At 43.1% G+C, this 72,089-nt stretch overlaps 1 long non-coding RNA gene and 1 pseudogene across 2 annotated transcripts; one reads left to right on the forward strand and one right to left on the reverse strand.

Moving 5' to 3' along the window:
• Nucleotides 1-23,671: 23,671 nt before the first annotated feature.
• Nucleotides 23,672-36,607, forward strand: LOC118651880. Of its 2 annotated transcripts, none has more exons than XR_004966359.1 (3): nucleotides 23,672-23,885; nucleotides 27,466-27,615; nucleotides 36,439-36,607. It is a non-coding gene; the product is annotated as an uncharacterized LOC118651880 (long non-coding RNA). The 2 variants fall into 2 exon arrangements; XR_004966360.1 differs by lacking the exon at nucleotides 23,672-23,885 and adding an exon at nucleotides 26,739-27,176.
• A 7,742-nt stretch (nucleotides 36,608-44,349) lies between these two features.
• LOC118650552 lies at nucleotides 44,350-47,786 on the reverse strand (annotated as a pseudogene).
• Between the last annotated feature and the right edge of the window lie 24,303 nt (nucleotides 47,787-72,089).

A 72,089-nucleotide genomic window follows, 5' to 3' on the forward strand; every position in this document is an offset into this window, starting at 1 on the left:
GTTCGACCGCCAAAGGGGTCGCGACCCACAGGTGGAGAACCACTGTCCTAGAGTGAACCACTTTTACTTTGTTATACTGTGAATTAGTTTTCTAATACTGCTGTAACAAATTACTCACAAGCTTGGTGACTTTAAAACAACGTAAAGTTATTCTTTACACTTCTGGAGACCAGAAGTCCAATGTCAGGGTGTTGATAAGTTGGGTTCCTGCTGGAGGCTCTGAAGGAGAAACTGCTCCATCTATCTCAGCTTCTGGTGGTTTCCGGTATTCCTTTGTATTCCTTGAGTTGCAGCTGATCACTCCAGTCTCTGCCTCTCTTTTCACATGACCTTCCCCTTTGTCTATCTTAAATCTCCCTCTGCCCTTTTCTTATAAGTATACCTGTCAGAGGATTTAGGGCCCACTCTATATCCAGAATGACTTCATTCAAGAGCCTGAATTTAATTATATCTGCAAAAAAAACATGTTTCCATCCACAATTTCTAGGGTGCCTTTTGACCCCATTCAACCACTGTATACTGTGTGAGAGAGAGACCAGATCCGAGGAGAATGGGAAGGTGAACTGGTAAAGGAAAACTATATACTTCCTGAAGATTCCACCCAGTGGAACATTAGTGCTTCACTACCAGTTGTCATAGGACCACCAAAAGTTAATTTTTTAGGTACAGTTCACCTCTGCCCAGTGGGCAAGTGTCCATCTTCATCTGCGGGTGAACTGCCTAAGGGCATTGTCTAGTTTTCTTTCCTTTTTATTTTTAAATCCTCACCTGAGGATATTTTTTTCTGACAGGGAGTGGAAGTGGAAGGGAGAGAGGAAAGAGGAGAGAGAGAGCTAGAGACATCGATGTAAGAGAGACACATCTATTGGTTGCCTCCTGCATGCATCCCAACTGGGGCCTAGGATAGAACCCACAACTGAGACATGTGCCCTTGACCAGGAATTGAACCTCATACCCTTCAGTCCCCGGGTCAATGCTCTAACCACTGCATAACTATCCAGGGCTCAGTTTTATTTTTGAGCTTTGCCAATGCTCTCTAGTTTCTGGAGCCTGTTAGCTGTATTTGGATAAAGAACAAGTAAAGGAGTTAGAAGTATATATATGTAGTTAGGCTTAAGAGTCATGATGGGATATCCTAAGAAGCACCAGCTAAAAAAGGTATCAGTAGCTGTCAGAACTTGTCAGCTTCTCTACACACTTCACCACCATCATCAGTACTTGTCAGTCCCTCCCTCACTCCACCACCATCACCCATTTCATCAGGAATTTACCATGGCTTTGGTGCACCAAATGGAAATTTGGTTGCCAAGTAAATAAGCAGAAGTGGTTAGTATTGACATTTTGGATTTTGCTTTGAATGGAGCACTGGGAATTAGCTACAAGGGCTGAATAAGGAAAGATAAGGAAATGACCGAATTTTACTCACCATAGTATGACTTGTGACTAGAAAAAGGACGTTGCTATAATTAGGGCCTTTTGCCAGAGATTTAGAATTTGACCCTGGTAGCTCTCCCTAAATTGATTTGGAATGGTAGTTGAAGACAATTCAGGCTGATAGAGAGTTGTAACTCTGTATAACATTTTCTACCAATACACATAGCGAGCTGTTTATGAAAATAGTGAGCATTGCACAAGTGTTTAAAATCAAAACTCAATTGTTCATCAGATCTCTAGACTGAGATATTCTCAAAGTTAATTACTGCATTATTTTTTGCATTCGTTTTTCTTATCACAGTGCCTGTGTAGATTTTTTAGTCAGTCAATTATTTAGTATATTCCATCACCACTCAATTTTAAAATGCTGTAACTAGAAAGAAAAAAAATGCTGTAACTGATTTGCATAATGATCAACCTATTGAGAAGTAAATGACATGATCTAAATGCTAGATTAAGTAGGTATCTAGTCTTCATTTTGCAGAATAACTTCCTGTTATCTTGGTAAGGAGAATTAAATGCCTGGTTTCAAGGAGAAAATTTTATTTGTATAAATCGGATCAAGGTATTGCTATTCCAGGACAGAGGTCAGGAAATTATGGCCCTTGAGCCAAACCCAGCCTACTGCCTATTTTTGTATGGCCTGCAGTCCCAAAGTGGTTGTTACCTTTTTAAATGGATAGACAGAGTTCAAAAGAAAAAGAATAGTTTACGATACATGAAAAGCATATGAAATTCAGAAAATTCAGGGTCCACAAAGTTTGATTGGAACACAGCTCATTCACTATGTATTGTCTACTTTTGCCCCATGGTGGCAGAGCTGAGTAGTTGTGACAGAATTCATATGTGGCCCAGAAAGCCTAAAACATTTACTCGCTGGCTAATTATACAAAAAGCCTGTTGACTACTGATGCAGTGCAATCTTTATCAAAATGCTGATTTTTGAACTTCAAAATATTGAGAGCTTGAGTTTGTCCCCTGGATCTGTTGTTGAGCCCAAGAAAAATAGGGGTGCCCTATATCAAATCGCTGCCACACTTCCCTCCTGGGGACTAAGGGCAGTGTACAGGCACCTCCCTATAAGCTGAGCAGACACCACCATGTTTAGAAAATGGCCAAACAGAGTGGAACAATCTGAACAGGACACTGCCTCTGGAACAACTGACATTGAACTCCCAGTGCCACCCCTGCTGGGAACTGTTTCTAAATTGCTCTTGCATCTCTGCAATGTAGCTGTAGGGGTCATGGCCCTGGAAAGAAGTTTGATTGGCCCAACCTAGGCCACTTGCCAGGTACTCATTAGAACTCACTCTAACCAAATCAGAGGAGTGAAGAACTCATTCTAATTCCAAATGCTAATTTTCAACTCATCCCTCCCACTACTAGTATAATGCACAAAGAGGATTTCCTCTGAAAGGGCAGCTAGAGAATATGAATCAAACACCTATGGCTTTGCTGCTGGGAATGTGGTTGTAGCACCAGCAGCATTGCGTCACCTGGGAGCTTGTTAGAAATGCAGCCAGCCTCTCCAGCCCATCCCCAGACCTCCTGAAACAGGTTCCGAATTTTAACGAGATCCTCAGATGATTTATATGTACATTGAAAATTGAGACGAGATCCAAATAAAGTCCTAGTTTTGAGGACTTCAGGCAATATTATGAAGTGAAAGGACATATATTCTGGCAGTTTCGGTGCATATATTTTTCACCCTGGAAGGTTACTCATACACATGACAGCTCTGCCTAGAAACCTACTCCCCTAGGCTATGCCTGCTTTTGGTTTCTTCCTTTCTTAAACCATCAGAGTTAAAACTTCCAAAATGTTAGCATTTTAATTTTAGTGGCAGCACACTAGGAGCCCTGACAATGAGTGGATAATGGGTGGTTTGAAAATGATGACTGGCCTGTATAGGTCCCAGGGCCAAATAATTTTATTTTTTATTTTTTACAGAGAGGAAGGGAGAGAGATAGAGAGTCAGAAACATCAGTGAGAGAGAAACATTGATCAGTTGCCTCCTACACATTCCCTACTGGGGATGTGCCCGCAACCAAGGTACATGCCCCTGACCAGAATCGAACCTGGGACCTTTCAGTCCGCAGGCCGACGCTCTATCCACTGAGCCAAACCGGTTAGGGGCCCAAATAATATTTTTAAGGGCCAAAGGTGAGTTCTTGACCTAATGTAAGTTCAGAAATGGAAGCTTAATATGAATTCAGTCATACTTAGATTCAGGTCCCAGCTCTGTCACTTATTTTGTCATCTATACTAATAAAAGGGTATGCTAATTAGACTGGACATCTTCTGGACGTACTTCTGGACAAAGCCACGGTGGTGGGGGCTGAGGCAGAGGTAGTTAGGGGAGATCAGGCCAGCGGAGGTGGGGGCAGTCAGGGGGCGATCAGGCTGGCAGGCAGAGGTGTTTAGAGGCAATCATTCAGGCAAGTGGTTAGGAGCCAGTGGTCCCAGATTGTGAGAGGGATTTCCGAGGGGTCCCAGATTGGAGAGGATGCAGGCCGGACTGAGGGACTCCCCACCCCCATGCACGAATTTCGGGCACCGGGCCTCTAATTTTTACATAACATTCCTGAGCCAAAATTTTTCATCTCTGAATTGGGATTAAGAATATGAGTATAGAAGATAATCGCTATGTAAAGGAGATACCACAGTGGCCAGAAAGAACTATGTATTTCATTAATTATAGCTATCATTGTATCTTTTCATTTGTTAACTTAGGAGACCATAATCTTTTATGCTTCAGTTAAACCAAGGTGTGACAGCTTACCAACTCACTTTGCAAGAGAATTGTTATAACTATAATGTTAAAAGATCTATGCTGAGTTTTAGGATTACAGATTTTTTGGCCTCCAGTTTCTATTTATGCCTCCAGTTTCTGTCATCACAAGGTATCATAGAGTGCAGTTTATGCCATCAAGTCAATTTGATAAATTGCAATCATGAATATTAGAGGGATAAAAGTACGTATTTGAGCCCTAGCCGGTTTGGCTCAGTGGATAGAGCATCGGCCTGCAGACTAGAGAGTCCCAGGTATGATTTCAGCCCAGGGCACATGCCTGGGTTGCGAGCTCAATCCCCCAATAGGGGGTGTGCTGGAGGCAGCCAGTCAATGATTCTCTCTCATCATTGATGTTTCTAGCTATCTCTCACCCTTTCTAAAATCAATATATATTGATTTATTAAGAGCAAATATGCAAATTGTTGTCACACCATCACACCATAACGGCTCAGACCCTCAACACTGGGGAGAGAGGAATGGGGACCAGCCAGGCACAGGTGAGCTTGCAAGAGAGGAATGGGGACCAGCCAGGCACAAATGAGCTTGCGAGAGAGAAATGGGGACCAGCCAGGCTGTGGTCCGGGAGAGGGACAAGCCACCTGTCCCGTGGTTCCGGGAACCAGTGGCTGTGCCTATGCCTGCAGCCTGGGAGAGGGACAAGCCACCCTCCGCGCAGTCCTGGGTGCTTGCGGCTGTGGCCTGAGTGAAGCCACCCGCCCATGGTCCCCTGCAGCTGCAGCCGGCCCAGGCGAAGCCGGCCAGGGTCCTGGATGCCTGTGGCTGGCCAGAGCGGGGAAGCCCGGGTCCCAGGTGCCTGCAACTGGCTGGAGGAGGGAATCCTGGGTCCCGGATGTGGGGCGAGGCAGAAGCAGTTAGGGGCGATCAGGCCAGCAAGGGAGCAGCTAGGGACGATCAGGCTGGTTGGGGAACAGTTAGGGGCGATAAGGCAGGCAGGCAGAGGTGGTTAGGGGCCATCAGGCAGGCAAGCAGAGGTGGTTAGGGGCGATCAGGTAGGCAGGCAGGTGAGTGGTTAGGAGCCAGTGTCCTGGATTGTGAGAGGCAATTGGACATCCCTCAAGGTATCCCGGATTAGAGAGGGTGCAGGCCAGGCTGAGAGGGTACATGGGGTGGGGGGTCCCTCAATGCAGCCTGCGTCCTCTCCAATCCAGGACCCCTCAAGGGATGTCCAAAACCGGCAGTCAGACATCCGTCTCACAATCTGGGACCACTGGCTCCTAATCGCTTCTGCCTGCCAGCCTGATCACCCCCTAACCACTCCCCTGCCAGCCTGATTGACGCCTAACTGCTGCCCTGCCACAACCCACCTTCTCTGCTGGGACCTGCCTCCTCTGCATGAGGCGGTGGAGACGCCAGGACCCGCCTCATCTGCACCACACAGAGCCGTGGGATCCCCAGGTCTCACCACACAGAGTGGCCTCTGGGTCCCGCCTCCGCTGTACACACAGCCATCTTGTGACGGCCATCTTGTGATGATGTGAGGGTGTGACGCCACCTAGGCTATTATTAGTATAGATATTTAAAAAGTACATATTTGAAAACTGCTGGGTGTTCTAATTGTATTCTTTAAATATGACTTCTGGGTTATTGCCACTACTAACCACAATAGAAAACCTTGGCAGAACCTTTATGTAGGACAGAAATGACTGCTCTTAGTTACCATAAACCTACTAAAATTTATTTCTAGCACTCTTTAGAATGAAAGAGAAGCAGACCTCTGCAAGCACAGGTTGGTATTTTAAGCATGTGCTGTCCTTCATCATTTATGCACATTTCCTTTGAGAATCTATCACTGCAATAAATTGATCCTAAAAATATAAATTGAATTTATTTCCACAACTAAAACATTTTTAGCACAATGCCCCTGAAATTATTAAAATTAACTCTTTATTGAAAAGCAAGATAGGTTTTCCATTTACTATTTTAATTTCATTGCCTTGTAAATTTAAAAAAGAACACAGTTATAGAGTAGAAAACCAGCAAATGAAACTTAAACTTAACAAGTTGTTAATAAATGAACTGGATACATCAAATCCTTAAACCATATCTCAGTTGGCAGTGAGGTGTCTTAATCCTCAGTTGATTAATACATTTCTCCTATCTAGCACTTATGTCAAAGATACCTCTAACATGAAAGTCCTAGGTTTACTTTTGGCTAGAATTTAAATGTAGATTTTAAGAAAAAAACAACAACAAAAACCCCTAGCTTTTGAAGCACATGGCTATCATGTACCAAGTGAAACAAATAAAATGTTTTATTAATAGCCAGGTGACATTAATATTGGCCAGGCAGTGTAGGGGGACACCCTACCAGAAATTAAATTTGTGGGGATTTCCCCCTATTCTTTAAACAAGAAAACTTCTAGCTGCTTCTGTAAAATGCAGAAATTTATTCTGACCTTGAAGCAAGTCTTTCTTATTCTAGAAAATTTGCTGGAGTACTTGCTCTTAGAAGGCAGGGCTAGTGGACTTCCTGCTATTACTGCTGTGTGGACCTAAATCTCTGAGCTCTGACACCTGATTTATACTCCAAAGTGTGCAGAACATTCATTCCTGTTCCAACTGTTAGACTCCATGGTCATTAACCTATTCCCTTTCCTCTTCCAGAGCTAAGCTTTCATGGTTACTGATCTTTTGCCTTCTATAAACCATCTTAACCATACCCTTTTGGAATCCTCTAGTTTCAACATTAACATGGAAAACCAGAAACTTTCTCCCTTGTTTTGCTCCCTGTCATCAAGGCCAAACCCCTGCCATTACAATAGTAGTACCACCTTCAGCCAACCTGGAAGTAATTCTATCATCTTTAAATGAGTGGCCATAACCTGACTCATGTCTCTGAGAGAGAGGTCTATTTTCAGGATCTATGAACTTTATCCCACCAACATTTAAACATGCTTGAGTATCTCCTACCTTATATAAAAATTTCTTCTTCAGCCACATGCTCCTTTCTAGCTAATTCCCTTTCTTTCGTAACCATACTTAAATGTCTTAGAAGAGTAATATATACTCTATTTCCACTTACACACACTCATGCTCTTCTCAATCCCCAACCCAATGTCATCTGTCTGTCTTACTACTGCACTGACTTTGTTCTCAGAGGGGTCCTTAGAGATTTCTTTGTCATTATTGGTCACCCATATATGGCAGCAGTTTCACTGTTACTCATTTGTCCTTCCTTCTAGATACTTATCTCCCCATGGCTTCTCAGAGTCCACCAACCTGACAGCTGCTCAGCCTTCGCAAACCTGTCTTCTTATATTCCTACCACTACCCCATTTAATGTTTGTGCTCCTCTGGATCTTCTTCTTTTTCTCTGCTCATTTGACACACAGGCTGGGTAATCTCAGCTACCTCCATGATTGTAATACCACCAGAGAGAGTTGCCTCCTCATTCTGAGCTCTAGACAGGGACGTCATTGACCATCCCCACCTTTGTAAATACTCTCTTCTTTTGGCTTACCTGACTTCAGAAGGCCTTGGTTTTCTTCCTACTTTCTTTGACGAATATTACTGTCTTCTTAAATCTATCACTTTCCTACTTAACACATTGTATGCGGGAAACATTTATACGTTTTACATATTTATACATTCTACCAGTGTAGTAGAGCGCGGGACACGTATTAATACGTTTTTTATAGACTAGCGGTAGAATGCGGGTAACATATAAATATGTAAACTAAAGTTATCATAATTTTACTGAACATTGCCATTTGCACAAAAAAATTAGCAAAAATGGCCCGCGCCACCTGTTAGCGCGCGATAAAAACTACCCGCAAACAATGTGTTAATAAAGCACTTCTGTTATTTGAACTCAGTGTGAATTATAAGTCTGGGAATTATCTGGCTCCCCCCCTACTTTTCTAGGTGCTTCTGACCTCATCCTAGCCCTAACTACCTTCAGCTGATCTTTTATTTCTTCAAACATCTAGTTCTCTTGTCTCTTGCTCCATGTATCCTATATCATAAAACCCTAATATGCAAATCGACCAAACAGCAGAACGACCAGTCGCTATGATGCACACTGACCACCAGGGGGCAGACGCTCAATGCAGGAGCTGCTCCCTTGGTGGTTAGTGCACTCCCACAGAGGGAGCGCTGCTCAGCCAGAAGCCGGGCTCATGACTGGCGAGCGCAGTGGCAGTGGCGGAAGTCTCTCCCACCTCTGTGGCAGCACTAAGGAGCAGTGAGCTGAGTGGTAAGGAGCAGCGAGCAGGCTGGCAGTAAGGAGCGAGGGGTCCTGGACTGTGAGAGGGCGCAGGCCAGGCTGAGGGAACTCTCCCCCAGTACACAAATTTCACGCACCGGGCCTCCAGTATAACTATATGACCTGAAGCTAGTTCTGATCTATGAATTCCAACCTCTGCTGGTCTAAGTGATTTTTCCAAATTTCCAACACTCTTCAAATTCTTTAGAATTCTTACTACTAGCCTCTCTCTTGGCAGTTGCTTTGCCACCTACTTCACAAGGAAAAAACGGTGGTGATGGGCAGGGTGGTGGAATGAGGCCATCATGCCAGAATTTCCTCAGCCTCTTCCTTAATACTTAGAAATATACCTCCATGGGAACCTATTTCCTTACTTTCTGTCCCAAGAGAAGAAATGTGCTTCCATTTCTCTCAGCCAGATTCAATCCCTTCCCACTTTCCAGGACTGTGTTCTAAACTTCTCTGTTGCTGCTGACTTTTTATGCAGTGTTATACTTCTATCCTCCTTGGGAAAAAGAGTCTCTGACCTCATATTCCCTTTTAGCTACTCTCCCCGCTCTATGACCCTGAGATTCAAGTTTCTTGAAAGAGTGGCCTCATATTGGCAATCCCTACTTTCTTGTGTGTCTGATTCCTCAACCCACTGAAGTTAGCTTCTCTTCCCAAACCTCTGATGAAACTGTTCTTGCCAACTTGCTAATGAGCTTCAAGGTGCCACAACCAATGGGTGGTTTTTTGTCTTTATCTTACACTGTGCCTTTGTGAAGTTAGACACAGCTGACCCTCCCCCTTGGAACTTTTATCCTTTGATTTACATGCTCCTACTTTCCCTGGCACTTCTCCCAACTTTCTAGCTTTTTCCTCGCCTACAGCTTTGGGGTTCCTCTTGATTAATTCAACAAATACTTATTGAGCTAGACCCTGGAGCTACAGTAATGAGTACAATTCAGTCCCTGTCCTCATGGAGTTTATAGGATTCAAGGAAAGAGAGCCAATCAAATAATCACACAAATAGCCATTAACCATTACGGATTCTGCTAAGCATTGTGTGAGCATAGGTTAGGGGCCTAATCTTGGTGCAGCTGAGATCTGGAACAAACATAGGAGTCATTTATTATACTACTAGAGGCCCGGTGCACAAAAATTTGTGCACTCGGGAGGAAGGAGGGGTCCCTCAGCCTGGCCTGTGCCTTCTCGCAGTCTGGGACCCCTCGGGAGATAACGCCCTGCTGGCTTAGGCCTGCTCCCGGGTGGCAGAGGGCAGGCCCAATCCCTAGGTGCAGCCCCTGGTCGGCTTCAGAGCAGGGCTGATTGGGGAGTTGGGGCACCGCCCCCTGTCATGCACAGAGCAGGGTGGATTGGGAGGTTGCGATGCCACCCTCAGTCACGCTCAGGTTAGGGCCGATTGGGGGGTTAGGGCACCGCCCCCTGTCACACTCAAGGCAGGGCCGATGGGGAGGTTATGGCTCTACCCCAGGGGTGGGCAAACTTTTTGACTCGAGGGCCACAATGGGTTCTTAAACTGGACCGGAGGGCCGGAACAAAAGCATGGATGGAGTGTTTGTGTGAACTAATATAAATTCAAAGTAAACATCATTACATAAAAGGGTACGGTCTTTTTTTTTTTTTTTTTTTAGTTTTATTCATTTCAAACTGGCCGGATCCGGCCCGCGGGCCGTAGTTTGCCCACGGCTGCTCTACCCTGTCAAAGAGCAGGGCCCATGGGGGGGGGGGGGGGGGGTTGGGGCGCCGCACCCTGTCACACACAGAGCCGCAGGGCGATCAGGGGGTTGGGGAGCTCCCCCGTATCAGGCACAGAGCAGGGCTGATCAGGAGGTTGGGGCGCCTTCCCCTGTCACGAACAGAGCAGGGCCGATAGGGAGGTTGTGACCCCACCCCCTGTCACACACAGAGCCGCAGGGCGATCAGGGCATTTGGGCGCTGCCCCCTGTCATGCTGATCCCGGTGCTGGGAGGCCTCGCGGCTCCACTGATCCTGGTGCTGGGAGGCATATTACCCTTTTACTATATAGGAGAGAGGTCTGGTGCATGGGTGAGGCTGGCTGGTTTGCCCTGAAGGGTGTCCTGGATCAGGGTGGGGGTCCCCACTAGGGTGCCTGGCCAGCCTGGGTGAGGGGATGATGGCTGTTTGCAGCTGGTCACACACCCTTCAGGGTGGGGGTCCCCACTGGGGTGCCTGGCCAGCCTGAGTGAGGGGCTGAGGGCTGAAGCTCCCAACTGCTCCTTTTTTTCTTTTTTCTTTTTTTTGTTCTGGGCCAGCTTTAGCTCTGGCTCCAGCTCTGAGGCCTCTGCTGCTGAAAGCAGGTATCTGGTTTGTTTGGGTTCTATAATCAAAACAATGTATAACTCCAGCTCTGAGATCCCGGCTTGCTGAAAGCTGGTTTCTGGGGTTTTGTTTAGCTTCTATATTTGTTACAATGTTTCAAACTGCAGGCTCAGGCCGGCAAGGCAGGCGGGGGACGTTGGAGTCCTCCGTCACTGAAGCAAGCAAGCCTCATGTTAGTTTCAAGCTGCCTGGCTGCCGGCCGCCATCTTGGCTGGCAGTTAATTTGCATATCGCCCTGATTAGCCAATGGGAAGGGTAGCGGTCATACGCTAATTACCATGTTTTTCTTTTATTAGATAGGATACTACTTCTTATTTTTTCAATGTGGGATTTTGGTGAGTAAATGCATATTCATCTTAGTGATACCCTTAATTATTTAATAATTGTCAGTTACATATCCTTTCACAATTTGCTGTCTTCAAATAGAGATATTTTTAGCCTTTATACTTTTTCTATATTTTTAGCTTTTTCTTCCCAGCCTTTTATTAGCAGTTATGTAGAGACTTGGGCTTAAACACATTTTTGTACATTTTCTTCAGTTCAGTATGCCTTACTTGAGCAGCAACAGAACTCACAGCATTCTAGGTGTCCATCTATCTGAAACTGAATTCTGTCCACTTACTCAAAAATTGCATTTTCTACATGTAGCTCTCTAAATGCAGGTCTCATGTGTTAGAGTAAACAGCCTACTACAAGCACACTTATGAACACTTCCTTTTGACACCCCATGTTTTAAGGAAGTGTGGACAGAGTACATGGTTTGAATCTGACCTCCACCATTTCATAATTTTGACAAATTATTTGAATTTGCTTCTCAAGGAAGCATTGAAAATCAGTATTGAAATTCTGGCAATCTGACTGGGATTAGGGATTTAACCTATAAAAATGTCCATTGTTTTCTGAGTGGCCATTGTCATGACGAGAAAGCAGTTCTGCCGTTATGTCCTTCTCTGACCATTCTAAAAGCACAGCAAGCGCCTAATCTATGTCAGTAAGGGGAATGAACTGAGGTAGTGGTTCTCCACAGGGATGATTTTGCCCCCGTCCTCATACATCTGGCAATGTGTGGAGACCTTTGTGAGAAATCCTAATCTAAGAGATAATGGATATGTAATAATTGTGTGTCTTTGTGCCTAAAGATAGATGCAAGAAACTGATTTACCTATTTCTAGTGAAGTACTCAAAAGGTACTTTTCATTTAAAAAATAATGATAGATTCAGAGTTTTCTGGGAAAATGTGTAGGCTTGTCACTCATTCAACACACTTTATTATGAGCCGTGAGCCAGGGTTTCAACTTTCAGCAACCCTTGGTCCCTGCCCTCAAGGTCATAACCCATGGGTGTCTGTAAACTTTAATATGCATCGATGACACCCCCCCCCCCCCAGTTTCCTATTCAGTAAGTAGATCTGGGGTAGGGTTTAATAATTTGCATTTCTAACAAGTTCTCAGGTAGTGCCCATGAAGCTGGCCCAGGATAACACTTTGAAAATCATTGTTAGGGGAAACAGAAAAGGAAACCCCTGTGGTTTTGTTATGGACTGAGTGTTTGTGTCTCACCACCACCACCTAAAATCCACATGTTGGAATCTTAACCCCTAGTGTGATAGTATTTGGAGGAGGTGGGCCTTTGGGAGGTAGGCCCTTAGGGTGGAGCCCTTGGTAATGGGATTAGTGTCCTTATAAGAAGAGATGAGAGAGTTTGCTTCCTCTCTGCTCTACCTTGTGAGGACACAGGAGATGGGGGAAGGTCAATGGGGAAAAAAAGGAGACATATGTACTACTATTTGTAATACTTTAAACAAGAAAATAAAATTTAAAAAAATATTAAAAAAAAAAAAAAAAGAAGATGGACATCGCCCTAGCTGGTTTGGCTCAGTGGATAGAGTGTTGGCCTGCAGACTCAAGGGTCCCGGGTTTGGTTCTAGTCAAAGGCACATGCCTAGGTTGCAGGCCCGATCCCCAGTGGGGGGCATGCAGGAGGCAGCCAATCAATGATTCTCTCTCATCATTGATATTTCTCTCTCCCTCTCCCTTCCTCTCTGAAATCAATAAAGATATATTAAAAAAATAAAAAAGATGGGCATCTGTAAACCAGGAAGAGGACCCTCACCAGAAACATACCATGCTGCCTGGCATTGTGATCTTGGATTTTCATCATCCAGAACTGTGAGAAATGAATATTTGTTGTGTAAGCTCCCTCCCCCACTCGCCATCTCCAGTTGGTGGTAATTTGTTATAGTAGCCAAGCTAAAACAGATTTTGAGGATTAACATTTGTAGTACTTACTGGACACTTGAAGAGTTGACTATCAATCAGAATGTCTTTTGAAAATCTCAGAGTCCATGGCTGCTAGAGATAGACTCAGTGTTTCACTGAGAACTGGTATTATTGCTGAAAGCCCAACTGTTTTAACTTATATTCCCCTAAAGTCAGCAAGGTTGAACTTTTTAAATTTTTTTTGTAATCCTCACCCGAGGATTTTAGAAGGGGGAAAGAGAGAGAAAGAAAAAGAGAGAAAACATTGATTGGTTGCCTCCCATATGCTCCCTTACTGGAGCCAAACCCACAACCTTTTTGGTGCAGAGGACAATACTCCAACCAGCTGAGCCACCTGGCCGGATCAGGTTGATCTTTTTTTAAATTAAAAAATGTCCATCTCTTTTTTATGTGAATTATGTGTTCATGCCAGTGATCTTTTTATATTTTCCTCCTGGGGTCTTGGTGAGCAAATGGTTTTACATTTACACTCCACAATTTTGGCTAACAGTGATATGCAAAATATAGACACTAGTTCTTTAAATTCAGCACTGTTCACTTTTGCCAAATGAGCATAAACTGAATTGCATCAAATTACAGAGTATCTAGCCCTAACTGATTTGGCTCAGTGGATAGAGCGTCAGCCTTCAGACTGAAAGGTCCCAGGTTCAGTTCGGGTCAAGGGCATGTATCTTGGAGGCAGCTGATCGATGTTTCTCTCTCATCGATGTTTCTAACTCTCTAGCCCTCTCCCTTCCTCTCTGTAAAAAATTAATAAAATATATTTTTTAAAAATTACAGAGTTTCTAGAATATTTTATTTTTTCATTTTTTCCCCTTTCTATTGAAAAATGTAGTCAGGCAATTAAAGTAGCAAGGGTTAAGTTTCCAGATTGCCACAAGTCCAAAGAGACAAAAAGAGCTTTCTGTTCAGCATTTGCCTGGGAAAGCTCCAAGGGAAAGGCAAGAAGGAAGAACTCAGCAGCAACTTAAATCCTTCTTCCTCCATTATCCTTTTTTTAAATAGCTTTTGCATAGGCTCGACTTTTGTAAGTTGTGTGATCCTAATTTAGGAACATATGTCATTACCCTTAGCATGGCTCCTTCTCAAGCATACCCAAGATATGCCAGACATATGAAAAGAGGAGGGAGCCAGGTACAGGAACCTCTGGGACACGTGTAACAAGACACCAGACTCAAAACCCACTTCAACCCAGACCAACTGGTAGACCTGAGTTTCAAGTCCATCTCTGTGTATGGAGGGATAACTCTTTTTTCTGTCTCTTTCTCTCCCCAGCGACCCCTGTTCTTTCCATAAACGTATTCTATATAATTTCCTAGGACCAATGGGTGAAAGACTAAAAAGAGACAGTTTGACTCAATTTAAGAATAATTATGCAGCAGCATTGTCATGGTAAATGAAATTTACTTGGCCTCGGGCAGTGGTTCCCAACCTTTTTTTGTGACATATAATTCTTATTATTCAAAAAGTGAACTCCTATTCACATGGAAGAAAAGGCCATTAACTTGGTCTAAACAAGCTTCCAAAGAGCATGGCATCCATGAAAGAGAAAAATAAAAGAATGAAAGGACAGTTGAAGTAATGAGGAAGAAATCACTAAGAAACTGTTAAAAATAATATGAAGTGATAAGAACAAATTGCAAATAAAGTTTCAAAACATATAATAGAAAACTGAAATGCATAAATGTCACAATATATGTTTATATACTGTGTATGAGGCCCCTAGAACCATAAGAAATGCAAAAGAACCACTGTTAATAACTCATTCTCCAATTGCTCCCCTTAAAAATCAAATTGGCCCCCTGTGGGGCGTGTGCCCCACATTGGGAACCACTGGCCTAGAGGCGTTCTTTTCCCTGGAAGGGTTTTTGCAAAGGCTGGGTATTTGCAAAGTAGGATGGTAGAGAATTGTGTTAGGTGAGCCCTTTTAACTATAAAGTGACTTTATAGTCCAGGATTCCATCATCAATATTTAATGGAGCCTAGCTTTGCACCAGTGTGGTCCTGTGGCCAGAATCAGGAGTTCATGGCACAGGCAAGGTACTGTCCAGAGGCACCTTCACGAGGCCAGTAGAAGTCTTTGCAGGACTGGCACCAGTGGCAGCTTTTGAAATCAGGTGAAATCAAGAAGACCTGAGTGGTACCCAGACACAGTTATAATGAGAGAGTAGAATAAGGATCTCAAATGGCACCCTTCATTCACTCATTTATCCATTCAGTCAACAACAAATACCAGGTAAAGTATGAAGTGCAAGAGGAGTTGAAGTGAGTCTAGTTAAATTCAGATACTACAAAAAAAGAAATAAACAATATGACAAAATGTGGCTCGTGCTTTAATAGAACGATACAAAAGGCAGTAGAAATGCAGGGTGGGCAAAAACAGGTTTACAGTTCTTCATATGGAATACAATATAATAATTAATAAATAATAATAATACAAGAATAAACTTTCACCTACTCACAACTATAAACCTACTTTTGCCCCACCTTGCATAGAAAAGAGACACCTAGTGCATATTGTGTGTGTGTGTGTGTGTGTGTGTGTGTGTGTGTGTGTGTGTTAGATGGTTATGTCATTTTATCAGAGCTTAGTCTTGAAAGATAAATAATAGCCAGTTGGGGAAATCTTTGAATATTAACTGTATATTCCAATTAAATTTCAATATTAAATGTCCTGAGTGTGATAGTTGTATTGTGGTGATGGTAAGAGGAAGTTCTGTGGTTAGATACATGCTGCAGAATTTGAGAGTAAAGTATCATAAAGTCTGCAAGTTTCTCTCAAATATTTCAGCAAAAGTAAATATGTGTAGGGAGAGAGTAAATGAACACAGTATGGCAAAATGTTAGCAATTGATGATTATAGGTGAAGGGTATATGGGTGTTTCTTTTTGTTGTTGTCTATCCTCACCTGAGGATATATTTTCCATTGATTTTCAGAAACTGGAAGGGAGGGAGGAGAGATGGGAGGGAGAGGGAGCGAGGGGAGGCAGAGGGAGCGGGGAGAGGGAGAGAGAGAAACATCTGTGTGAGAGAGACACATCCTGCAAGCATGCCCTGACCAAGGCTGGGGATTGAACCTGCAACCCAAGTACATGCCCTTGACTGGGAATCAAACTGGTGACCCTTTGGGCTACTCTGGTGTTGGCCCTCAGGGAGAAAACATTCACAAAATATAGAGCACTTCCCCCTGAGTATCAGCAACTGAAGAAAACATTTTATTATCCACTATTGTGATTTCTATAAATAATTTTATAAAACTTACTGAATAACTGCTTTATGCCAAGCAGTATTAGATATGGTGACAAAAGAGAAATAAAACACTGGTTTATCAGTGATAACTAAAGAAGTTCTATATTTTATTCTTCCACAAGTCTTCCCTTTGGGCTTAAAAGACTCACCAAACTGAACTGAGCTAAGTTGGCCTTCTTACGAATTCACTGAGTGAAATTGGTTGCCAAGACCAACCAATTTGGTGGCCAACACTCTAACCACTGAGCAAAACCAGCTAGGACTATGGATTTTTCTTGTATTAATCTTAAACTTTTGAAATTTTCCAAAATTAAAAAAAAATGTAGAGAAAGGTTAGTGAATTGGGGCCATGGGCCAGGGACTGGGAAAAGGTGTGGAGGAGTGATCTCAGATGAGATTGTGACAGACACACCAAGGCACGAGGAAGCTTGAGGCTTTTCAGAAATTTCAAGTGGTTAGGTGTGACTGAAACATTAAATGCTTATGGTAGGACAGTGACAAAAGTGGGGCAAGAGAAGGCAGTGGGCTGTGTTAGAATGGCTGGGCTGTGTCCTGGAGGCATTTGGGTGACATTGAAGGGTTCCCCACATCTTTTGTGTTTTAGGTGATTGCATTAGTAGCAGTTTAACAAGCGTATAGAAAGGGGCAACACTATGACAGAAAAAATAGTTCACATGATATTACGGCAGTTTAGATGTAGACCTAAAGGAAAAAGGTGCCACAGAGAAAATGGAGCAAACAGCTTAAGAACTATATAGGGCAGAAGTGTCAATAGGTCTTGGCAACCAATTTCACTCAGTGAATTCGTAAGAAGGCCAACTTAGCTCAGTTCAGTTTGGTGAGTCTTTTAAGCCCAAAGGGAAGACTTGTGGAAGAATAAAATATAGAACTTCTTTAGTTATCACTGATAAACCAGTGTTTTATTTCTCTTTTGTCACCATATCTAATACTGCTTGGCATAAAGCAGTTATTCAGTAAGTTTTATAAAATTATTTATAGAAATCACAATAGTGGATAATAAAATGTTTTCTTCAGTTGCTGATACTCAGGGGGAAGTGCTCTATATTTTGTGAATGTTTTCTCCCTGAGGGCTAAGCATTTGCTGAACAGCTGTCTTCTGACACCTGTTGGACTGATTTACATGCAGTCTAAAGTGAACACATGCCATGTTAGTGCCACTCAAAGTACCTGCAATTTTAAAAATCTATCAGATGTGTCCAGAATTTGTTTCTCCTTCCACCAGCTAGTTTATTGTTTCAGTTAAGAAAATACAAATATTTCTTCTTCTTAGTAAACTTAACACATGAAATGTGCATTCACAGAACTTGCAAAGTAGGAAATACATTTTGTGCAACATGAATTTATTTTTGTTAATTTTTTTATTTGTTGATTTGAGAGAGCAAGAGGAAGGGAGAGAGAGAAAAAAATCAATAAAAACAATAAAATAAGTGATTAGTTCCACTTATTTATACATTCATTGGTTGATGTGCTCTGACCAGGGATTGAACCTGAAGCCTTGGCAAATTGGGATGATGCTCTAACCAGCTGATCTACCTGGCCAGGGAGCCACATTAGTTTTCAGATGTAGAAATTTCCTCTTGGGAGTGATGCCTGTGCTTGAGTAGCAGTGATAGAACAAATAAGGTGCTGAAGCTAACCTCACCTAGACATTACAAATGCTCTGGGAAAAGAAAAGTTGGCTGAGCCCTATTTGGCTCAGTGGATAGAGCATTGGCCTGCAGACTGAAGGGTCCTGGGTTCGATTCCAGTCAAGGTCACATACCTCAGTTGCAGGCTCCATTCTGCCCATCTATCTGGTTGGATGTTTCTCTCTCTATGTCTCTCCTCCTCCCTTCCACTCTCTCTATAAATCAGTGGGAAAAATATCCTCAGGTGAGGATTGACCAAAAAATAAAAGAAAGAAAGAAAAGGTGGCTGATGTATAAGAGGATTCCTTTGGTGGGTGGTGAGATGAACAAGGAAGGCAAGTAAATGATAGTACAAAGAGAAACTTCCATAAGTCAAGGAGACACGACTGACCTCAGGACGCAAGTTAGATTTTCTGTCCTTGACATCCCTCCCCTACAATGTTAGGAAGGCCACATGCTTTCATCCTACTCACACTCAGCACTCACCATACTTATAATAGCTTATAAGTAACTGTCTGCTTTCCTCTCTTGACTTACATAGGTCTTAGGAAAGCCAACCACCATGGCATCCCTAGTGTTCAGCATGGTGCCTAGCACAAGGTCAGCGGTCCATAGTCCTTACATACGTGAATAAACATATGAAAAGTAACCACACGTGACTTCCTAAAAGGATCACAGCTCCCAATAGTCATAACAGGACTACTATCAACCTTTTACTTGATAATGAGTTTAAATTTAGTGTTTTAAAGAAAGCATGAAATTGTCTTAATATCACACACACACACATTTCATTTATAGTCTTTATAGTAAATATGAATATTAACTTACAAAATTTAAGCTCGTGTGCTTTAAAAATTAGCATTCATTACTAAAGTGTTATTTTAGAATGCTGCCCCAATCTGGCCCAACTTTTCTTTAATTCTTTTGATCCCAATAAAACTAAATTTCAGGACACCAAGAGAGAAAGCAGCCAAAAGGAGCTCATACTGTTTATTGACTGTCAGGGACACTGTTAACAGTGACTGCGTCCAGCTCTTTGCACTGCAGTGACCGCCTTTGCCGTCCAAGGCCAGCAGTTCCAAATGGTGTGGTTCATTCGGTCTCAGGGACAAGCCCTGAGGAGTTGGTCCACAGTTCACGGAAGAGCTCTAGCATGAGAGAGATGGTCTGACTCTTTTTTTTTTTTAAATATATTTTATTGATTTTTTACAGAGGAAAGGAGAGAGATAGTTAGAGACATCGATGAGAGGGAAATATCAACCAGCTGCCTCCTGCACACCCCCTACTGGGGATGTGCCCGCAACCAAGGTACATGCCCTTGACCGGGATTGAACCTGTGACCCTTCAGTCCGCAGGCCGACGCTCTATCCACTGAACCAAACCGGCCAGGGTTGGTCTAACTCTTTATAGGTCCCCTGGAGCAATGACTATAGGACCTGAGTGACATCTTATCATGACTGAGGGGAAACACTGAGAAACAAGCATAATTCTGGGCAAAGAGGGACTTCTCTCCTAAGAATTCTGCAAACAATCATTGTTTTTTTTGTTACAATTCATGTAATTTATCTTTTGGGAAAGAGGCAAACAGATCTTAATGTAATTTGTGTGCTAGCCATTGCTTATTACTGAACTATCCTTCTTAATGAAAGTGAAAAACTATTTGTTATATCAGGGTTTGCCACAATGGGTGCTTACATCACCATTTAAAATTCTGAAACAGTCCTGGCTGGTATTTCTCAATGGTTATAGTATTGGCCCATGCACCAAAGGGTCACAGATCCGATTCCCGGTCAAGAGCACATACCTGGGTTGCAGGTTCAATCCCCGGCCCTGGTCAGGTGGGTGCAGGAGGCAACCACTCGATGTGTCCCTCTAACATTGGTATTTCTCTTTTGTCTCTCTCTCTGTCTCCCTCTCTCTCTCTCACTCTTTTTCTCTCTCTCTCTTCTCACCCGTCCCCTCCTCCTCTCCCTTCCACTCTCTATAAAAATGAATGGAAAAAAATATCCTCAGGTGAGGATTAACAACAACAACAAAATCTGAAATATAATAGTGTTGCTATTGCTAGCTCTCTTAGGAAAAAAACATCCTACCAGTAGGTCCTCGGGTTACGTCAGAGATCCATTCCTACGGTGCAACGTAATGCGATTTTCACCATAAGTCAGAACCCACCTACATGAGCACCTACATCACTCACATGGAGCATATACACAGCTGTAATGAAGTGAAATAGTAAAAAAAAATTAAAAGAAAGATAAAAATTCCTGACCTTTACGTGTGGTAAGTAAATAATAATAATAAAAAACATAAAGTACATATGTACATACGTTGAAATGATGGAACTTTTTTAATATAAATATAAATAAATGGAAGAATGCGACATAACCACGAAACGATGTACGTCGAGTCCAACATAACCTGACGACTGTCTGTATACAATATAAGCCTAATATGCTAAGTGTCTGGTCATCTAGTTGTCAATTCAACCAATCAAAGCAGAATCTGCTAATGATATGCTAAGGCCACTCAACTGCTTGCTATGATGCACTGACCGCCAGGGGGCAGTTGACCAGTCGCTATGATGTGCACTGACCACCAGGGGGCAGACGCTCTGACTTGTAGGTTAGCTTGCTGCTGGGGTCTGGCCAGTAGGGACTGAGCAAGATGGGCCAGACATGCCCTGGAGCCCTCCCGTGGTCCCTCCCTGTCTGGCCAACCTCCTGTGTCCCTCTTTGGCCCAGATTGTGCACCAGTGGGATCCCTTGGCCTGGCCTGTGCCCTCCCTCAATCCGGGACCTACTTGCACTAAGTAAGCAAGAGATTTACTTGCACTAAGTTCTCAAATAATATTTGGAAAAAGAACAAAGCAATGGAATATGAAAAAAAATCAGAGGTGATAAAATTTTCTGAAAACTGTAACATTTAGTAGGAGCAGACCTTGGGGAGATTCTGCTTGACAGAGTTAAACTTCAGACTGTTTTTAACCTGTTCACTTTGTCATCAGCTTTGTTAACAACATTCTCAAATGGACATCAAACTTAACATGACAGATTGAACACTTGTTTGTCTCTGCTCCTTGCCTAAAACCCATTAAAATGACAGGGAAGGAGTAGGATAGATAGAAATACGTTTTAGAAGATGGAAGATAGATGGATAGTGGTTACTAACAGCATAAAGCAACCTACTGCCTCAAGTGTGTTTGGTGGAGTGGGGAGTGGTTAAGAGTCAAATTTCAAGAAACGGGCCTTTGAGTACCTCTGAAGTTGGGTTTGGAGCCCAATTGAAAATTAAAGTATTAATTAAAGGTTGCATAAAAATTAATCAAACTTTCAAATCGCCCTATCCACAGTATAGTTAGGAAACTGCGCTCCCCAAGCATAAATCAAGAGGTTTATTCTCCAACACTGTCTGATAGAACTTTCTGTGGTTAAAATGTTTTATACCAGCATTGTCTACTGTCAAGCATCTCGGTGGTTAGAGTGACCAGTGTGGCCGAGGAGCTACATTTTGTATTTAATTGAAATGAATTTAAATTCAGGTAGCCACATGTGGCTATGGGTACCATATTGGACAGTACAACTCTAGGCATGGGAACAGCAAAGCAGGCACTGCTGGGAATAGGGATGGGTTGATTATCTTACTGAAAAGCAAGAAAAGTAAATAAGTTTCTTCACGCTAAATGGTGAGATCTTGCAACCCTTTCTGCTGCTTGGGACCCAGTTTAGAGGATTACTTGCTAAGAAAAACTGACCTGCCAAAGAGGAAAGAGCTACAAATTCAGACATTTATTTCTGCCCTGTAGTGTATCTGGATGCCGCCTCAGAGCTGTATAGCAAGCACACCCTCATGGAGCGCTCCTCTCAGGCAGGTTTTAATGCCTCACTCTTAAACATGACTAGGCAAGCCAGGGCCACCATACATTTCAGGGAAGCTACCCAGCCAAAAAGGAGAGAAATACAAACAGGAAAAACAAAAGAACTGAAACCAAGATATTACAGAGAACATAAGAAAAAATATTTTTAAAGAGAAGATATTGCAGCAATAAGACAAGATCAGAATACTATTTTAAAAACAAGGTGAAAATGTTTTAACCTCAGAGATTAAAAATAATACAAAGTTTTTTAAAAGCAATAGAAGTATTAGAAGACAAAGTTGAAATGTTCTTCTGGATAACAAACGAAAAAAATATATGAGAGAAAAGTTTAGAGGATTAGAGGATCAATACTGGAGAATAGTAGAGTTCCAGAAAGAAAGAATCAATGAAAATGAGGGGAAAAAAAGAAAAGAAATTACCAAAGAATTTCTCTAAACTGAAAAAAGTAAATATTCAGATCGAAAGGCTCATTGAGTCCTAAGCCAGCAGAAGTGATACATCTGCTCAGCAAAGGCCTTGTGCAAAAATGTTGGTGACAACAATATCTGTAATAGCCCCAAAATGCAAACAATCAAAAGTCTGCCGGCACTAGAGCTGGGTAAAGTAATTGTGATGTGTTAATATAGTGGAAGAAAAATTAATGAATTACCCGTATATGCACTGGCACAGATGAATCTCACAAACTTAATAGTGAGCAAAAGAGACCAGTAGCAAAAAAGCACATAGTATATGATGTCATTTCTATAAAAATTAAAAAACAGGCAAACTGATCTATGGTGTTGGCAGTTAGGATAGCGGTTACCATAGAGGCAGGTAGAGGCTGGAAGCAGCTTTATTCTGTTTCTTAATCTAGGAATGACCCAGTATGTTCATGTTGTAAAGTTCAGCAAATGATATTTATGATTTACACTCCCTTCTATGAAAATACTATATAGTATAGATTCTATACTAATAAAAGCCTAGGTGGCCCTCACACCCTCACGAGATGCCCTCACATCATCACAAGATGGCTTCCCCCCACGTCGTCACAAGATGGCCGCCCCACATGTCATCACAAGATGCCCACCCCAACAGGGGAGGGCAGTTGTGGGCGATCAGGCCAGCAGGGGAGGGCAGTTGGGAGCAACCAGGTCTGCAAGGGAGGGCAGTTGAGGGCCATCGGGCCAGCAGGGGAGGGCAGTTGGGGGCCATCGGGCTGGCAAGGGAGGGCAGTTGGGGGTGATTAGGCCCACAGGGATCGGGTCTAAACTGGCAGTTGGACATCACCCGAGGGGCCCCAGATTGGAGAGGGTGCAGGCTGGGCTGAGGGAACACTCCCAGCCCCCATGCACAAATTTTGTGCACCGGGCCTCTATTCTTCTATAAAAAGCTTACATTTCGCCCTAGCTGGTTTGGCTCGGTGGATAGAGCATCAACCTTCAGACTGAAAGGTATCAGGTTTGATTCCAGTCAGGGGCATCTATCTGGGTTGCAGGCTCGATCCCCAGCCCTGATTGGGTTGGGAGGAACTGATCAATGTGTCTCTCTCACATTGATGTTTCTCTCTGTCCCTGTCTCTCCCCCTTCCTTCCACTCTCTCTAAAAGTCAATGGAAAAATATCCTCAAGTGAGGATTAACAACAACAAAAAAGCTTACATTTCTAAAACTTACCCAAATATTTTACAGTGAAATTTAGAACCAGAGATCAAGAGGAGATCCTAAAAGCTTTGAGTGTGGCTGATGGGGGTGGAGGGGTGGGAGGGTGAGGAGATAAAATGATCTAGCTAGAAAATAACAAGACTTCTTAAAAGTACTGTTGGAACCTGCAACACAATGGAGAAATGCCCATAACATTCTGAGGAAAAATTATTTCCAACCTCCAGTGAGGAGGTAAAATAATGACATTTCATAAAACAGTCTGCAAAGAAATATACCGCCCATGCACCCTTTCACAGGAGGTTTCTAAAAGATGAACTTCTCAAACAGAAGAATAGAAAAGACAGAGGAACCGACCCAAGACAACACCCTCTAGGTCCATTCATGTTGTCCCAACTGGTAAGCTTTCATCCTATTTATAGCTGAGTAATACTCCATTGTATATACAGGGTGTCCCAAAAATATATACACACTTTGAATAATTATAAAGGCAGTGCTTATTAAAATACATTTAGAAAAAGGAAAAGAAAAGACCAGAGGACCCAGGAAGCAGAAAAGAAGGAAGACAATCTCTAAAATGATAGTAAAAAGAAAACCATGGCTGTGCAGCAGGCCAGGGATGAACCTGTGCAGCCTGGACAGAGATCCAAAAGGAATACCGCTGAGAAGTAGCCTGAGGGGTGAGAGGAGGTTTAAGGTGCTCTTGGAGAGTAGGGTGATAAATGGTGATGGGTGCATAGAAATCTAAGCCAATGAAAAGAAAAAAGGTAGCTACTAACTGCAGCAACACAAAGATGTACAGGAAAGGAAAGGTCATGTGAACAGAATGTACATAGTCATTCGATAATATAAGTACTGACCCAATTCTTTTAAATCTTCATGTTAGGAAGTTAGGGAAATAAAAGTGTATTGTATTGTAAGGAAAAAGTTGGGGGCTGGGGAGGGGGGAGTTGGATCCTAGAATCTTGATAGGAAGGCAATACTACAACAGTGACTCCTGCCAAACAAATGTTGCGCTCTGTTTTCAATTTTCACCTTTTGTCATAAAAGCAAAAATCCTCTTTGGATTTCTTTCAGTTAATGAAAACAGGTACTAAGGTTGGTCTTTCATAAAAGTGAAGTGATGTAAAACTTTCAAAAAGCAAGTTGGGGGGTGGGGTGGGTAAGAGATCAACCGAAGGACTTGTATGCATGCATATAAGCATAACCAATGGACACAAGACACTGGCGGGTAGGGGAGGCGGGGGGAAGGTCAAGGGGGAAAAAACATATATAATACTCTTTGTAATACTTTAAGCAATAAAACAAAATAAAAATTTAAAAAAGCGAGTTAACCTGTGTAAGTCCCCTTTAATCAAGTTATCTTCCACTTCTAGGAATATATCTCTGTAAGTACTCATATGCAAAGATTCATATGCAGGGACAGTTGATTGAAGTCTTAGTTATAGTTATTGATTTTAAAAAATTATATATCAATAGTATGGAATACAATGCAGCTGTTAAAAAGAATGAGCCAGGCCTGTGTGGCTCAGTGATTGAGTGTCCACCTACCAACCAGGAGGTCATGGTTCAATTTCCGGTCAGGGCACATGCCTGGGTTGCAGGCTCGATCCCCAGTGGAGGGTATGCAGGAGGCAGCCAATCAATGATCTTCTCACATCATTGATGTTTCTATCTCTTTCTGCCTCTCCGTCTCTCTTCCTCTCTGAAATCAATAAAAAAAAATTTTTTTAAAAAATGAGATAGACCTAGATCTACTAATATAGAAAGGTATTTGAATACTATTATTGGGGTTGGAGGGGGGCAGTGGAACAAGTTGTAAAGCCATAATTCCATATTTTAAAATATATTGTATTTTGGATATGAACAAAGAAATGCTATAATAGCATAAATATGGCTCTAGTAAGTGGGCTTTAAATTTCTGTTTGTAAATTTTTCTATTTTTGCAATGGGCATGTGTGAATTTTATATTCAGAAAAAATGTAGCTATACACACACACACACACATACACACATGCATGTGTGTGTATCACCCAGCATAGTAATTGTGGACACATAAGTAGACCCTCTTGGTAGTTAGTGGTTGTTATGAGAATCACTTTCTGTGTAAGTTTTCTGCTTCAAATCGAATATTCCTTTAGCAGTAGAACAACCTTTGTGCTTAGGGTTTCTGTGTGAAAATACAGCTTTTTCTTTCCTGGTAGACTCTTTATAGTTGAAACCTGCTCTCCTTTTCCCTTTTCATCAGCTTTAATAAATGGGCTCAGGGAACCCCTCACAGGATATGCCATCATTCATTTTAATTTTTAAAATTATAATAGCAATTTAAGCTTATCTTAAATATTCAAGCAATACTGAAGTTTGTAAGGTAAAAACTTAAAAGTCATCATTCTAACCCTTTCCCTCAAGTCCTACTCCCCAAAGTTGGAAATGGTTCAGTGTATGGTCTTCAAAACTTCTGTACATATGCAAATGTGCATGTGTATTTTTGCTAGAAAATAAGATCATATCATACATACCAATCAATATCTTTTCATGCCATAAGTTTAGATATACTACACCTTTTTAAAGAAAGGCATGATAGTTCTGGCGAGTGTGGCTCAGTTGGTTGAGTGTCATCCAATGCACCAAAAGGTCACCGGTTCCAGTCCCCGTCAGAGCACATGCCCAGGTTGTGGGCTCAATCCCCAGTAGGGGGTGTGCAGGAGGAGCTGAGCCATGTTTCACTCTTACATTGTTGTTTACTCTCCCTCCCCCTTTCTCTCTCTCTAAATAAATAAAAACATTAAAAGAAACGCATAATATTCCCCTATCAACATAATTTTTGGTATTGCTATCAGTGCCGCAAAAATATTTTTACATATATTTTGTCCCCTTTCAGTAAGGAGAGCTGTAGGATAAATTCCTACAAGTAGAATTAGAGTTGGTCAAAAATATCTACATGGATAATAATTATCCTGCTGGACTACTTTACTTTCCTACCAGCAGTATTTGTATGAACTTCTTTCCCACATACACCTTCACCTATATTGTAATTACTAGTATCTTAAAATGTTTGTCAATCTGATGTGTAAAAAGTGGATCTCATTGTTTTATCTGAATTTCTTTTGTTGACTAGTGATGAGCACTTCTTTGTTGCCACAACCTATTTGGAAATGTAATGTAGATCCAACAGGAAGGCTGGCCTAGAATTTTAATCTTGGTTATGTGGTGGGAGAGATGTATGAATGTGCTTGGAAATGGGATCCAGGAGAGAGCATGGAAGAAGAGGAGACAGAAAAGATGGTGTGATGTAGTACATTTATGGTTTCATTTTTGGCCATCATGGCAGGGGTGGAGGACAGGTCGGATGGTGGCACATTACCATGCATAGAAACCAGTCCACATCTGGCTGCTGATGCAGCATCCTTGAATTCCTCACCTCGCTGAAAATGAGCCATCTCTTCCAGTTCAGCTTGTTTTGAAACCATGGAAATCTTGTCCATTATTCTCTGTGTACTTCTTCCCACAGAGATCTGGCATGATATTGATTCAGCATCTGGAGGAGCTAATACCAGTTTATCAAGTCTGTATCCATCACCTAACGGTGCCTCCTCTACCTAAAGGATTTCATGAAACCCCATTTCAAAATCACTGCTTGAAATGGTCATGTTTCAAACCTCTGTAAAGAAACTGTAACTGTGGAAAAATGTAGGTAGGGCCTTCGGTGCAGAAAGAGTATTCAGATATCTTTGCAACCATTAATAGCTCAGTCACATTTTACCTCCTTAATTGTCAAGGATGCATAGGGCATCTATCTCCCAACATATGTGAACTATTGTCCCAATACACATTACTTCCTTCTTTTAGACCCAGCAAGCCTCCCTGAGCAGGGACTGTCACCTGGGGGAGAGGGGACAGGTAGACTGGCCTCCAGGGCACCTTGTAACAGGGACCATATGAGGAACTTACAGACACCACCGGCTTGTTCTCCATTTAGGATGTCTTCACTGTCGTTTCCATCTCATGACCCAGAGACACCTGCTTATGAAAGAATAGGAGTCCTGATCATTCAGGGCCTCTCAAAACAAGTCAATCTCACCAAATGTCCATGGAGGATGTTTACCCTGATTCTGTTGCAGTTTCTCAGGTAGGTCCAGTGCTTCTCTCTTTTTTAAATTCCTATCAGCTTTTTCCCTATGGAGTTCATGTCTTGAGAGTTTGTCTTCCAAACACACTGCATTCACAACTAGTTCATTGTTTCTCTCCTTTTATACTCAAGCACAGTGGTTCTCAACCTTCCTACTGCCGCGACCCTTTAATACAGTTCCTCATGTTGTGGTGACCCCCAACCATAAAATTATTTTCGTTGCTACTTCATAACTGTAATTTTGCTACTGTTATGAATCATAATGTAAATATCTGATATGCAGGATGTATTTTCATCGTTATAAATTGAACATAATTAAAGCATAGTGATTAATCACAAAAACAATATGTAATTATATATGTGTTTTCCGGTGGTCTTAGGCGACCTCTGTGAAAGGGTTGTTCGACCCCCAAAGGGGTCGCGACCCACAGGTTGAGAACCACTGCTCAAGCAGATATGTACATGCAGGCTTTCTGGTCAACCTGTGGCATGAGTGTTACTTCAGGATGTAATAAGTTAATACTTTGTGAGTAAATGTAACCTTACCCTCCCCCCACCACAGTGTTTATCTTTATATTCCTAAAAAGGGAAGGACTCTTAGCTGAAAACCCCTTATTTCCTTTATCCCACCCCTCTGACTTTCCAAATTAGTTTATAGTTGGCCATGTAAAAGGTAAGTGGTTCAAGATCATCCACTTCACCCTTTCTCCACACCTGAAAAAGGACAATTTACATTCACATTTTGCTGGTGACAGGAGCCCTGAGTCAAAAGTTTTATGCAGAAAACAGCCTTGGAAACAAGATGCTGGTCACTGGAGCTACAGCACATAGAGTTCCCTGTAGGGATCAGGTTGTTAAGACCAGATGAGGACAAGATGCTGTAAAAGTGTCTGCCTTTTCCAGTTTAATTTTACCAGAGCACATAAATTCAATGACAGGTTTCTTTAAACAGTTGTTCTTAACTTTAAATAATTTTTTTAAATAATTAGCACCTGGTTTGCTTTTTTAAATTTTTGATGTATGAAGTAGAGTGGAAAGATTGGGGGCTATGGATAGTATTCTAAAAAAGAGGAAAGGATACAGTTTTTCATAATTAGACATATTTGACTTTGAACCAAATATTTAGCTATGTGGCCTTGGGAAAGTTGTTTTTAAGTCTTGATTGGCTTTAGGGTGAGTGGGAATATGGCCTTACAGTCTTTTTGTTAACATAAAATAATGAATATGGGCCAGGCTGGGTGATTAGTTGGTTGGAGCATCATCCCATACACCAAAAAGGTTGTAGGGTTTGATTCCCAGTCAGGTCACATACCTAGGTTGTGGGTTCCATTCCCCAGGTTGGGGCACATAAGGGGAGGCAACCAATCAATGTTTCTCACATTGATGTTTCTCTCTCTCTCTCTCTCTCTCTCTCTCTCAAATCAATAAACCTGTTATCACATGAGGATTAAAAAAATCTATTTTAAAAAAAGAAATAATATGAAAAAGGTAGCATACTACCTCCTTTCCTATCTCTTTATATCACAACTAGTGGCCTGGTGCACAAATTTGTGCACATTGAAAGGAAATTAATTAGAAGAAATATTTTAATATCGCTATTCACCCTTTCTCTATAATAGAATTGTCAACAAAATTCATGATCAACAATGAGAGATGGAGCCGAAACCGGTTTGGCTCAGTGGATGGAGCGTCAGCCTGCGGACTGAAGGGTCCCGGGTTCGATTCCGGTCAAGGGCATGTACCTGGGTTGTGGGCACATCCCCAGTAGGAGATGTGCAGGAGGCAGCTGATCGATGTTTCTCTCTCATCGATGTTTCTGACTCTCTATCTCTCTCCCTTCCTCTCTGTAAAAAATCAATAAAATATATTTTAAAAAACAAAAAAAACAATGAGAGATGGAAACACACGCATGTGATTGGCGCCAGCGAAAGCTTTATATGTATCGCGCGTGTGCGAGTCAACTTAGCCTTTTATAGATATAGAATAAACTTGCTTAATTAGACCTGCTTTCTGATGTAGCTAAACTTTTTCCAGCCCAGTGAAGCACCCCAACTTCTCTTTCAGGTAATTGTCAACAACACAGCAATAAATATCAACACGAAGCAGATTGTTACTGTAAATCATGCAGGGAGAACAAAGGGTAAAATATTTAACTGCAGCAGTGTTTGACTATATTCTGCGTAATGAGAAAACCTGAAGTCATTTTCAAGGTCCACCATTTCTTCTTTTCAGTCGGGTCAAGTTTCTAAGCTTTCTACATCTCTGTTTTCTGGTTAATGAAAAGAAAATAGGATTCCACTGAGTCTCCTATCTACCTACTCCAGGATTTCTGTGAGGATCAAGTGAGATAAGGCATGGGAAACCACTTCACCGACATTTGGTTACAGCGTAAAATGTTTCTACCTGGCAATAAAGCAAAATAAAGTGTTCCTGGGCTGAAGAAACTCCAAGGAGGCTAGTTGTTAGGGAGAGAAGCCAGGCATTGCTACATGACGTCATTACCCAGACAGACACTTAGCATATTAGCTTTTTATATATATACTAGAGGCCTGGTGCACAAAATTCGTGCACTCCGGGGGGGGGGGGGCGTCGCTCAGCCCAGATTGCGAGAGGGTGCAGGCCAGGCCGAGGGACCCCACCAGTGCACGATCGGGGCCGGGGAGGGACGCAGGAGGTTAGCCAGCTGGGGAGGGACCACAGAAGGGCTCCAGGGCATGTCCGGCCCTCTTGCCCAGTCCTGATTGGCTGGACCCCAGCAGCAAGCTAACCTACCGGTGGGAGTATCTGCCCCCTGGTGGTCAGTGCATGTCATAGCGAGCAGTTGAGTGGCCTTAGCATATCATTAGCATATTATGATTTGTTTTTTTTGTTTTTTAATATATTTTATTGATTTTTTACAGAGAGGAAGAGAGAGGGTTAGAGAGTTAGAAACATCCATGAGAGAGAAATATCCATCAGCTGCCTCCTGCACACCCCCTACTGGGGGTGTGCCCGCAACCAAGGTACATGTCCTTGACTGGAATCTAACCTGGGACCCTTCAGTCCACAGGCCGATGCTGTAGCCACTGAGCCAAATTGGTCAGGGCAGCATATTATGCTTTGATTGGTTGAATGGCTAACTGGATGACCGGACACTTAGCATATTAGGCTTTTATTATATAGGATAGATGAATCAGGGCCTCTATTCCATCTGTCTTTAAGAGAGTCCTGGATGCTATGAGGAGATGCTGATCCTGAGGAAGTGACAGTCCATGGGGGAGGAGGAAGCACATCCCCTGTCATTGCAGACCAGCAAACTTCTGAGAAAGGTGAGAGGAGGCATTGTGAGAGCTCACACCCAGTTCTCAGGCTTTACTCGCCCAGTTACACTGCCTCTGGGGCCCTTGTCATACCCTAGGGACGGGGAAGCAATTCCTTTCTGAATTAGTTGAAGGCCTTGTTCATCCTCCTGCCTCAGGCCAGTGCCTTTTCTCCCTGAAGTGTCTCTCAGAGCTGAAGCTTCACTCCTGGCCAATAGGAGCCAACAAACCTAATCCTGGGTCCCAGGAACTGCCTCCCTGTTAGGTCCGATCAAATAATTGAATCAACATCTCCTCCCCTGGGAGCTGACCTTTAGGCCACTTCACAGCCCACATTCCCTTTCTCTTAGACCACATTCCACTTGTTAAGACCACATTCCATTTCCAAGACCATTATCCACCCACCCCCATCCCCACCTTCCAGGATCCTGACCTGCCCACAGAATTCTCTGCCCACAGAAAGCCTGCCTAGAGGCTTTCAAATTTCTGACTCCCTGTCTCTGGGTCCTGGCACCATTTAGGGGCTCAGCCCATCTGGTTTTCCAGATGACCTAATAAATGAATAATTCTTTACTACTTTTGGCCTCTTGAGTTCCTCCTTTGGCGATCCTAACACTCCCCAGTCAGGGTCCTGTTCCCAGTGTTCTCCCCTGCCTCCCTGGAGAGAGAGAAGGCTCATCATCTGATCCACAGCCTCTGGGAACCCTGCTCTGATGGGGCTCCTTGAGTCATCAACATCTAACTACCTAGGCTACTTGTGAAGAATACAAGCTATTGGCTCCTTTTATCACCGACCTGGCCAAGAAGCCTGCCAGGCTGTGGGATACAAAGAAAAAGCGTCCCAGGGTTCAATTCTGGTCAAGCGCACCTGCCCAGGTTGTGGGCTCAATCCCCAGTAGGGGGCGTGCAGGAAGCAGCTAATCAGTGATTCTCATCATTGATGTTTTTCTCTCTCTCCCTTCCTCTCTGAAATCAATGAAAATATATTTTTTAAAAATATATTGGACTATTAAAATAAAGAAAAGAAATGAGTGGCTCATGGGGGCAAAGATTTCATGCTGATTGTGCTCTGAGCAGCTAAGACAAAACAATGCCAGGTATTGCTAAATTATTAGAAAATAATTGTGGAAAATAGCAAGAAAATAAAGATATCTTTGACTTAACCCTCCCACAGGAAGACAGTGGTGTAGTGGAGAAGGTATGAGCATTGGTGTCAGGTGAACCAGGCCCCTTTCTGGTTGTTTTTGGGGGACACGTGATTTGGCAGTGATGATGGAGGTATGACTGTGATGGTAGTTCTTGCTATTCACATGGATTGAGGTCTTACTATGTGCCAAGCACTACTAGTGCTTTATAGCTGTTATCTCCCAACAGCCCTGTGAAGTAGTTACTATTATTACCTCTATTTTATAGGTGAGGAATCTGAGACACTTAAGTTAAATGATGTAACCTCTCTCTATCTTCATTTCTTATCTGCACAATGGGAATTAAAGAAAATACTGTCTTATCCTGACTAGGGTGGCTCAATTGGCTGGGCATCCTCCCATACACAAAAAGGTGGTAGTTCAATTCCCAGTCAGGGCACATGCCCAGGTTTGGGGCTTGATCCCCAGTAGGGGTAGTACAGAAGGCAGCCAATTGATGATTGACGTTTCTCTTTCTCTCCCTTTCCCTTCCTCTTTGTCTAAAATCAATAAAAGCATATTTTTTAAAAAATACTACCTCAGAGTTGAAGAAATAATGACCAATTCACATCAAGTTTGTGGTATACAATAGGTATTCAATAATGAAATTTTCTCCTGTGAGAATGGGTCCCAATGAAATCATAAAAAGGAGCAAATGATCTTATCATGGAGATGTAACCTGGAAGCCACCTTTGTGTCCAGCAATAGGAAAAGGCTTAGCAGATTAGGACAGAATATTATACAGCCACTAAAATATCTATGAAAACCATAAAAGTAGAAAGTTTTTAGAATATTATGTTACACTAGAAGGCTGGTGCATGAAACTCATGCACTCGGGGGGTATCCCTCAGCCTGGCCTGCACCTTCTCACAGTCTGGGAGCTCCCCGTGGGAGTGGGCCTAAGCCGGCAGTCGGACATCCTTAGTGTTACCGCGGAAGCAGGAGAGGCTCCCACCACCACTGCTGCGCTCGCCAGCTGTGAACCCGGCTTCTGACTGAGCAGTGCTCCCCCTGTGGGAGTGCACTGACCACCAGGGGGCAGCTCATAGCAAACGGTCGTTCTGCCATCCGCCAAAACCAGCTCTCCAACATCCCCCAAGGGGTCCTGGATTGTGAGAGGGCACAGGCCAGGCCGAGGGACCCCACTGGTGCACAATCAGGGCCAGGGAGGGATACAGGAGGTTGGCCACCCGGTGAGGGACCATGGGAGGGCTCCAGGGCATCTAGTTCAGTCCCGATCAGCCAGACCCCAGCAGCAAGCTAACCTACCGGCCAGAGCATCTGCCCCCTGGTGGTCAGTGTACATCATAGCAAGCAGTTGAGCGGCCTTAGCATATCATTAGCATATTAGGCTTTTATTATATAGGATTAATAAAAAGAAAAAAGAGTATATGTACATTGATTACAATTATATGAATTAACTTGTACACAAGGTTTGAAAGCAAAATATAATTAAAAGTTGTTAGACATAGGTTATTTAATGTGGTTATATACTGCCTTACAGATTTTGAAAAACCAGCAAAAACAAAAGTATTGCCAGGTGCTACAAGTGGCAGCTGCTGTCAATATGGCTAAAATACCAACTAATGTCCCAGATGTGCAAAGGATACCGATCCTTTTAACCACACCAGCACATGCAGAGAGTTGCCTACCAGTAATATTTTCTTGTTCTTCTACTGAGAATGTAACACATCTTTGAGACAGATTTCTGGAAAAAAAAATTGGCTTCAATGGATATACTACATGCCAACCAACCTGTTGCACTCTGTAAGTCCAGTAAAGTTTCTTGGTCCAGTGAGTAGAAGTTGACTTGACTAGTGAAGTAGGAAAGCTTCCTTTAAAGGTCTTTTTCTTTGCTCAGCAGGGAACATGCAGATTTAGTAACATGCAGATTTACTCTGAGTAGGAAAGAGCGGTACTGAAGAACTTGACCTCTAAGGCGATTATTTCATATAATATTGAATTTTTTTGCACATAAAGGAGATAGTGTATGACTAGAAAATGTATTATGAATAGATAATGAAAAATTATTTCATTATCTCAGTTCATGGACATGAAAAGTAATGAATCCTGCTTACTGATCAAGGCTGATGTCCACTATATCTACTAGGATGTAGTCCGACCTAGAATATTCTTCTTCCTCAATGTTATGACTCCAAGAACAGATATGCCAGAAAAGAGACTAACCTGGATTATGCAGCCTTTTACTATGGGCTGTGAAGGCAAAGTTGTAAACTTTGTTGCATGTTGTGAACTTTTTTGCCTCCCTACCTCTCAAGTGACCCCTGGGCCTTTTCCTAAAATCAAATTCATTTTACTGAGCCATTGCGGGCCAGTATAGTTCACCATCTAGTGCTGCCTTGTGAAAGCTGGCCGCAGCATCACATCATCTAAAGTGCAATGCCAAGACTCTGTCCTGCACCAGCCTCCCACCCTCCCCATTTTACCTGCAATCGTCATTCTTTATTTTTAAAGTATATTTTTATGTTTTCAGAGAGGAAGGGAGAGGGACAGAGCGATAGAAACATCAATGATGAGAGGGAATCATTGATTGGCTGACTCCTGCACGCCCCCTACTGGGGATCGAGCCCGCAACCTGGGCATGTGCCCTGACAGGAAATCAAACTGTGACCTCCTGGTTCATAGGTGGACACTCAGCCACTGAGCCACACTGGCTGGGCCATAATCATTATTCTGGATCTCACTCTGTAGCCCGTAGCTATGCTGGTGCAGTGGAGGAGGAGTCCCAGAATCTAGAGGCACTTTAGTTCACATGCTGTCACTAACTGAGCTATCCTGAGCAATTTAGTCGATCTATCTGTGTTGCTTCTTGACTGTGAATAAGGAACATCGACAGATGTTGTCAGGATCAAATGAGAAAATTTAAGTGAAAGCACTTTCTTTTCTTTCTTTTTTCTTTTTGTCTCTCTTTTTTTTTTTACTTTAGAGAGAGGAAGAGAGAGAGAGAAAACCTTGTTGTGAGAGAAAAACATCGATCGGCTGCCCCCTGCATACCCCTTTACTGGGGATCAAGCCTACAACCCGGGCATCATGTGCCCTGACCAAGAATAGAACTGATGACCTTTTGGTGCATGGGACGACACACAACCAACTGAGCTACATCGGCCAGGGCATAAAAGTACTTTCAAAATAAATGTAATGGTCACAATAAGTTTTCAGTTCACACCCACTAGGATAGCCATAATAAAAAAGACATAAAAAATGTTGATAAAGGCATGGAGAAATTGGAACCCTCACATATTGCTGGTAGGATTGTAAAATGATACAGCTGTTTGGAAAACAGACTCTTAGTTCTTCAGTTAAACATAGTTGTCAAATGACCCAGCAGTTCCGCTCCTAGCTATGTGCCCAAGTGAAATGAAACATACATCTACTCAAAAACTTGGACATGAATGTTCACAGCAGCATTATTCATAATAACCAAAAAGTTGAAGCATTCCAAGTGTCCATGGAATGCTTAAGTGCTTAAATGGATAAATAAAGTGTGGTATATCCATACATTTGTTTTTTAAAAAACATGACGACGTCTTTATTTTATTTATTTTTTGTTAATCCTCACTCAAGGATATTTTTCTTACTGATTTTTAGAGAGAGTGAAAGGGAGGGGGGAGAGAGAGAGAAACATAAATGTGAGAGATATATCCATTGGTTACCTCCTGATTGGGGCCTGGAATCAAACCTGCAACCCAGGTAGTTGCCTTTGATCTGGTATCAAACCCATGACCCTTCAGTGTGCGGGCCGATACTCTAACCACTTAGAAACATTCACCAGGGCGATACAATTGATTAATTGATTATTATTATTCAACAATGAAAGTGTATGAAGAAATGTTACATACTGCAGTGTGAATAAAAACATTGTGGTAAATGAAAGGAAGCCAGTCATAAAAAGTCACATATTATGATCTCATTTATATGAAATATCCAGAATAAGCAAATCTGTAAAGATGATAAGTAGATGAATTGTTGGAAGGGCTAGAAGATGGGGGAGGAGGGGGGGAGGTGGACTAATGGATGCTAATGGATCCAGGCTTTATTTTGGGAGTTATGAAGTTCTAAAATTGATTTATTGGAATTCTCTGTGAATATACTAAAAACCATAGAATTTTATACCATAAATTGTATGGTGTGTGAATTTTATCTCAATAAAGCTGTATAGAAAGCAAATAGGTGCAATGCAAAGGCCATTGGTTTTCTGCAAATGACCAAACAGAGCTGAACTCCAGCAAGGATCCATTCAGGGCTTGGTTGACTTACTTCCAACATCTGAGATCAAGATACATCTTCTAATTGAGAACATCCCATAATCTGCCCACCAGGCCACACTTGTCATTGCCTGCATGTTCATGAACATCAAAAGCACCAGTGACTAGAACTGGAAAATGGTTGTCAATTGCTTCAATAAAGTCCCAGAAGGAAGAGTGAAGCACTCTTTTAACCCCTAGGAACCAAATGTTTATTGGAAAGGGAGTCAAGAAAATGGTAAGTCCTCACATACTGGGCAGTAGTCTCAAAGGAAAAATAAAAAATAGACTCCAAAGAGCTGAGCCCCAGGAGCCTTTGGTACTTGTGGATTCTCTTAAGAGAGGCTATATCATCAGTGCCCTTGATGGGACAAGAGATGGCACTGAGTGAATAAGTAGTGACATGGACTCTGAGTCAAACAATGGATTTAGAAGTCTAGGGCTCTGTGAGTACAACTGAGGAATATTTTAAATCAATGTATTTTGCCTATATTTCACTTTTTATGCATGCAGAAGAGTAGTAAATGTCTTTTAAAATCTAAGTGTAAAAGAGTGGCCTTTAAAAGTATAAATTAAACATTGTAAGTGATAAAACATCATCTCATAGTTTAATTGACAGCATTTTTTCTCAATGCATCTTAGAATTAGAGTCTTATATTTGACCAGAGGCCTGGTGTATGAAATTCATGCACTTGGGAGGGGGTTCCCTCAGCCCGGCCTGCGCCCTCTCATAATCCGGGAACCCCATGGGGAGCAGGCCTAAGCCATCAGACAGACATCCTTAGTGCTGCTGCAGAGGCGGGAGAGGCTCCTGCCACCACTGCTGCGCTCGCCAACCCTGAGCGTGGCTTCTGGCTGAGCAGCACTCCCCCTGTGGGAGCGCACTGACCATGAGGGGGCAGCTTCTGCATTGAGCGTCTGCCCCCTGGTGGTCAGTGCACATCAGAGCGAGTGTTTGAGCGACCTAAGCATATCATTAGCATATTATGCTTTTATTGGTTGAATGGATGACCGGACACTTAGCATATTAGTCTTTTATTATATAGAACTAGGAGCCCAGTGCACGAATTAGTGCACCTTGAAAGGAACTGTGGGCCGTGAGGCTGCGGTGGGCACAGGGGTGGGTCTCAGCCCATCCTTTGTGCCCCCGCCTGGCCCCACCAGCTGTGGCCCCTGGTCACCTCTCTGCTGGTGGCCCCGCTCCCACCACTGCCACCAATCCCACTGATGGCACCAGCCCCACTCACACCCGCTGACGGCGCAGAGCAATTGGAGCCTGCGCCAGCAGCAGGTGTGAGCGGGGCCGGCACTGTCAGTGGGTGTGAGCAGTGGCTGCTGCCCCGATTGCCCCTCAGGGGCTGGTGGAGAAGCCCTGAGGGGAGATTGGGGCCAGCAGCCACCGCTTGCACCCACTGACAGTACTGAGCAATCAGGTCCGGTGCCGGGTGCCGGCAACATGTGCGAGCAGGGCTGTCACCAGCAGTGGGTGCGAGCGGAGGCTGCCAACCCAGATTGCCCTTCAGGGGCAGGGGGAAGTGGAGAAGCCCTGAGGGGTGATTGGGGCCAGCAGCAGCCGCTCACACCCGCTGACGGCATCAAGCGATCAGGACCGGCACCGGGCACCAGCAGTGGCTGCGAGCGGTGCCTCCAGCACTGGCTGCGGGTGCGAGCGGGGCCAGCACCGGCAGCAGGTGCAAGCGCCAGGTGGGACCGTGGCACATGGGAGCAAAGAATTTTCAGTAACCACCAGAGGCTTTCCCCGATGACAGCAACCAGTGCCCCACCTTGGTCTGGTGCCCCCGCTCACCTGCTCCACCATTCTGCTGTGGCCAATGCCTGCCATGTTCCGCGCACGTCCCTTGGTGGTCAGCACACGTCATAGTGTCCGGTTGTTCAGTTGTTCGGTTGTTCCAGTTGTTCTGCCGTTTGGTCTATTTCCATATTAGCCTTTTATTATATAGGATAGTATTTGGTACTTATTAAAGGTAGTCCATGAGTGTGGCATCTAAGTTAATGTGACATCTCTAGCTGTTTCATTGACAAATACTATAGTATAATTCTTGCCTCTCAAGCATTGAAATGAATTTACATTTGTTTTAGGATTTGCATGGAATTTCTGTTAGCCATCAGAGTTGTGTGCGATTTGTTGACTTTTACTCTGTTCCTAGCACTGTGCTAAGTGCTCCTTGTGCATTTTCTCATTGGCACCTAACAATGTAGAAGTTACTATTTATTATTTTACAGAAAACGGAACTGAGTTGAGACATTAAAGAACTCTCCAGCATTCTTTTTTTAAAAAAATATATTTTATTGAGTTTTTACAGAGAAGAAGGGAGAGGGATAGAGAGCCAGAAATATCAAGGAGAGAGAAATATCGATCAGCTGCCTCCTGCACAACCCCCACTGGGGATGTGCCCACAACCAAGGTACATGCCCTTGACTGGAATTGAACCTGGGACCCTTCAGTCTGTAGGCTGATGCTTTATCCACTGAGCCAAAACTGGTCAGGGCTCTCCAGTATTCTTTAGCAACTAAAAGACAGCCAGGACTAGAACCCATCTGATTCCAGAAGTTCCTGCTCTTGACTGCTCTGCTAGAACCCCTTTATGGCCGATTGTAAATTGGGTCTTAAAATCACAGGCAATTAAACAATGCAGATGGAAATGGGAAATGGATGTAGTTATATAGTAGCTGCAGACTTCTGGGTGTTCTCTAAAGTTAACTCTGCATTTTTCCAGTTACTGGAAGGAGATTGGAGTAAAGATGATTGAGAATCTGTAGTTACATGTCCCGTTTTTCGCCTGTAAATTCTGCTGATCAGCTGTAAAACTAAGTTTCTTTCTTCCACCTTTACTCTCCAAGCATTCTTGGTTGTGCTTTTGTGTGCAGAAATGCCCATGGAGAGAACTACACAGGGTTTGAGATGCAGAGCCAGAATAAGGGTCTCCTATATAACAAAATCTCAAAACACAGAGCTGTAGAGCCAAAAAGGATCGCAGAAATTGGTGCACCTATGAAACTTTTCCAAGGACTAGATTCTCAGTGGTTCTCAAAATAGCATCACCTGGGAAGTTGTTAGAAATACAGACTGTTGGGCCCCAGCCCAGACCTCTGGGTCAGAGACTCTGGGGATGGGGTCCTGCAATTTGTGCTTTATGAGCCTGCTAACATTTGAGAACCACTGAACCAGAGCAAAAATTTCCACAGGGGCCCTGGCCGGGTACCTCAGTTGGTTAGAGTGTTGTCCCAATACGCCAAGGTTGGGGGTTCCATCCCCAGTCAGCACACATACAAGAAGTAACCAATGAAAGTACTTTGTTGTGCCAATGAGTGGAACAACAAATTGATCTCTCTCTCTCTCTCTCTCTCTCTCTCTCTCTCTCTCTCTCTCTCCCTTCCCCCGCTCCCTCTCTCTCTCCTCTTTTTCCCTCTCCCTCTTTCCCCTCCCTTTCTCCCACTCTCCCTCACTGCCTGCCTCCCTCCCTCCCTTCCTTCATCTCTGTCTCTAAAATCAATAAATAAAATTTTTTAAATTTTTTTGACAGGATCCTGAGGCTATTCTCCTTTTTGGAAGTCCATCACAGCTCTTATTTCAAATTCAATTAAAAATATTTACTTTCATATTTTATACATGAAATTACTTCTAGCATTTATAGTATTTAAAAGCACAAGAATCCTAGCCTAAAAATCTGATTCTATTCTTCTACTCTCCTCCTTAGCAGTTAACATTGGCTAAAAATATCTTTTCTTATAGAGTTTGTCAGTCCGAAGTATTCTCTGCATTAAATTGTAAGGTATTAGATGACAGAAACTAATTTGGAAACAATATTCAACAACTATATTAACAAAATACTTATTCAGCAAAATGAATAGCCAAAGGAAATTTCTAGAATAATTTTAGTGATATGACATACCTATTTGTGCATTACTGGTGTGGATATGTTTTCTAATTTATTGACAAAATATAGTGAAAAGTTGCTATAGTCAGTAGGAGAAGAGAGAGCACTTTTCTGACTCCTGAATATTTTTAATTAATTCAATTTCTGAAACATTCCTTTCCCTACTAATATTTTTATTTGATTCTTGGTCTGGGGAAGTGAGGAACTTGTTCATGTCAGCATTTGCCAAATGGCATTCCTGTAATATGTCAATCTGTTTCTCAAAGCAAAGGTTTTGGGGTAAATACATCTGGGAAATGCTGTGTTAAAAAATTAACAGATTCACTTCATGACTTCTTTGAGTTTTTAGTAGGTAATATGAACTGTGACTCCCTAGGGGGTTATGTCTTACATAGCATTTGCCTTATTTCTGTAATAAAGTATTTTGGAAAAATAATAAAGAATTGTTTATGAGGGCCTTCTGCACTGACATGGAAATATTGCTACATAGAACCCTTCTTTGTAATGGCAATTTACTAGTTTGCAAAGAAATTTTTCCTGTCAATGTGTTTGATGATTACCTTAGTTTGTAAATATGCTATGAACTGATGTTTGATGCCCTAAAACTAAAATATAGCCCCTGGATATGTGAAATGTATGTCTGTTCAGGAAGTTTTTCTGTATTTTAGTTGTAATTCAAGTTTGGTCCTGGGAGCGTGTCCATGCAGCATCCACTTACTCCACCGCCATTTTTAATCTTCCTGAAATGTGTCTAGGTGCATCTCTGCTTTAAGTAATTCTTTTCATGTTTTATAAAAACGTTGCTTCTGGCCCAGCTGGTGTGGCTCACTGGTTGATCATCAACCTATGAACCAGGAGATCACGGTTCGATTCCCGGTCAAGGCAGATGCATGGTTGTGGGCTTGATCCCCAGTGTGGGGCGTGCAGGAGAATTCTCTCGCATCATTTGATATTTTTATCTCTCTCTCCCTCTTCCTTCCTCTCTGAAATCAATAAAAACATATTTTTTAAAAAAACATACAACGTTGCTTCTAGAATGTAATGTGTTCTAAACAATTTAATAAATATGTATAATATGAACATGATAAATGGTATTCAAATTAAAATCTTTGTTAAAAATTTTGTTTTTATTTTGATAGAGAAGGCCAATTGATATTTTGACCTTATTGGTGGTAAAGTTATTTCAATTATTAATGTTTTCTCAATGAATATTTATTGAATATGATGTTAAATATTTTTGCTCAATACTTAAGGCATTAAAAAGCATTAGTTTTCTGTTGCTGCAAAATTTATCACAAACAGAGGCTTCAAACATCACCCACATATCAGCTCACAGTTCTGCAGGTTCAAAGTCCAGCTAGGCATAGCCAGATCTCTGCTCAAGGTGTCATGAAGCTGAAATCCAGGTGTTGGCCAAACTTAGCTCCTGTCTGGAGACTCTGGGGAAAATACACTTTCAAGCATTCATTTTATCGGCAGAATTCAGTTCCTTGCAACCATGTACCGGAGGTTCCCATTCCTTGCATATTGTCAGAAAGCTGTTGCTCTCTGGTCCCAAAGGTTGCTTTCAGATCTTTTCCATCTTCAAGCCAGCAAGGGCATGTCCAGTCTGTCATGTGCTTTGAATCTGACTTCCTCTTCTGCCTCTAGCCGGAGAAAACTCTACTTTTAATGATTCATTGTGATTAGGTCAGGCTCACCTAGGTAATCTCCCTTTCTTGAAGTCAGCTGTGCCACCTAACAATCACGGGAGTGATGTCACATTCACAGATTCTACCATATTCAGAGGGGGCTGAGGTGCTACAAGGATGAGTGTCATGTGGTGTTATCTTAGAATTCTGCCTACTACAAAGTATAGGATGCATCCCAGTTCTCTAAAGTTAAAAAAATTAGGAGATAGACAATATAAATGTATGTCTAGGTGCATCTGTGCTTTAAGTGATTTTAAATTTTAAAATGAATACTACAGAAAGTATTTCAGTAGTTTATAGAGTGACATCAGTGGGATCAACTGGTTAGAAAAGTTACATGGAGTATTTTTTAAATTATACTAGGCCCCTGAGGGATAATAATAGCAATGACTAACATTTATTGAGTTATAAGTCCTGGGCACAGCTGTTTACATTTATTATCTCATTTGATCTTTACACCTACTACAATTATTCCAATTTTGCAATTGAGGAAACAGAAGTTTAGAGAGGTGAAAACTGGCAAGTGGCAAAACCAGAAGCAATGCCAAGCCAATGGGTTCCTCGTTACCAATCATGTAACAAACCTTTGTAAGGCCATCGCCCTGAGCCAGGTACTTTGCTAGGTGCTGTTAATACAAAAGTAAGATCCAATTCCTGCCTCCAGGAAGTCACGATAAAAGAGAGGGTCCAGGAAACAAACCAAGGCCCTGGATTTTGTAGAGTTTAATAACAGTACAGTGGCCTCACAAAATAAAGCATGATCAATTCTGCTTCATTGGGTCACCAAGAGCTTCTCAGAGGAGGTGACACTTGTGGTAGATCTGAAGAATGAGGAATTCTCCAGGAGAATGTGAAGGGTTGGAATGGAAAAGAAGAAATTCCAGATATAGGCAAAGGCAAGGAAGAATGAAGCCATGTGACCTAGGTAGGAAAAGGCTGGTACACCCTGGGTAACAGGGAGAAATAAGAGATGAGGCTGCAAAAGAAGCCAGGGGTCCAATCGTCAGTGGATTTATACAACATAATGGCCCATTTGGATTTATCCCATAGGTAGGGAATCCACTGAGCTGTTTTAAGCAGGAGAATAACGTGGACAGAGTTGTACCCCAGACATTAGCATGAAGGATGTATTTGAGAAGAACAGGAGTAGCGAAAGGAGACCAGTTAGAAGACGACCATTACAATCTAGATGAGCAATATCGAAGGCCTGTGGTGAGAGGCAAAGCAGATGAATGTGAGGGATCAGAGAGAGAGAGTGAGCGAGATGAGATCTGATGACTGGTTAGGTGGAGGGCATGAACAAAAAAAAGGATTTAGGATCACTCCGGGTCTGTTTTGGCTTCTTTGGATGATGGAACCATTGACTGGCATAAGGAGGGAAAAGTAAATTCGGTATTGCCCAAATTAAGTTTGAGTCATCCGTATTACATCCAAACGTCGACATCTGAACCCACATGAAGATATCTGTTGTAGTGTTACAATGAGCATGTGCCCAGCATATCAGAGCATTTTGTGTGGGGTGACTTTCTAAAGCAGATGATTCCAGGGAGATAGGAGGAAAACAGAAGGGACAGTGGAAGAGATTTTCTGGAGCAAGGGAAAAATGACTAGAGAGCCCCAAAGGATGAGGTAGATAGGGAGACAATGGAATACAGATGAAATGAGTATTGCCATGTGGTTTTACAGTGGTGACCTCAGCACTAAGTGATGCAGGTACTGTGCCCAAGAGGTGAGCACACTGTCCACTGTGAGGTCACTTCTGCGTGGTCCTGAAGCTCTTCCTCTGGTTTAGGAATCTGATTCATTTTGTTTGTTAATTATTATTGTTGGAGTGGACGTGGCTTCATTTCTCAGCAGTAGCCTCTCAACCAAGCTCAGCAAGACTGAGTCACCCATGTAGACAACGCACTGACTTGCAGGGGAAACTACAATAGCAGCCGGCCTGGCTGACCAGGGAACTGAGCTGCTAGGAGGCTGCTCTGGGATCATGACCTAGTGAAGGGGTTGATGGCTGACTACAATGTTCACTGGTGTCAGAGCCGGACTATCAGTTCCCCGATCAACAGACATGGCTAGATATTCTGGTTAACCTAACAGATGGTTGTTGTCCACTGCTTTTTGTTCTTGAGGTTTCTTTGGCCAGCCCTTCTAGTCATACTTTTTCTCTAAACCAGCTTCCTTGTTTGCTTCTACTTGCTAAATTACAATCACTTTTTTTCCTTTAAATTTTTTAATGGCCCGGAAATGGCATAGAATAACTGCCAAGTCACATAAATTAACTTTTCTGTTAATGTTTGTGATCCCAGAAAGAACTCTATATCAGTCTGTACAAACCACATGTGAGTTTTCATGCATCATTGTCGGCACGTGACTGAGAGTGGGCCATGGACCCTTCTTTACGTGGTCCAGAAGAAAAGGCAGCCGCCATGTTCGGAGGCTTCAGATCTCCTTCTACCTCAGAGTTGGGCTCTGGTCTGGATCTTGAGTGATAGGGATTAACTGGTAATGGTCGATCTGTTTTCACTTTGGTGACCTTGGTCAGCTCTCCCAGGTCAGGTCACACCCAGCCCAGCTGGTTCAGCACACACACTTTTTTAATCCTCACCGGAGGATATTTTTTCCCCATTGAATTTTAGAGAGAGTGGAAGGGAGGGGGAGAGACAGAGAGAGGAGAAAACATCAACGTGATGAGAGGTACATCAATTTGTTGCCTCCCACATCCGTCCTACCAGGGCCCAGGGAACGGACCTGCAACCAAGGTATGTGCCCTTGACTGGAATTGAATGCAGGACCCTTCAGTCCACATGCCAAAGCTCTATCCACTGAGCCAAACCAGCCAGGGCTAGCACACATTCTTAAAACTGCCTGCCCTTTACAACAGCAACAAAATAGCTGTAGGACGGAATAATCCACGCAGGTCCAGTATTCTGTAAAAGACTTTCACGGTGACATTTTATCTGCCTGAAGAACCCAGAAGCACTTGTTGACAAACTTGCCTTCCTCTGAACACTACTGCAGGTCTTTCTCTTCCCAGCGGCGCAGCATGAATCCTTGTTGGGTCTGTCGCACTGAGCTCGGTAGTGATGTGTGCAGCTTTATGCATAGCAGACTGACCTTCACCTCCTGCACTTTCGGATCCTCCGGAGTCGGCAGCTCCACTGTCCCCGTTATGGTGGTGGCCCCCCCAACCGGGACGAGGTACCTACAGCCGCATCACCCTCATCTCCTACAATCACTTTTTATTTTTGTTATTATTTTTTAAAGTTACAAATATACCTTTATTCACCAATCGTTTTTGTGTTGGTTTTTTGTTGGTATTTTTTGGTTAAATATCCTCACCTGAGGATATTTTTTCATTGATTTGAGAGTGGAAGAGAGAGGGAAAGACAGAGAAACATCGATGTGAAAGAAACATGATTGGTTGCCTCCTGCATGCACCCCGACCAGGGCCCGGGCCAGGGAGGAGCCTGAATCAAGGTACTTGCCTTTGACCAGAATTGAACCTGGGACCCTTTGGTCCACAGGCAGACGCTCTATCCACTGAGCCAAACCGGCTAGGGCCTACATTCACTTTTTAAATCCTACTTCCCTGATATTACTCCCAGGTTTTGATTGGAGCTTTGGGTCACCCCCAGCTCCTTAGTCAATCATCTACGGAGCAGGCCCTTTCTTCATTTACACATGCCGGTTACATTCATCTGTATGTAGAGCTTTAACTATGTAAATTGTGGATGACAACTTTCCAGGTTTTAAGAGGTAGCCCACAGTCACTCCCTGTGAAGAACAGTTAGAGAGGTTGGACAAGAGGGTAGGCTAAATTTAAAAGTTCTTGCAAATCGGGCTGAGGATGTGAATCCTAGGGAGGCCCGGGAGGTGTGGGTTTGGGCAGCTAATCTGGAACTGAGGGTCAGCTGCATTACAGTAAGAATTGGCCAGAGGCCAAGAGTCCAGTGAAGAAGCTGAGGCAGTGGAGGTAATGGACTTTGCAAGGCCAGGACTGAAATGGTAACGAAGTGTGGAAAGGAAATGAATGCCATGTTGAACAGTCATTTCAAAAAGAGAAACAACAAGCCCAAGTGACTGATGGGCTACAGCAGATAAAGATGAGGAACACAATGATGCACTCTTTTTCTTTAGTTCTATGATCGCTATTGGCAGTACTTTAGGTATCCTATATAATAAAGAGCTAATTAGACCAGACAGCCGAACATCTTTCCTGATGACCTTCCGAACAAAGCCGAACTGTGAGGGCCGAGGCAAGAACGACCTTCCTGAATGACCAGTGGGCAGGGGGCAGGGCCAGTGAGCCTACACCACCAGGCCAGCTATGGTGGTCCCAGCGCCCCTTCTTCTGCAGAGGCAGCGGGAGAGGCAGTGGCGCACACCTTCCACAGAGGCAGCAGGAGAGGGGGCTGCGTGGTTCTGGCACCTCCACGGAGGTGGGACGGGTCACAATTGCAGCACCTCAAACTCCCACTGCCCCTCCCCTGGCCAGCTTGGTCCCCGATTGGCACCGCCCCCCCCTCCCCCCACCAGTGGGCATGGGGGCGAGGCCAGCGCTAAGGAGCAGCAAGCCAGCTTCTGGTCCAGCGGTGTTCCTCCCCTCCTCCTGCTCAGCCAGAAGCTGGGCTCACAGCTGGTGAGTGCAGGGGTGGTGGCGGGAGCCTCTCCCGCCTCAGCAACAGGCAGGCAGTAAGGAGCAAGGGGTCCTGGACTGCAAGATCCCCAGACCACAAGAGGAATGTCTGAGTGCCAGCTTAGGCCCAGGGGATCAGGCCTAAGCCAGCAGGCAGACATCCCCTGAGGGGTCCCAGATGGCGAGAGGGCGCAGGCCGGGCTGAGGGACCTCCCCCCACCCCCCCAATCCAGTGCATAAATTTCGTGCACCGGGCCTCTAGTTTTATTAATATTATGCCTTGTTTTAGGTGTATGTCTAGGAGCACTACATATTTGTAAAGCTTGACTATTTCAGTCTGGCACTCCTACCCTGGTTTACTGGATACATTTAATAGAATGAGCAACTTCTTAGAAATTCCAACCTGTAGTCTAATCCAGACTATTTTCCTTTGTCATATCTCCTAGGAAGAAATGTTTGATGTAAGCAGAATAAAGAATAGAGCTCTGAGAGGAACTCAGGCTAATGGGGAGAACTGACCTCTCGATCAGTAAGCTTTTATTAAGCACTTACTATATATCTAAGGTTGTGTGAGGTGCTATGGAGACCATGAAACCTGTATAACAGCTCCTTTTTGGAGGACTTGAATTGCCTTCTCAGGAGCTGGGTTTTCCTGTAAGAAACAACCAGCAGGAAGCATCAGGAATGGTGTATATGAGGTTCTAGGCTGGTCCATGGCAATGGGTGGTATTTGCATACAAGCTGAGCAATGGGCCTCTGGAAGCCATCCCAGAGGACAAAAATCTCTTAGCTTGAAGGCTATGATGCAGGCAAAAAGGCAAACTGGGGCCAGTATGTTTAGTCACAGAGTCCAGAGGGATTAATCTTTTCTTTTCCCCCGGGAGGTTTATTCTTTTAAAACACTTTTATGTGTATTAATCTCATTTTAGCCTTGACACAATCCAGCAAGGGAGGCAAGGTGAGAATTATAAAGAGAGAAAGGATTTGTGAGAGATTTATGATGTTGAAACAGTAGGACTTTATGACCAATTAATCTTCTGCTTGAGGTGGGGGAAGCATTGAGGATGGCTCCCACCCCACTCACTCGCTTACTAAATCACGTGTGCAGCAAATTCTTCTTGAGGGTCCAATATGTGTCTCGTCTGTGCCCTGGTGCCAGAGTTCCACATTCCTGGCTGAGGCTACCAAGTAGCTCATAGTGCCATTGCCTGTGACAAGAAACAGTGGAGGAGAACATCTGGTGCTGACTGTCCTTCAGTTCCCACCTGCTTGTGGGACACCAAGGTGAAATCGACCACTAGGTAATTATATAGAAACTAGAGGCCCGGCCTACGAAATTTGTGTGTGGGTATGGTCCTTAGGCCTGGCCTGCGATCAGGGCCATCTTCCCCAGCTGCCTGTAGCTGGCCACGCCCCCTGCCATCACCCACCCCTGGTTCCCCTTTCACCATCAGGTGATTGGTGCCTGACGGCCAGGGGAAGGGACCAAGAGGTCAGCTGTTCCTGCCCTCTCGCCGGCCCTGCCCCCGCTGCGGGTGGCCATCAGGCGATCAGAGCCTGCTGGCTGGAGAAAAGGACCAAGAGGTATTCAGTGCCCCTCATAGTGAATGGTCCAGCAGTCATTCTGGTTGTTCTGCTGTTAGGGTCAATTTGCATATTACCATTTTATTATATAAGACTAGAGGCCCGGTGCACAAAAATTTGTGCACTCGGGGGGGAGGGGGGTCCCTCAGCCTGGCCTGTGCCCTCTCGCAGTCTGGGACCCCTCGGGAGATAACGACCTGCTGGCTTAGGCCTGCTCCCGGGTGGCAGAGGGCAGACCCAATCCCTAGGTGCAGCCCCTGGTCAGGCTCAGAGCAGGGCCAATTGGGGAGTTGGGGTGCTGCCCCCTGTCATACACAGAGCAGGGTGATCGGGAGGTTGTGATTCCACCCTCAGTCACGCTCAGGTTAGGGCCGATTGGGGGGTTGGGGCACCATCCCCTGTCACACTCAAGGCAGGGTCGATCGGGAGGTTGCGGCGCCACCCCCTGTCACACACAGAGCAGGGCCAATCAGGGGGTTGGGGCATTTCCCCCTGTCACGCACAGAGCAGGGCCCATCAGGGGGTTGGGGCACCGCCCTCTATCACCCACAGAGCAGGGCCGATCGGGGGTTGGGGTGCCGCCACTCTCACACTCAGGGCAGGGCCGATGGGGAGGTTATGGCTCTACCCCGTCACACACAGAGCAGGGCCCGTGGGGGGGGGAAGCGGGGTTGGGGCGCCGCACCCTGTCACACACAGAGCAGGGCCAATCAGGGGGTTGGGGCGCCGCACCCTATCACACACTGAGCCGCAGGGCAATCAGGGGGTTTGGGTGCTGCCCCCGTCACGCTGATCCCGGTGCTGGGAGGCCTTGCGGCTCCACTGATCCCGGTGCTGGGAGGCATATTACCCTTTTACTATATAGGATAGAGGCCTGGTGCACGTGTGGGGGTCGGCTGGTTTGCCCTGAAGGGTGTCCTGGATCAGGGTGGGGGTCCCCACTGGGGTGCCTGGCCAGCCTGGGTGAGGGGATGATGGCTGTTTGCAGCTGGTCACACATCCTTCAGGGTGGGGGTCCCCACTGGGGTGCCTGGCCAGCCTGGGTGAGGGAATGATGGCTGTTTGCAGCTGGTCACACACCCTTCAGGGTGGGGGTCCCCACTGGGGTGCCTGGCCAGCCTGGGTGAGGAGCTGAGGGCTGTTTTCAGGCTGGGGGTGACTGAAGCTCCCAACCGCTCCTTTTTTTCTTTTTTCTTTTTTTATTCTGGGCCAGCTTTAGCTTTGAGGCTTGGCTCCAGCTCTTAGGCCTCCGCTGCTGAAAGTAGGTTTCTGGCCTTTGCTTACAATGTTGCGATCCTGCTGGCTGAAGCCCGGCAGGTTTCTAGGGTTTTGTTTAATTTCTATGTTTGTTACATAGTTGCTTGCAGCTCAGAGGCCTGCAGCAGCAGGCAGAGAACATTGGAGTCCTCCGTCACTGAAGCAAGCAAGCCTCATGTTAGTTTCAAGCTGCCTGGCTGCCGGCTGCCATCTTGGCTGGCAGTTAATTTGCATATTGCCCTGATTAGCCAATGGGAAGGGTAGCGGTCATACACCAATTACCATGTTTCTCTTTTATTAGATGGGATTATATAGGATAGATGCCTGGTGCATGGGTGGGGGCTGGCTGGCCTGCCCTGAAGGGGGCCCCCTGATCAGGGTGGGGTCACCGCTGGGGGTGGGGCCGGCCTAGGAAAGGGGCCATAGGTTGTTTGCAGGCTGGCCACACCCCCAGCTTTGTCAGGAAGGTGTCTGGAATGACATCTGGAAGACATCCAGTCTATCCAGTCTAATTAGCATATTGCCCTTTTATTAGTACAGTGGGGCCTTGACTTACAAGTGTCCCGACTAATGAGTTTTTCGAGATACGAGCCATCTCTTGGCCAATTTTTTGCTTTGAGTTGCGAGCTAAAATTCGGGTTATGAGCCAGCTTCAGATACCCCCACCGCTAGTTGGCGCAGCGAACATCACAGTGAACGCCACAATATCAGCCCAGCATCACGTGTCTCACTCGTTCACTTTTTGATTTGACATACGAGTAATTTGAGTTACGAGCTCCGTCACGGAACGAATTAAACTCATAAGTCAAGGCTCCACTGTATAGATGTTTGACTTTTGCAGAGCAGCGTTCTGGGATCTGAAATAGATTTGGAAATGATTAGCCTACAGGTGAGAGTTAAGATCTGGAGTGGGTTAGATGACCTGGGGAGAGCCTAGGTAAACCATTTAACAATCCCGAGCTTCAGTTTCTTTCTGTGGGAAATGACGATATCTACATCAGGGATTATCTTAGATCAAATGAATGTGAACAGACCTGAAAAACAGCAGAGCGTTATAGAAACTGAAAATACTATTACTGGTATTTCGTTGCTATAGTATCAGCATCTTCTCTAACCAAACAGCTTAGCAGGTTCCTCAAAAAGACCAAAATTTTGCATTAATATTCCTCCATTACCTCATTATAATCCCCCCTCCCCCAGGGAAAGGGCAAGAGCTAAATAGAAACAGGCTTTGAGTAGAAATTGAGAATTTTTTTTTTTAAATCCTCACTTGAGGATATTTTTTTCATTGATTTTTAGAGAGAGGAAGAGAGGGAAAGACAGAAATGTCGATGTGAGAGAAAAACATAAATTGGTTGCCTCCTGCACACGCCCCAACTGGGGACCGGGGCCAGGGAGGAGCCTGCAACCAAGGTACGTGCCCTTGACCAGAATCAAACCCGGAACCCCTCAGACTGCAGGCCGACGCTCTATCCACTGAGCCAAACTGTCTAGGGCAAAATTGAGAATATTAGACTAATTCAATGTATCTTAGGTGTGAACGTGTGTATAACAGCAACTGAGGCAGGACATTGTGCTGTTTGCAGCTTGACTTCTAAAAGCATTAATAGCCAATTTTTTTTTTTCAGATATTCTGACCATTGAAAAGTGAGGGGAGGGGAAATTTAGAAAAATTTGAGAGAAAAATTCAAGTTATGATCAGGAAACCCCCTGATTGTCAAAACGAAAGGCAGAGGGGAAAGCCAAGATACCTTTAGAAAAATATTCAAAGCAAAGTTGGAGGATGCCAAATTTAGGAGCACTGTTTTGACTGAGTAAAACTATGAAATAGGTGACAAACAGGGTTGTTGTTTTTTTAAGGTCTGTTTTTGTGTGTGTCATTTTTGGCTTCATAAGGTTATGGATTAAAAACAACTTTCTTAGATTCATCTTTCCAACTCCATAGGTTAGAACCTGGCCAGAAGGTTAAGGAACACATTTCTGCTCTCTTTTCAGTTTTTAATACAGTGTGATAGGGAAGCCATGGCTCAGTGCCCATCCAGTCAACCCATGGCATTTTCTGGCTTTTATTAATTGATGACCGGATGTGTAGGTGTGTTTAGTGTGCAGGCAGCCACCATGTCTCAGAAGTTAAACAGGGGAGGCAGACAGGACACCTATTTCTAGAAATTTGCTTACCAGGTTGCAGTAAATCAACTCAGGTTGAGGTCAGTCAAATACTATATATCCTTAGCACGATGCATGGATGATTCTGGGAATGTGTCTTCTCAGCCAGTGCCTGCTTCCTCTCCCTCCCCAGCTCTTCACGGCTGAGGAGAATGTGCCCTTCAGTCCAGGAGCCAGAGAGAAAGTTGGCAGCAGATCTTAGCTGCTCCACCCCAGAAGCTACCCTTTTTCCCTCTCTGCCCTCTTAGGCTTGGAATCCTTCACCATTCAAAGGCTCCATCCTGCCTGTCAGGTTCCCTGTGCTCCCACCTGGAAGGGGTTAGGGAAAGGCCAAAGCTCCGGGGTGCAGCTTTGCCCCCCTCCTTATCTTTCCCTGATTTCCATGGCTTTCCTCTCTCCCTTTCAGCCAGTTTGGGATGTCATTGGAGATTGTTTCTTTGTCTCCTCAGTCTGTCTCCTTCCTGTCTTCAGATTACTTCCCTGAGGGGATGGGGCTGAGTGACAAAAGAGGGGGGGTAAAAAAGGCAAGCTTGAGCCTTGTCCCTGGCTCAGTTGGTTGGGTGTCGTGTACACCAAAAGGCTGCCGGTTCAATTCCTGGTCAGGGCACACACTCGGGTTTCAGGTTTAATCCCTGGTAGAGGGTCTACAGGAGGCAGCCAAGCGATGTTTCACTCTCACATTGATGTTTCTCTCTCTCTCCTTCTTCCTTTCTCTTTCTCTAAAAATCTATTTTAAAATCTTTTTTTTTTCCCCCAAAGGCAAGCTTGACTATGAAACGGATTACGGATGCAGTGGTGGCTGCACGCTAATCCAGTGAGCAGGAGTGTAGATGAGAGTTGATAACTGTTGAAGATGGACAGTGGGCACACAGGGTTTCATTACAAGCTTTTCTCTGCTTTTGCATTTTGCCATTTTTCCTAATAAAAAGATGAAAAGATAAAATAGTTGGGATTTTAAAATACTGTGAATTTACAGTAATATTGCCCTTTTTGCCAGTTAATGTGAATAAACACATACTACTTACCAATGTAAAAAAAAAAAAATGCAGGAACTGTTCTGTGAGAACATTGCTGGTTTGGATCTCCCTTTCCTTCCCACCCCAATTCCAGTCTTGGGCAGAGTTATCTGATACTTTCCCTCCCTGGTTTTAATCAGAATTACCCTGCAGCTTCCTTGCTGCTGTCTGAGCAAGCTTGCAAGCCCAGCACCTTCCTTTCTCTGTTATAAATTTGAAAGGGTAACCCTTGTTGTAAGGCAGTTGCCATTCAGATCTAAGGAGAACCTTTCTTTGGCTTTAGCTCTGCTTCCACCCCAGCTCTGACTCTTCTGTGATAGGGAGTTGCTGGTGGTCCTTCTTGTCCTTAAATTCTACCCTTGGGCCTCTCCAAGTTAAATAATCCTTTTTTTGTCCAGCTTTTTCTCAGGTCTCTGATATTTGACAAAGAAGTGTCTTGAGCTTCTCTAGCACTGAGAGGGTGCTTAGCAATTTTAAGCATGCAAAACAAGTTTCAGATATAAAATTATTTTCAGTGGAGAGACCACTGTGATTGAGAAACTTGAAGACAAGTAACTTTCTGAGTCAAAAGATAAAGATAAGGAACCACTAGCAAGAACTGCAAATGTTTGGAACAATTCAGCTCAGCTTCCTAAATGTCCCCTCCAGGCACTCCATTCCACCTTAGTGGCCTGCATTTCCTTCAGGATAAAACACTTCTTAAAGGGCATATAAGGTCACGAGAGATTGGACTCCACCTCTCTCTCCATGGGTATCTAAAGGTTCCTTTTCTGGAAGTTGTGCATGAAGCCTCAAAATCGTACTGATTTATCCATTCATCACCTTTGCAGTACCTGGGCTCAGCACCTAGTACAGCCGTGGGCAAACTACGGCCCGCGGGCCGGATCCGGCCCGTTCGGCTGTTCTATCCGGCCCGCAGAGCCTAAAGAGCAGAGCGTTCTCTTGCTCTCCCCTCCGCTCCTTCACCAGCAGCAGTGTTAACATGGCAACGTCAGGAAACACGGCCGCAGCTCCTTCTGAGTCCAGTTTAAGAACCCATTGTGGCCCTCGAGTCAAAAAGTTTGCCCACCCCTGACCTAGTAGGTCCCCCAAAGAAAGCCTACCAGCTTCAGTTACCCTGTAGAAGGGTGGCAACCCCAGATAAAGACAGCTACTCAAACAAACCCTTAGGCTGGCAACAAAAATGTTACTTTTCTAATAGTAGAGGCATATTCTTTCTAAAAGGTATTGATTGGACAGCACATAATGATTTGATTGAGTGCTCACTAGGAGCCAGCCACTATGCTAAATCCTTCACCAACTTCACCTTCTTTACTCTTATCCTAAACCTCTCCCTGTTTTCACCTCACCACCCACAGCCCATCAAATCAGGTAAGAATATGGACTCTGAAGCCAGTCTGCCTTTTTTTAGCTTCTTAGTGAGGTAGACCTCTTGTGCCTTAGTCCCCATGCCTGTAAAATGTGTCTGATAACCATAGATTTTTTATGAAATTGTGAGGACTCAAAGAGTTACTGTATGTTAAGCTTTTAGAACAGTGCCTTGCATATAAAGGTTAAACAACTCTTAGCTATTGATGTCATTATTTCAAGAGACTCAAATATTCCAGATTTTGTGTGTTTTAAAATATTTTCTATAGTTTTTTCACAGTTCATTTTTAGACTTTTAAGACTTTTTGTAAATCAACTAACTTCTCTTTGTTTATTGAAATCACAGGGTTACCCATAATTAAGCCTATGGAATGGCTGCCTTTCAGCATTCTTTCCTAAGAAACCTGAACAGGGACAGGAGTTATGTCACATTCCTCTCTGTAGAAAGTAATCACGAATCTATGCTGACATTGAGAGAACAACATCAACATAACCAAAAATGCAAGTTTTGTGTACATACTGTATACTCCATATAGCACCATAATCCATATAAGTGAATTTTTCAATTACACATATAATACTACATATATTTATACTTTTAAAATTCTCTTACCTAGATTATGATGATGGTTGCACAAACCTGCCTTTACACAAGTTAATATTATAGTATATAGACACACACATACAGTATGTGCATTATGTCTCAATAAAGCTATTTTTAAAATACTATACTATAAAGTATTCTATGTAAGTAAACAGAAGAGTTTGGGAAGAAAATGCATTGAACTGTCAACAGCGATTATTGTACGGGAAGAACTGAGATGTATGTGGCAAGTATTCGTGAGGATCACTGAGTTTGTATTCTACATGTTTTTGTAGCTGAATGCTTTACAGTGAGCAAGATTGTTGTATTAGTATAGTTTTTGGTCTGTTTTGTTCACTACTGTAACTCTGGCACCTAGTTCAGTGCCAACATATAACACAGATTCAATAAGTATTTTTCAAATGAATGGATAAATACGTTACATTTTAAAAGTAACAAAACAAATAGTACAATAGCTTGGTAGGTTTGTGTATAGCACTCTCAAACTTGCTAATTTTTCAAATTCCATTTATTTCCAAAATAGGTTTATGGAAGAGATGCTTTTCAGCAATTAGAGAACTATTCTTGGAATCCTCTGAATGGGTCATGGCTTTAAAAATTCAGGCTCTGAAGTTGATTTTTGGCTGCAAATTTGGTTACAAAAGGAGTTTCCACAGTATTTCTTTTATTCAGTTTGTTATAAAGCATATAGAATAATTTATTTTTCTTACTAATATAAGAAAATGAGATGCTCTAACTGAGGAACTATGTTAAATGGCAATCTACTTATATTTGGTATTGCCTTAAAATTACCTGATTGAAGTCTTTTGAAAAAGTAGTGGAAGTAAGTTTATTGGTAGATTTGCAATCTAGGTTAAAGTCTGTGTTTGAACTTCCCCCTCCCTAATAAGCTTGTTTTATTTATATTAATTTATTTATTTAAATTGATTTTTAGAAAGGGAGGGAGAGAGAGAGAAACATCATGTGAGAGAAAAGCATCAATAGGTTGTCTCTGGTATGTACCCTAACTGGGGATTGAGCCCACACCCTTGCGCCCTGACCAGGAATTGAACCCAAGGCCTTCTGGTGCACAGGACAATGCTCCAAACAACTGAGCCCACTTGCCAGGGCTATATTAGTGTTTAAACATGCTTACTAATCCTGTTACAACTATTTACAATATTGGGCATTACTTATCTTGCTGTTTGCTGAAATGGAAGTTACTTGCAATTTTTATTTAATGCATTCATAAGTATATAAAGTAATAATATCTTGATTTTAATCTCATCTTTTATCTAAAATAATGGTTCTTACTAGTAACCCTTTTGGCCATAAACCCCTTAAGGATTTGATGAAAATGATGAATCTTTGCATTAGAAAAACATACACATTTGCAGATGATCCCAAACCTCGAGTAAATAACTCTTGTTCCAGATTATTAAGATGCATGAAGATGTCCATAGATATGCTCACACCCATAGTTTACTAGTACATATATATATTTAACTTAAAAAGCATATAATTTGACTAAGGCTCCTAGCTTTTGTATTGATGGCGACTTTCACATTTAACCTGTGGCCATTCAAGCGATCAAATTCCTTTAATTAGAATATCATACTCACGCTAGCAGATTTGGCTCAGTGGATAGAGCGTCAGCCTGTGGACTGAAGAGTCCCAAGTTCCATTCCAGTCAAGAGCACATGTCCGGGTTGCTGGCTCGATCCCCAATATGGGGCATGCAGGAGGCAGCTGAGTTACTACTGAGTTACGCCAGCTGGGCAAGAGTATGTTTATTAATATGGGGACAGTGAAATAAGGAAGGGCTTAGGATAGAAGAAGCAACAGGAGAGAGCCAAGGCGGGGCTACTTTGACTCACTGGAAAGTCAGAGCAGAGGGGGCCTTGGTAGATAGATTTAGGGGGTTAGCCCCGGACGAGCTGCTGCTTCCCATTGCTCCCCTGATTGTAATTCTTATGGGAATTCTTAGAGTTTAGGAGATATGTACCCTGTCAGTGTGGCTCAGTGGTTGAACATCATCCCATGAACCAGGAGTTATGGTTCAATTCCCAGTCAGGGTATATGTCCGGGTTGCAGGCTTGATCCCCAATTGGGGACAAGCAGGAGGCAGCTGATCCATGATTCTCTCTCATCATTGATGTTTCTATCTCTCTCTTCCTCTCTTTTAAATCAATAAAAAAAAAAATGTTTTAAAAAAGAAGAAGAAGAGGGGAAAGGGAAAAGCATCGGCATGCTCATGGGAGGGAGAACATACTCTCGGTCCTTGTCTTGAGGGTTTTAAAGACTGGGAGTTCAGGGGAAGTCTTAGGGGAACATCTCAATAAAGCTTTATTCTGATGCTCCAAAATGAGATTGATTCCCTTAACTTCATCTGTCCTCGGGTGTGGTTGGCGCAAAAGGCATGAATTGGATTTCTATTATCTATCACCCTAACTAGGGTGGTTTATGTTATTTACCCTCTGGTTGGGGAGGAGAAATGTAAACTCAGCCGAATCAACCCTGGCGATCAATGGGGTGACAGATGTCGCAGCCAGATCGCCCTCACATCCCCATTTACTCTTAAATTACAGAAGATAGGATTTTGTGATTTACTAGATAGCTGTAACCTGCTTGGCCTTTTTTTTTTTTTTTTTTTTTTTTTTTTAATAAATTGATCCACACAGTACATAACCTTTTTGTGATTTGGCTTCTCTTTATTTATTTATTTATTTTTTTAAATTTGGCTTATTTTAAATATATATATATATATATATATATATATATATATATATATAACCTTTTTGTGATTTGGCTTCTCTTTATTTATTTATTTATTTTTTTAAATTTGGCTTATTTTAAATATATATATATATATATATATATATATATATATATTCACTCATTTGAGAGAAGGGAGAGGGAGAGAGAGAGAGAGAGAAATATCAATGATGAGAAGAATCATTGATCAAGCCCAGCCCACAGAGTAAAGCATCTCTCTTCAGGAAAGCTTAACTACCACTGTCAAGTTTGGTCATCAATTCCTAAGTTATTGATTGAAATACATATTTCATATGGGTTAGAATTACAGTCAAGACCTATATTTATAATGCAGTGGAAAATAGGAAAACTTGGTTTAGATTTGGTCAATGGAACAAAGTATTTGGGGGACCTAATTGTTAGCAACACTAAATTTATTCATGTATTATTTCTGTGGAATAATTTACAGGATAAAGAATTGAAAATGCCTGAAAGACAGCTTAAGGATCCAAAATTTCTCTGCAAAGACAAGCAGGAATCTGGACATTGGCAAACTACCCAGCTTTTTCTTGTTCCTATTCATGTCACATAAAGTCATCTTTCAGGGCACCAGGATCACTGGCCATGCTTTCCTGGCATTGGGGTAGTTGTGTGAGCCTCTCTTTTATCTCTAGAATCCAAGAAAAGCAAATGCTTTACAGAAAATGGATTTAACCACCGTCTGAGAATAGTGCCCATCCCACTTCACAGAGGTTCAAGAAATACTTTCTGTTACCATGAAGTTTCTCTCTCTTACTTCCTGCCATTTATCTAGATATAATGACCAAAGGAAAGAAGGAAACAGGTCCAAAAGATTGTTTATTATAAACAAGAATTTTGAGAGCACTTTTGAAGACATAATAGTAGAAGAGACAAAATCTGAAAATAAATTTTAGTGGATTACAGTGGAACCTTGGTTCACAAACTTAATTCCTTCTGGAAGGCTGTTCAAGAAGCAATTTGCTGCCTTAGCCGGTTTGGCTCAGTGGATAGAGCATTGTCCTGCGGATTGAGGGTTCCCAGGTTCGATTCTAGTCAAGGGCACATGTCTGGGTTGCAGGCTCGATCCCCAACATGGGCCGTGCAGGAGGCAGCCAATCAATGATTCTCTCTCATCACTGAGGTTTCTTCCTCTCTGAAATCAATTTTTAAAAAATTTAAAAAGAAGCAATTTGCTTGAAAACCTAATCATTTTCCCCCATTAGAAATAATATAAATTGAATTAATCCATTCCAGACCCGTTTTAACCTTTTTTATGTACAGTACATGTCTAGTGCACTGTTTAATCTACAGATAAACACTTTAAAAAATAAAAAGGGGAGGCAGCTGATCGATGTTTCTCTCTCACCGATGTTTCTAACTCTATCCCTCTCCCTTCCTCTCTGTAAAAAATCAATAAAATATATTTAAAAAAATAAAAAGGAAGTAAAATGTAAATGAAAATTAAAAAAGAAATGAAATATACAGTAAAAAAGGAAAATTTACACACACACTAGAACTTACCTTTAATGTTGAGAGCTATTGATGCCTGAATACAGAGAGGAGGGATGGCAGAATGTTACTCTTTGGAAGGGGAGTCCCCTTCCATGAAAATGTCAGGAAGCTGTTCTGGGCTTCTTTCTCTCTTTTCTCCACTAGAACTTGCTTCAGGCTCACTGGGCCTCTATCTCATTCAAACCTATCCAATGATTTTTGCCTGCGTCTTAACACTTGCCTGAAGTGAAATACTGATATTTCTTTATATATATTATTGATTTCAGAGAAGGAAAGAGATAGAAACATCAATGATGAGAGAGAATCATTGATTTGGCTGCCTTCTGCACATCCCACACTGGGGATGGAGCCTGCAACCCAGGCATGTGCCTTGACTGGGATCCAACTGTGACTTCCTGGTTCATAGGTCAAGACTCAACCACTGAGCCACACTGGCCAGGGAGGGTGATATCCTATATAATAAAAGCATAGTATTCAAATTTTCCCCTCGACCGGAAGTTCAACCAGGGGGGAAGGGAGGGAGTACGCAGCTGGCAGCCACTAGGGACCCTACCAGTGTACAAATTTCTAGTTTCTTAATAAATCTTTGCATTTCTCATTTCCCAATTAGTGAAGTAGAAGTATCCTCCCTTCCCTCCTCTTCCTTTGAAGAGAGTTCCTCAGCTGCCATCTGTTGCTGCTCCCTCTGAAGGTCTTGGAGCTCCTCAGTGGTCAGCTCAGGGCTGTGGTCCTCCACCAACTCCCCCACATCATCATCGTCATCATCACCCACCTCCAAGCCCATGGACTTGCCCAGAGACACAGTATCCTCCAAACAGAACAAGCTCATCCTCAAAACCCTCAAAGTCTCTTTCAGCAACAGACTCAGACCACAATTTCTTCCAGTCTGATTGCATGGTCCTGGAATACACTTCTCCCCATGCTTTGTCTGTGAGCCTCAAGCAAGTGAGGATATTACCATGTTCCTTCCAGAACTCCTTGAGGGTTAAATTAGTTTCAGAGTCACCTCAAAACACCTTTGAAAGGGTGCCTTTGTTTCTTAAAATTAGAAATGACCTGCTGGTCCATGGGCTGGGTGAGAGGAGTTGTGTTAGGTGACAAGAACCTAACAGTGATAAAGCTGTACTCTTTTAAAAAAAATATATATATATATATATATATATATATATATATATATATATTATTGATTTCAGAGAGGAAAGGAGAGGGAGAGACAGAAACATCAATGATGAGAGAGAATCATTGTTGGGCTGCCTCCTACACACCCCCTACTGGGGATCGAGCCCTCCCCCCACTCCCCCCTCCCACCACCACCCCCGCATGTGCCCTTGATTGAAATTGAACCTGGGACCCTTCAGTCCGCAGGCCAGCACTTTATCTACTGAGCCAAACCAGCTAGGGCTAAAGCTGTACTCTTTGAGGAACTCTTGGCCTCCATGCCTGGAGGGTGGGAAGAATCATTGTCCATTACAAGAAGTGCCCTGAGTGGCAATTGTTTTTCCCAGAGCTATTTCTTCACACTTGGGGCAAGCACTTCACTAATCCACTCAATAAAAAATTGCCTGGTTACCCAAGCTTTGCTATTAGCTCTCCACATCACATTCAACTTGTTTTTCGTGACATTATTTTCTTGAAAATTCACGGGTTTTCAGACTGGTAGATGAGTAAAGGCTTCAATTTAAAGTCTCTACTCATAATCCCATACAACCATAACATCAGCCTATCGTTCATTGACTTGTGTCCTGGCAATGACTTCTGTGTAATGTAGGTTCTCATTGGCATTTTCTTCTAGAAGAGACCTGTCTCATTACAATTGAACACTTGTTGGGGAACAAATCCCTTGGCCTGTACGTATTCTTGAAATTCTCTCATGAAATTATCAACAGCTACTTAGTTAGAACTGGCAGCCTCCCCATGCACTATGAATGCCATGTCTTTTCTAAAATTTATTGAACCACCCCCTTCTAGCCTTAAGTAAATCACTTTCAGCACTAGTTCCAGGGTTGTCTTTCAGGAGATCAATATGCAGCATCTTCACTTTTTTACATATCATTGCCTCTGAAATGCTATCATTGGCTAACTGCTTTTTGTTTACCCAAATCAACAACAAATTTTTTACCTCTTCAATTGTCTGTGATTGTTGTTTTGTGAGCATTTTTACACCCTTAGCAACATCAGCACTCTTGGTGGCCTCTTTATGTATTAAATTGTACTAACTGTCAATTTTGCCATTTCATACTTGGTAGCTAAATCAGACACGCGAACACCTCTATCATACTTTGCAATTATTTTTTAAAATATATTTTTATTGATTTCAGAGAGGAAAGGAGAGGGAGATGGAAACATCAATAATAAGAGAAAATCATTGATCAGCTGCCTCCTGCACACCCCACATTGAGGATTGAGCCCAAAATCCAGGCATGTGCCCTGACCAGAAGTCAAACCATGACCTCCTGGTTCATAGGTTAACACTCAACCACTGAGCCATGCCAGTTGGGCTGCAATTATTTCTTTTTTAAGTTCTATTGTTTTTCTCACAACTTTGCTTTTCACTTTGCTGCTATCATTAACCTTCTTAAGACCCCTGGTGACTTACTGTATGCATTTAATAATAACAAGCAGCAATAAAAGCAAAAAAAACACACAAAAATATTGACAGAAAAATTTCCTGAGATGTTAGCAACACTAACATCCTCTCCTTTCAGAGAGGAAGGGAGAGGGAGAGGGAGAGGGAGAGGGAGAGAGAGAGAGAGAGAGAGAGAGAGAGAGAGAGAGAGAGAGAGAGAAACATCGATGATGAGAGAGATTCATCATTGATTGGCTGCCTCCAGCATGCCCCCTACTGGGAATTGAGCCCACAACCCGGGCATGTGCCCTGACTGGGAATCAAACCGTGACCTCCTGGTTCATAAGTCAATACTCAACCACTAAGCCATGCCAGCCAGGCTCTCATCAATGTTTCTATCTCTCTATTCCTCTCCCTTCCTCTCTCTCTAAAATCAGTAAAAACATTAAAAAGAATAATAAAGTTCACCAGTAATAGAATATACTTCTGTTTTGGACACAATTGAGTATATAAACAAAGTTTGTACAACCACCTGGTATATTCGGTCAGGTCCAAAGGTTACAAACAATTCTATAACTCCCTAAAGACTTTGGCAAAATGTTCCCCCCCCTCCCTCAGTTTTAAATCATTATTTTGTCAGGAAAACTTAATTAGAAAAAAATGTTTCTTTCTAATTGCAGGCCCATCCATTGAGCCAATAAAGAATTTGTTTGAAAACAATTCCCAGCTCCTAGAACTACTAAGAGAATACATTTTCCCCCTCTAATTAGTATCTTAGAATTTTTTTAACCAATGCCAAATGCAATGTGAGCTCAAGTTTTTTAGTTCAATTCTAAACTTAGAACTGTGATTTTCAAGTGGAGTCTAAATTTGGCAAAAATGTCTTCTCCCTGCCATAGTAGCTGGTGTTTTCCCATTCTTAACAGTTCCTACATCTTATTTTCTAAGCAAGCGGTACTATTTTTCTGCACCTTTTAATAAATTTTTCCATGTCCCCTTTATGGAATACCAAATGCAATGTTTTTTACACCATAAAATAAAATAGACATGGCAGCTCTTAGAAAGATGAAGGGGGAAAATAATAAGGGGAAAAAGCCATTTAGCTTCATTCCTACAATGAAAAGATAAATACTGTATGCCTTAGATACTGAGTGACACAAAGTTTATATATAGGTTAGTAGAAATCACCAAGTCAGAATTCAGTTCAGATGCTTATTTTTTCTGCAAATTTCTATCTAAATTCACATGAGTCCTGGTCCCTTCCTGAGGAGAACGTGTGAAAAGGTGTCTCACAGGTCACCACTGAAAGAACTGTGTCCAACAAAGCCATTTCCTGTGTTCCGATTTTATCCCCTTCCTTGAAGAAGAAAACATCAAAGCAAAGTGTTAAATGCAAAACTCGGGCCTCTGCGCAGCACAGGTGGTTAGTGTATAGAGGTTGTAGGTAGTTGGAAACAGCCACTTCCTCCTCCTGCAGGGTGTCGAAGGGAAGGACACCGGAGATCGCTCCCAGAAACAGGCGCTCGCACGCCTCCCACTCACCTGCGTTGATCTTGCCTTTCAGGTCCAAGCTCAGATTACTCAGGTTTCTCACTGCCATATTCCTTATACCCCTTTTTCTCCCATTAGAACCATCTTTTCATTAAAATGAGCCAGGGGGAAGAAGGCAAGCATGAAGAAAAGGTGATATGGGGCTTTTTTCCCGCCTGGGACCAAGCTTTGGAATCTGATCCCGTGCCGCACACCTCTGCAGCAGAATACTTGTTTGAGCAGCTTCCTTTTCTTCCCGTGATTGTGTTGTTCAGGCATTTACATACGTCACCCCAGCCCAGAAGGACAGCGCTCAAGCTTGTCCCTCACACAGCATTCCCCGGCACTTCCCTCGAGATCTTGGCAAATAGGCATCCTGTTTGCTCAGGTCTTTGGTCCTTGCCCTCCTCTGCTAGGAAGGAAGAACCATCAGGCTGCTGCTAGCAGGGGGAGGTCTCAACAACAAGAAAGCTGTCTTGATGGTCTTGTTCAACAGGTTCCCCTGCTTTATTTTCTCTTGCTTCTGCAGCGCCAAAAGGGAGGACTAGAATACTTAAGATAGTTCCCTTTCCCAGTCTCCCTAGGTACCAAGCATTTTGATTACAGGACTCCCAGCAGAAGCGGCAGTAGAGCTTTCTGGGATGGATAGCCCTCCCATCCTCCATACCACTTCCATTGGCAGCTGTCTCCCCTCCCCACCATGCAAATGTTAGTAGAATTCCATTGATCTCAATATTCCAAGGGTGCCTAGAATTGGCTTGGACATCCAACCTTGAAGGGAGTGCAGCAAAGTGAACCAGCCTATACTCTGCCATCCAGACAGTATGGGTCATTCATTCGAGTTCAGGAACTAGGTGCTCAATTTAGATCAGCAGATTATCCAGACAGTCTCCTGCCTCTGACTGTGGCACTAAGGATGATTTTGTGAGAAAACATTGTTCCTCTCTACCGTGTTGGCATCAAACTTTCAGGGTTATTCCACACAACCTTCTGCTTTCCTTAACAATACCTTATTCATCTGGCCTTGTATCTAACTTCTCTATTTGGAGCTTCAATCATCTATCACGGTGTATTTATATTAAATAATCTAAAGGAAAGAACATTGGTTAGGCTAGGAGTTAGGAGTTAGGAGTCATGGCTTTAGTCATGCCATATCACCTTATGGCAGAGGTGATATATGACCCTGGGCAAGGCACTTACAGGCCTACTTCCTTCATCTAAAACTTTGGGGTGGGGAGAAGAGTTGGATAACTTTTAAAATCCAATAAATCCTCTTTCATAATAAATAGAAAATAGCATTTTAAATACTGTTGTAGAATAGTATTTTCCCCGCAGTTGTCCCTAAATTATTTTGGTCACACTTTAAGGAGCACTGCAATTTCTGGTCTCATAGGTTCATCCTATCTGTGCTTTATATGACTGAATTAACTTTATACTCCCTCTTTTTCTTGAGCTTTACTGATTGCAGATCTACTGTCTTTCATTTTCTTTATAGTACATATACTTTTTTATTTAGATAGTCATTGCTCTTATTTTGTTATCCTTCTCTTTTATTAACCTTCTCAGGACCTTAGCACTGAAGAAAATAGCATGTACTTAAGTCAGGGTTAGGGTGTTTTCTGTATGCTTCCTCACCATCCCCCACAGTGTGGTGGCTTTGTGATGGCAGCAGCTCACTGGATTGCCTTTTGGGGCTGCCACATGTCTCCAAGATGCTTTTCCTGTGTTCTAAGTAGGAGTTCAGAGTCCATCATCTTATGAATTCATTTGAAGTCTTTTCTCCCAAATCTTTGCCACATGAATACCTGTCTCCCACTTTTTGCATATTCACAAATCTTTGAGAGAATTTTTGGCTGTGTATCCTCCTTGCTGTTTATCACCTGGAACAAGAGTCATCTACAGAATTAAATATTACACTGTGTATTTCCACTTCCATGTCATTTTTTGAAAATGTTGGAAAACAAAGACAAAACAACTTTTATGCTCATCCTGATCGCTGGGAGAGGGTAGCAGTTGGTGTGGGATGGTGAGTGAGGAGCAAGGTGAAGATCCTCCTCGAAGAATGTGGAGACTCAGCATTTGGTTTTACTGTGAATTTCAGTAACAAGTTATACAGTAGTTGGTTCAAAGTCATGATTAGACTCATATCTCTTCATTACTTTCCCAATTTATCATACTTTACCATTTACTCATGGATTGAGTGACTCCTGTAGGCCAGGCACTAGGCTAGATGTTAAGAAAAATGGTGACTAAAGCCACCCTGCCCTTGAGGGGTTTGAAAACTAGAACGCCACAGACTCAGGCAGTTGCAGGCCTGAGTGAGAATGCCAAGAGAGGAGTGGGCTCAGAATGCCGTGGAGCATTTAGAGGAGCGCCACCCACGGTTGGGCTCAAACTGAAAGACAAGCAGGAGTTGGATAGGGGGAGGATTTTCCTGACTGAGGAAGCATATACGTTTCAGCACCTCCTGATGGTTAAAGATGGTGGGAGCTTGGAGCTTGGAGCATGGGGCTGGAGAAAAGCGGGCTGATGACGAATGGCTAGGATGCTTTGCTAAGGAGTTTGAACGTTCTCTTGAAGGCAGTGGGAAGTCATAGAGGGACTTTGAAAGTAGGGGAATATCATGATCATATTATATTTCCTTGAGAAAAATCACTTGGAGGTTTAAAGCTAAGGCCAGGCGCATTAGGTTGTTGGAAAGCACTGGAGAAGACCAAGCAGGAGACAGTGGCTTCAACTAATATGGTGGCCTTTGAAATGGAGGGAAGTGTGAGGTCAGAAATATCCGTTAGAGGGAGAGTCCTCAGAACTTGATTTGTTGATTGTAGGGAGTTGGGGAAAGGGAGGAATCAATGATGAAACTCGGGTTTCTAGGCCAAGCTGCTGAGCTTGAGAGCACCATGAAAAGTTGTAATGATGAATGCAAAGGTAAATGAAGTCCTGTGTCTCAGGGCCATCATAAAGCAATGCCAAGTTTCCAAGCCCTGGTAGACTCAGAATGATGAGGGACTATTCTAAGAATGAAGTGGGGCTCAGACAGTGTGGCTCAGTGGTTGAGCATTGACCTATGAACCAGAAGGTCACAGTTCAATTCCCAGTCAGGGCACATGCCTGGGTTTCGGGTTTGGTCCCCAGTGGGGGGTGTGCAGGAGGCAGCTGAATGGTGATTCTTTCTCATCATTGATGTTTCTATCTCTTTCTCCCTCTTCTTCTCTGAAATCAATTTAAATCCTAATATATAAAAAGCCAGGAGCCGTCACGACTGAAACAACCAGATGAACAACCAAACAGCAGGCTGCATGAGGTGATCAGGCTGGCAGGAGGATTAGTGAGGGATGAGCAAACGACTGAACAGCAGGCTGCATGGGGCGATCAGGCCAGCAGGGGGGCAGTTGGAGGTGACCAGGCCAGCACGGGGGGCAGTGGGGGTGACCAGGCCAGCAGGGAGGGCAGTAAGGAGCAACTAGGCTGATGTGGGGGGGGGGGGGCAGTTAGGGGTGACCAGGCTGGCAGGAGGGGCAGTTAGGGGTTATCAGGCTGGCAGGGGGGCCAGTTAGGGGCGATTAAGCAGGCAGGCAGGTGAGCAGTTAGAAGCCAGTGGTCCTGGATTGGAGAGGGAGCAGGCTGGGCTGAGAGGACCCGCCCCCACCCCTCCCCCCACGCCGTGCATGAATTTTGTGCACCAGGCCTCTAGTATATATATAAAAAGAGTGAAGTGAGTTTTTTGTGCCTACTTGGTCCACTTGACTTTAGGTAAAAAGTGATGGGGTGCTGCCCCTTGGCTACATTCACTGACTGTCTTCCATTCCATTGTGGCTTCTCCTCAATACTCGGTAAAGAACATCAGTTTTCTCTTTTCCCACATGGACCTTAGAAGAAGGCAGTGGTTGCACCATTTTTTTAAAAATATTTTTTATTGATTTTTTACAGAGAGGAAGGGAGAGGGATAGAGAGTCAGAAACATTGATGAGAGAGAAACACTGATCAGCTGCCTCCTGCACATCCCCTACTGGGGATGTGCCTGCAACCAAGGTACATGCCCTTGACTGGAATCGAACCCGGGACCCTTCAGTCCGTAGGCCGATGCTCTATCCACTATCCACTGAGCCAAACCGGTCAGGGCATGGTTGCACCATGTTTGCTATAGCTGTCATTTTGCTACCTTTGGAGGGTAGCTTTTTGTTATTGTTGGATGTAATTTTGTTGTTGCTGTTAATCTTCTCCCAAGGATATTTTTCCATTGATTTTTTAAAAATGCATTTTTATTGATTTCAGAGAAGGAGAGATAGAAATATCAATGATGAGAATCATTGATTGGCTGCCTCCTGCACGCCCCCTACTGGGGATCAAGCCTGCAACCCGGGCATGTGCCCTTGACCGGAATCGAACCTGGGACCCTTCAGTCTGCAGACCGAAACTCTATCCACTGAGCCAAATCAGGTAGGGTTTTCAATTGCTTTTTAAAGAGAGTGGAAGGGAGGGGGAGAGACAGAGATACAGAAACATTGCAATGTGAGAGAGACACATCGATTGGTTGCCTCCCACATGTGCCCCAACCAGGGCAGGGAACCAGCCTACAATGGTTGGAGCCTGCATCCCCTTGACCTGAATCAAACCCAGGACCCTTCAGTCCATAAACCGACACTCTATCCACTGAGCCAAACTGGGCAGGGCTGTCAATATTGTTTTTTAGTGCCAAAGTAAAGACTAGAAGGAGACATCATGCAGGGCATCATGAAAAGGGCTTTGGAGCCAGGGGGACTAACTGGGTTAGCCTAGGGCCCTAGGCAACCTTAATTTCCTCTTCTGTAAAATAGGAAAGTAGCACCCACTCCAAGGACTTGCTTTGAGAATAGTAATGGTGCCTAGCACATGGCAAATGCCCAGTAAATATTAGTTTCCGATTGCCCTCCCATCTCGGCCCCCCGCCCGTGGACACTTACAGCCTGAACAACACTGCCTTCTCACTCTGATAATGGAAGCTCCATGTTGCCCTTACTTTTACCATCTTCCTAATACCTGGTTCTGTGTGTGTGTGTGTGTTTTAATTTCTGAGACAATGAACAGAAAGGGAGAGAAGAGAGGAAGGGAAAGGGATTGAATTGAATTTAGGATTTTTCTAAGTAAGTGAAAGTTTCATCTGAAAGAGCTCCTTCAGGTGTCTAAACATCAGTTCTTTCTCACCTACAACTGAAATGTTAACCTAAGGCTTGTGACACTAATATGTGTCTATAGTAGCGCATTTAAGACTTAGAATATGTTAACGGAGCTGGAATATTGGCTAATGAGTAAGACAGTAGCTTTCCTTCCTTCGGAGACTGACTTCGCTCCGCTCAGCTGTCCTTGAGTCTTGTAGTTCTAAGCTATGATGTGATTGGCATCTCTCTTTAGAAAAATGCAGGTTTTCTGCCTTGGGTTCTCTCCAAATCTTTCAGCTTTTGGAGGTTGTCATGTAAATTCTTTCTTATAAGTCTTTCTGGAGGTACATAGCATCTAACCCTTGCAATTAAGGTCCATCAACTCCCTCAGGTCCCTTTCTCAGATGTTAGAAAGACTCAAGGAGCATTTCTGAGTTTCCACTTTGGCACTGGCTTCCACTTCTTTAGCCTCCCCCTTCCCCCTTTCTGGCATCCTTTCCTTCTATTGCTCTAGTAGTTCCTCTTCTAATCTCATTTGTATTATTTTTGCTCCACCCAAAAATCCCTTTGTAAAAGATACGAAGTTCAGTTCTAGTCACTGAAGAATTTATAGCCACATAAAAATGTTCTTTGAGTCTTCCAATTGTCACTAATAAACACATAGCTTTTGAAGATGATATGCCACCCTCTGATATAGTTTCTGTCTGCAAAAAGTTTACATTTCTTTAGGAAAGGTTAAAAAAGACAGTCAAGAGACTGTGTGTGTGTGTGTGTGTGTGTGTGTGTGTTTATTGATTTCAGAGAGGAAGGGAGAGGGGGAGAAAGAGATATAAATATCAATGATGAGAGAGAATCATCATTGATCGACTGCCTCCTGCATGTCCCCCACTGGGGATGGAGCCTGCATATGCCCTAACCAGAAATCAGACTGTGACCTCCTGGTTCATAGGTTGAAGCTCAACCATTGAACCATGCTGGCTGGGCAAGAGACTGTCTTTTAAAAGGCAGGAAACCATAGAGATAGCCTCACAAAATCCATTTTTCTGCTTGGGATGAGATAATGAATTTCCTCAGTTACTATTTCTCCCTCAAGTGCTTAAATGAGTGCCTTTTGATGTCTGGGCTTGAGAAAAGCTGTTCCCCAAAGCCACTTGGCAAGTATAAATCCCATGAATGAGGTGCTTTAAGCTCTGTGTTTGTGGAGCTGGAACTATTGTTGAGAGAGAAAGGGGTAGAGGAGGGGGAGGAGGGAGAGAGGGAAAGTGACGGTACTAGGAACCACAGCAATGAGTGGGAGTGACCGTGGGACAGGGGAGTAGGCCCTTCCTGGGCCTTGCAGGTTGGCCTTCTTTACTTCCCCTGTTTGGGCACTCCTAGCCTCACACGGGAGTCCATGTCCCCCACACTACATCTGGAGTCCTTTCATGCCGATCCAAACTGCTCTCATCTAAATCTAAAACTTAGATTGAATTCATTGAATTCAATAAGCACATGTTTTTTGGTGTCAAAGTAAATATCTACACAAGGATAATAATATTTGGGGGGAGTTTATAAACTTTGGTGATATTTGGTAATATGTAGGGAAAAATATGTGTTAACCTCAAAAAGCAACTTTGTTGCCACACAAATACAGCCAGTTAGAAATTTGGCATTATTATTTTGACTTTAAAGATTTTTCATAATATACATGAGTTAAAACAAATGTGTTTACAAGCTTCTGAACCTCACACAGTAAAAAGCAAAAAAAGAAAATTTGTTAAAACAGCTGATCATAAAAACGTTGCCCAAAGACATCGGGATAGGGGCCAACCCAAACAGAATTAAACCACATGAAGTTGCCAGTATCAACTGATTTTGACCAACAAAAGTGATAACATGACCATATGTTTTGCTCCATGCTGCTTAAGTCAGCATTCTAGAATGTAATTAATCCATGAAGGGAAGGGAATTCTGGACATAGGGTATTAAAACAATATCAACAGTGTGATAGGTAAGTACAGAAAATTGAACATGACCTTCACATTCCCCTAACATTTACTGAGTACCTATGATGGGTGAACGCTAGAGAAACAAAGATGAGTAAGACAACATAATTTGTAATATATTTAGATCGGTAATAAAATACATACTAGTATATTGCTGTTATATTTGTAACACCATAAAAGCCATTAGAAAGGAACAACCAAGAGCAGCAGAATTCAAAAATGAAAGAAAGCTCATCAAGTTGAGAATTAATAAAGTTATGGAAGGTTTTAAAGGACAGGTTGGATTTTAGCAGCGGGGGTGGGAGGGGTCACAGGCGGGAGAGAAGGCGCGAGGACACTACAACCAAAAGAAAGTGTGACCAGAGGCTTGAAGATAGGACAGTGCCAGGTCCAGTTTGATTGGAAATTAGGAAAACAGCAGGGAGGGCAAGCAAGAGAGAAATTTGCCTTATTAGGGAGGGCCCTGAAGGCTGGTAAAGATACTGTCATTAACTTGGAAGACAATATTGTAATTAAATGGGAAGTTTTTAAGCAGTGGCCTTTGTTTCATTAGGAAAAAATCAATGCCAATTTTAAAAAGTAACCTAAAATAAACAGCCAGCCATCGGTTGATCATTTACAGTATTTGAAGCAATTTACATACGAGGCTCAGCTCTGTTATGAGCTATTTTAAACTCACAGCTCCCCCTTTGAAAGGGCGCTATACATTTTACAGAAGCAGCTAAGGCTCAGAGAGGTTAATTCACTGCCCAAGGTGTCACTGCTAGCCAGTGCCAGGGCCAGGATTTTAACCCGTGGATGTCTAGTTCCAAAACCTCCATTCTAAACCACCAAATGATAAATGACAGAATAGAGTTGGGGCAATAAAATGGGGGGAAAAAATAAAAGAAAATGATTCAAAAGTAGTGTGACATAGATATTATAGAATTTGATGTGAGAGAAAAGAAGAAGGGGAATCAGACCCCTAGAACTGGAGGCCGTGTAGGAAGTTGGCAAGGAAGGAAATTGGAAAGAGGTGTGGTTTAGAGAGCAAACGGGTGAGCCAGAGAAACTGGTAAGTGTTGGGGTCCAGGATAGAGCCTAAGACTGAAAGGGAATCTTAGGGTCATTTACATAGAGACAAAGGTTAAAACTCCACAGGGAGTTGGCCACTGAGGCCCTAGGAGAGCCCAGAAGTAGAGATGATGATTCAGGACCCAATTATGGGGAAAGAAGGAATAGCTACTAAGGAAGGCACATCAGTAGAGAAGAGAGGTACAAGTTCTCAAGTAGACAGTTACCTGATTCTGATTTGTGTTATCAGGGCAGTCACCTTGGAGATGCTTTGGCGACTTTAGGGCTAGAATAAATATGCATGATCTTTATAGATGTTGTGTATTTCCTTGTAGGGAAGAGTTTCTAGAGTAATGAAGTCTGCATTTTTAAAAATGATCTGAATCTTTGAGTCTTTTATTAACTAATTTCTTCTCTTAAAATTTTGAATTTTTATATAGAATTGTACACCTGAAACCTATATCATTTCATTAACCAATGTCACCCCAATAAGTTCAGGTTTTTTTTAGTGCAAGAGAGATGTTTAGTCAAGTCCTGTAGCTACACAAACAAAAAATTTAGAGTTTTTTTATTCTAATTTTAAAAATAATATAAATTGATTGTACAAAACTGGGGAAATATTGAAGAGTATAGGGAGAAAATGATTACCTTTCACCATAAATGAATATTATTAATATTTTTAATATATTTATTGATTTCAGAGAGTAAGGGAGAGGGAGAGAGATAGAAATATCAATGATGAGAGAAAATCATTGATTGGCTGCCTCCTGCACACCAGCTACTGGGGATCGAGCACACAACCCAGCATGTACTCTGACCGGGAATCAAACTGTGACCTCCTGGTTCATAGGTGGACGCTCAACCACTGAGTATGCCGGCCGGGCTACTATTAATATTTTTAAATATATTCTTCTAATATTTTTAATATTTTTTGGACTCACCTATACACTTTTTTTTAACCAGTGTA

The sequence above is a fragment of the Myotis myotis genome, unplaced genomic scaffold, assembly GCF_014108235.1.
Source record: "Myotis myotis isolate mMyoMyo1 unplaced genomic scaffold, mMyoMyo1.p scaffold_m19_p_3, whole genome shotgun sequence".
Lineage (NCBI taxonomy): Eukaryota > Metazoa > Chordata > Mammalia > Chiroptera > Vespertilionidae > Myotis > Myotis myotis.